This window comes from Silene latifolia, chromosome 9 (assembly GCF_048544455.1).
Source record: "Silene latifolia isolate original U9 population chromosome 9, ASM4854445v1, whole genome shotgun sequence".
NCBI lineage: Eukaryota > Viridiplantae > Streptophyta > Magnoliopsida > Caryophyllales > Caryophyllaceae > Silene > Silene latifolia.
Window position 1 is genome coordinate 126,723,209 of NC_133534.1, and position 72,089 is coordinate 126,795,297.

The following is a 72,089-nucleotide window of genomic DNA, read 5'->3' on the forward strand; positions in this document are numbered from 1 at the left end:
TGCCAACTAAATGTCAAGAATATGCAAGGCTAAGGTAAGGATTCAATGTAGCGTCAAAGTTCAAACGTTCCGACTCAAATTAAACGTGAAATTTTTTGAAATTTATGTGATTTTGGAAATTTTTAACTAAAAACAATGATGCATGCGAAAATAAATAAACGTGGAAACGAAAATGCAAGAAAACATGCAGACACAGATATGGATGCATACCTACCCAAACCAAACCGTACAATACCCTCATTGTACCAAAAATAGGGAAAGAAATGCAAACGAAGGAGAAAAGGATAACTTGAAGCAGAATACTTACAAAACGTCGTGAAGAGGGACCTCCCCAAACCGACCATGAACATGGGAGGTCAAAGGAAGTCAAACAGTAGCTCAACAGACGAAAAGTAGCAGCTGGAAGACGAAATAACTCAATCGAGTGGCTTGGAATAGCTCGATCGAGTGAATTGGTGTCAAAAAGGACTCGATCGAATGAAATAATCACTCGATCGAGTGATCGTGGAATTGCAGCTTGTCGATCGAGCATATAATTTACTCGATCGAGTGAATCTCAACCCAAAAGTGCTCGATCGAGTAGAAAAACTACTCGATCGAGTGAAAACACCTGCAAAGCGTGAGTAAAAAGCAAGGAGAATACAAAGGGTGTATAAAACAGCGTTTAAAGTTTCAACAAAAGCTAAAAGTGAAGGAACAAGTTCGACAAATACAACAAAACAGTCCGGGTTGCCTCCCGGAGAGCGCATGTTTAAGAGGTCCCGCACGACCTTTCTGGCATCAATTAACTGGTGCGGCAAGCTCGTCGAAGTACAGGACTTTAACACGATTGTCTGCTTCATTTGCCTCGTGATAATGCTTCACATATTGCCCATTCACCTTGAACCGATTTGCCTCGGGGCTTTCTAGCTCAACGGATCCAAATTTAGTAACAGCTGTCACCGTATAAGGACCACTCCACCTGGACTTCAGCTTGCCAGGAAATAAACGCAGTCGGGCATTGAACAGCAGCACCTTTTGCCCAATATGAAATTCCCGAGGTAGAATTCTTTTGTCATGCCATCTCTTCGTGTTTTCCTTATAAATGCGTGAGCTATCATAGGCATTAAGCCTAAATTCTTCCAACTCATCTAGCTGCAAAAGACGATTCTGACCACACAGCTTAGGATCAAAGTGAAGCTCACGAATTGCCCACCAAGCCTTACATTCCAACTCAACAGGTAGATGACATGATTTCCCATAGACTAACCTATAAGGTGATGCACCAATTGGTGTCTTAAAGGCAGTTCTGTAGGCCCATAATGTGTCCTCTAATTTAAGACTCCAGTCCGTCCGTGATTTAGAAACTACCTTAGACAAGATCTCTTTCCACTCGCGATTAGAGACCTCAACCTGACCACTAGTTTGGGGGTGATACCCCAAACCACGCCGGTGTTGGACACCAACTTTAGACAGAATGGAAGTTAGTTTCTTTTCTTTAAAGTGCATTCCCCCATCACTAATGACGACCCTAGAGACACCAAATCGGGGAAATATGACCTTTTTGAACATTTTTATCACGGTCTTGGCATCACAATGAGGTGAGACAATTGCCTCGACCCACTTCGACACATAATCTACAGCGACTAAAATGTACCTGTTACCTTTACTGGACGGGAACGGTCCTTGGAAATCAATGCCCCAGACATCGAAAACCTCGACCTCTAAGATACCATTCTATGGCATCTCATGTCTCTTTGAAATGTTCCCTGATCGTTGGCAGGCATCGCAAGCTGAAACAAAAGACTTAGCATCAGCAAACAAAGAAGGCTAGTAAAAACCAGACTGAAGTACCTTAGCCACGGTGCGCGATGGACCGTGGTGACCACCATAGGAAGAGGAGTGACAGCCTTCCAGGACTACTTTGGTCTCCCACTGCGGAATACACCATCTGTAGAGACCGTCTGCACATTCCTTAAACAAATAAGGATCGTCCCAAAAATACTGCTTAGCGTTATACAGAAAACGCTTCATCTGATGATGAGAAAGGTCAGGCGGCAGCTTGCCACTGACAACGTAATTAGCTATATCTGCATACCAAGGCTCTTGGTTAACAATAGACGATAATATAGCAAATAAAGAATCATCAGGGAAAGAGTCATCAATAGGTAAAGAATCCTCCCCTTCTTGCCGCGACAGTCGCGACAGATGATCAGCTACAACGTTCTCAGCTCCTTTCTTATCTTTAATCTTCAAATCAAACTCCTGAAGAAGGAGTATCCATCTCAATAGCCGTGGTTTAGCCTCCTTCTTAGCAAGGAGATGCCTCAAAGCTGCATGGTCGAAAAAAAGAACTTCTCGGCCCAATCAAATAAGAACGAAATTTCTCTAAGGCATAAACTACAGCTAGCAACTCTTTTTCAGTGGTAGTGTACTTCACTTGAGCCTCATCCAGAGTTCGGCTCGCATAGTAGATTGCATTTAAAGCTTTGTCTTTCCTATGACCTAGCACCGCTCCTAGTGCATAGTCACTGGCATCACACATTATCTCAAACGGCAAGTCCCAGTCGGGAGGCTGTATGATCGGCGCAGAGACTAAAGCCTGCTTTAACCTGTTAAAAGCAGAAAGTCACTCGTCAGTAAATACAAAAGGGGCATCCTTAAGTAGCAGCTGTGTAAGTGGTTTAGCAATTTTTGAGAAATCCTTGATAAACCGGCGATAAAAACCGGCGTGACCAAGGAAACTTCTCACTCCTTTGACATTGACAGGAGGAGGTAATTGCTGAATCACTTCCACTTTTGCTATATCCACTTCTATTCCCCTATCAGAAACTCAGTGCCCTAAGACAACTCCCTCGTTGACCATGAAATGGCACTTCTCCCAGTTAAGCACGAGATTTACCTCAATGCAGCGCTGCAACACTTTATCAAGGTTAGACAGACAATTAGAAAATTCACTTTCATAAACACTGAAATCGTCCATGAAAACTTCCATAATAGACTCAATATACTCTGAAAATATTCCCATCATGCACCTTTGGAAGGTGGCAGGGGCATTACATAAACCAAAAGGCATCCTGCGATAAGCAAACACGCCCTGAGGACAAGTAAATGTAGTCTTAGCTTGATCGTCTGGGTGAATAGGGATCTGAAAGAACCCTGAATACCCGTCTAAATAGCAGAAAAACTTATGAGAAGCTAACCTTTCTACCATTTGACCAATAAAAGAAGGGGAAAGTTATCTTTCTTGGTGGCGGCATTCAGCTGTCTGTAATCTATACACATCCGCCAACCAGTCACTACACGAGTGGGTATTAACTCATTTTTGTCATTCCTAACCACGGTAGTCCCTCCTTTCTTCGGGACCACCTGCACTGGACTCGCCCATTTAGAATGACCAACAGAATAGATAATAACTGCGTCGAGCAGCTTCATTACCTCAGCCATCACAACATCCTGCATCTTCTGGTTCAGCCGGCGCTGACCCTGTCTGCAAGGTTTGTGATCTTCCTCCCGCTATATCATGTGCATATAAATAGCGGGACTAATCCCCTTGATATCGTCGAAAGAATAACCCAATGCTTTCCTGTTTTTCTTAAGTACAACTAATAAAGAAGTTAGCTGATTATTATCAAGCTTAGCACTAACAATGACTGGATATCGCTCAGTATCATCTAAGAAAGCATATTTTAGATGAGAGGGAAGAGGCTTACGCTCCAGTACCTTTACCTCAATGCAGAATAGAGTGCTAATCATCTGTTCCACTTGCTCTCCCTCAGCGTCGGTGAGTTCACGCTCATCTTAATCGTCTATAAGCAAATCTAACACAACATCATCGTCATCTGGGTTATCTGCACATTCATCCAAAAGCATAAGAGCTTCTAGTGGGTCCTTCATAAAAGAACCCGACCAGAAGTCATAAATAGACTCGTCAATAATATCAACAGAATAACATGTGTCCTCTATCATTGGCCGAGCCAAAGTGCTAGGCAGGCTAAAAGTGATCGCGTCATCCCCTACTGCAAGAGTCAAACGCCCTTGTTTGACATCAATAATGGCCCCAGCTGTACAAAGGAACGGTCTTCCTAATATAATTGTGGTCCAGGTGTCCTCAGCTATGTCTAAAACAATGAAATCTAATGGTATAAAGAACTTGCCTATTTTCACAGGCACGTCCTCTAAGACATCCAAGGGTCGCCTAACGGATCTATCAGCCATCTGTAGGGTAATATTAGTCAATTTAAGATGACCCATATTCAATTTCTTGCAGATAGATAGGGGCATGAAGCTGACGCTGGCTCCTAGATCACAAAGAGCCTTATCAATAACTACATTGCCTATAACACAGGTAATAGAAAAGCTGCCCGGGTTTTTCATTTTAGGTGGAGCTTTATTTAAAAGTAAATGACTCGACTCTTCCATAAATGAAACGGTCTCAAATTCACTTAGCTCTCTCTTACGCGTCACAATATCTTTCATGAATTTGGCGTAAGTAGGTACCTGGGTAACAAGTTCGGTAAAAAGGACAGTTACCTGGAGGTTCTTCACAACGTCCACGAACTTACCGTACTGTCGCTCGACCTTCGCGTCCTTCAAACGACTTGGAAAGGGTAATCTGGTAGCAATGAGTGGACCCGCGACCTTCTCTTTACCTTTATCAGTGCGTGACGTCTCCACAGCAGGGGAAGATGACACGGTAGCGGAACTAGATATCAAAATAGGGTCTCCGCTGCTTCTGGTACTCGATCGAGTACTTTCCTTACTCGATCGAGTGGTTTCATGTTGGCATTTACTCGATCGACCATTTTCCTCACTCGATCGAGTGATTTCTTTTTCAGGCTTACACGATCGATCACATTGTTCACTCGATCGAGTGATTTCTTCCTCTTTTTCACTCGATCGAGTAAAAATATCACTCGATCGAGCATCTATGATTTGGGCATTACTCGATTGACCATAATTATCACTCGATCGAGTGGTTGGATGGACTATTTTACTCGATCGAGTAAAAATTTCACTCGATCGAGTGCCTGGACAACACGCAGCAAGAATATCTTCCAGAAACTCGTCCAAATCATCATCCGGGGTATTTTCAGCTGTCAAAACCCCGTCTTCCGGTACTTTTGGCCCCTCATGAGCAAGTCCACCTTGGAGATTCGTAGCATTAACTGGGTCGCATGTCGGTGGATGGTTGGCTTGGTCTTTCGCGAGTGTTAATTGCGCGACTTGTTCTTTCAACTCCACTATAACGGTTTCATTCCCATTGCATTTCTCCCCAAACTGTTGTGCTAAGCTCAACATTAGGGACTTCAATTCGGCCATTTCTCCATTCGTAAAAGGAGAGACCGTCTGCGGCGCTGACGTAGAAGGAGTAGAAACACTTTTCATTTCCTCGTATAATTGAGAAAAAGGAACCCCTTGCTTGTATTTCTGATAAGTAAGGACACGCTCTATACTTGCCAGACAATCAATGGGGTCATGCCCCTCCATGCCACATCTACCGCATATCTCCACATGCTTAGTAATTGCACAAACTTGTGCACTCTCACTCATAGCCTTCGTAATCTCCACCTTACGTAGACTTTTGCTAGGACTTTCCACTACAGCTGAAGCCACCTCGTTAACTTTCCTACTCCCTCGGGGATTTCCATATTCTGCAACATGGATAGCCATCTCTTCAATAAGACGCCACCCTTGATCATCTTCCACATTTTTATTGAATCTCCCCTTAGCTACACTATCAAGAATAGCTCTCTGGTTCCGATATAACCCGTTGTAAAATTGGGTGCAAAGGAACCAACGCTTGAACCCGTGATGAGGCACAGAACGGACAAGCTTCTTGAACCTAGTCCAAGCCCCGTCCAAGTCTTCAGTAGGCAATTGCTCAAAAGAAGTAATCTGAGCTCTCAAGGCATTGGTGCGCTGCGGTGGGAAATATCGCCTATAAAAGGCTAAAGCAAGAGAACTCCAGTCGGTTACACCGGCTGCCTCCCTATCTAGATCCCTCAACCATTCCCGGGCATCATCAGCTAAAGAAAAGGGGAAAAGAACTCCCTTCACTTTGTCCTGTGTCACCCAAACAGCAAGAGGAATGGTAGAGCAATACTATGTAAACAGCTCTATATGCCTGCACGGATCTTCTTCAGGTACCCCCTAAAGAGATTTCTCTCGACCAGCTGTATGTAAGATGGGTGGATTCCAAAGGTTCCCGACTCAGTAGTGGGTAATAGGAAACCTTTTGGAAGCGAGTCCACATTAGGCTCCGAATGGCTGGCTATATTAGGCATTTTGGCAGATAGAGTTTACAAAGCAGAGCAGGTGTGACGATGTTCTCTTATAGAACAGAATACCTGCAAAACTAATCAAAACTTTGCAAAAATGACATCAGTCTCAAGGAATAAATTCCTTGAGACGAGAGACAAACTCAAATAAAGCAACACAATTGCGCCACCACCTCGGCAACGGCGCCAAAATTTGGCAGGGCAGTCGTATACCTATAAAAAATAACCAACTGGCTCTAACTAATATAGCTAGGGAAGTCGTGTCGATCTCCACAGGGAGATGGGAAAAATGTCAGCTTTGTCTAAGTTCGTCAAGGTAACCAAATTGGGGGGTTGTGTTTGTTTGTTTTAAACTAAAAAGCCTAAGTAAGAGAGGAAAAGCAAGAGAATAAAGATTAAGCAAAAATAGATAAAGCAGCTAAGACAGACGGTTCACCATGATTATTCAGTTAAGTAATCTAAGTCTGAGGTCAGTGCAAGTATGGTCTGAAGAGCAGTGAATATCTCCTTCCGGTCTCAATTCGCTCTAAGGTACAAATAGCTTAGCTTCTGCCCTCACTACGGTGCCCTAATGTTCACTACGAGTCTCGCCCTTTTCAACCTTCCGGTCTAGGTCAGGGTTTTCTACGATAAAATGACTAATTGCGTCGACTCAATTAGACAGAAACAGTTAATTGCAGCGATTAACAACAGAGACCACACAAGCACAAAACCTAAAATGACAATTACTATCCCTTCCTAATCATGGATCCCCTAGTCTTAGCAAGGGAATTAGCTACACATCACCATCGAATTAACAACAATAACATATAGACAACAAGAATTAAACATGATAATGATAAAATGAAATGAAAACAAATAGTAATAGCAAAATAAAGTAATAGAGGAGATAGAAGCAATGAAAGAAATTAAGAATAAAAACAAGAATTAAAAGGGAGCAATAATACCGAATACAAGTTCCGAATCCGAGTAGAAAAGAGTGGAAGAAAAGTAAAAATGAAGAAGTAGTAGAAGAAAGTAAAAGTTTAAGTGAATGAAAGATAGATCAAGAGTTACGCAGTCTACTCTCTTTAGTAGCATACGAAATTCTTTCCCCTAAACCTAATCCATAGCTTAATTACAAAAGCCCATACGAAATTAGGCGGAAAAACTCTAATACGGGTAAAACCACTCGATCGAGTGGAAATAAACCACTCGATCGAGCAACTAAGCGTCAAACACCTCGATCGAGTAGAAATAAACCACTCGATCGAGTGACTCCTTGTATTGCCTTCTCGATTGGATACTGGGACTGCTCGATCGAGTAACCTTCAGTATATAAAGCATTCGATCGACTATAAAATTAGTCGATCGAGATATTTTGGCACGTTAAACACTATGACACCTTCCGAAACCAGCTCACGCGTCTTCAAAGTGATAGATTCTAAGCTCCGGCTCCTTGCTCTCCATAAATGCACGCAAATGGGACGAGTTTAGGCTCGATTTAGCTCCTCTTTGGTTTATTCCTGCAATTTACATAAAACGAACCAAAGTAGACTATTCGGGGTATTTCAGAGCTCATTCATGTAGTTTATGCTGCATTCCGCCCTATTTCCGTCTACTTCCATATTTTGTACATTATTGCAGAAATGAGAAGAATCCAGCGGAAATCGAGCCAAATCCGCCCCCGAGTATCTCGCATTGCATATGACGTGAAGTATTCACCCGAGGAACGAGCTTGGTGCGCAATTCAAGGCCCGAAAGACAAGTCCACGAGTTCATAGAAGTCAAGTAGCAGCTCAAGCAGTCGATCGACCATCACCTTCGGTCGATCGACCAACCCTCGGGTTACAGAAGCTACTGTTCACTGCCAAGTAGTCGATCGACCCCTCACATCAGTCGATCGACCACGATGCTATTCCAGACGAGAATTAAAAGACTGAGGAAACGCAAGCCCATGATGCTAGGTTTAGGAAATAAGAAGTTACGTTAATTGCTATATAACGTAACCTAGAAACATTCAGTTGGCATGAAGTTTTTAATCAAGTTTTATTAACAGAAATTTACATTGAGTTTTTAGAATATCATAGTTAGGGTTTGGGATTATTGTGGAGCATTGGATTTTTAATTCTTATTCCTAATCTTTCCTCTGCAACTCGGTATTCTTCTGCCCTATTTTTAGTTCATCTTTATTTCATCAATAGTATAGAATTGCTAAGTATATTCCCGCAACCGTTATCATTGTTTATGTTAATTGTTTGTTCTACTGTTTTTAGCATGAATTCCTCTGTTTACTTTATTAGTTTTATTATTGTTTTCACCCTTAGCATGAGTAGCTAAATAGTTTGTGCTAGGATGTAGGCGAATTTTAGCATAGGCGGCAAAGTATTGAACACGGCCTGATTCGCATGTCAGTCGATCGACTGACATTCTCGGTCGATCGACTGACCTCGTGAGGTTACCCTTCGTTTTAATTGAATTTAATGTTGTATTTAACTAATCGAATGCATGCGACCAGTTAGATGCTTATTTTATGACTGACCCATTAGATCGAAAGATAGGGAAAGTTATTTGACCACCAATTAAAATGACTAAACTGTGCTAAGATCGAAAGATAGGTATAGTTTAGACCGTTAGTCACTTTTCAGGACGAGAGTCAGTATTAGTGGTATTAGGGACCTATAGCGAGATCGAAAGATGCTATTTGTTAAGAGTGGACCGAGAGGACCTCTTGTTTCCCGCCTCACTTGTGTTCGATTTAGACCTGTTTAGTATGCTGCCGCCGAAGCTTTAATGAACCGACCATCCTAGTACCCTTCCTTTATCTGTTTAAGCCATCTTTTCAGTTTACTGTTTTTACTCTTAGCTTTAGACCAATTCAAATCAACCCCCACAGTTGTTACCTTAGACTGAATATAAATCAACTAGAATTTACATCTGCCTCCTTGTGGTTCGACCCTGTTACCACTAGCCTAGGTTAGTCTTAATAGAAAATTATAAATCTTATTTTTGGTACTCACAACGACGGGTATCAGCTATCATTCCTTAATTCTCTGTCTTACGTAGAATCAATCCGATAATTATAATTATTGAATAAATCATCCAATACCTTTGAGCGATTTTCTTTGCTAAAGCACATATGTATGAATTGACATTCTCATTGTAGGCTTTAACTACATTATTTTTTAATCGTTATGGTACTTCTGGACCATAAACTAATTTCATATGTTTAGCCAGAAGCTCATTTAAATAATTGTCCTCACATGCTCTGTAGATACCCAGTATTTGTTGAATCCCCAACAAACACTTGATGATTATCGGACTAGAATATGCTTAGGAATCGCTACGTTTAATCGACAGTTTGTATAACTATACGTCGGAAAACTCAAAACGATTTCGAAAATAAAATATTTTCAAAAACTTTTAAAAAGTACCTGGAGTGTTTTATGCACAACGACGGGGTTGCAATGACACTAACTAGGGTCAGAACCGACACCAGACCAAAAATCGACTCAAAATTCAAATCCCGACTATAACAACGAGTCATACTGAGTCAAACGCAAAAAACAAACATCACAAAGCTTCCATGTTAAGTATACCCGGTATACTTGAACAGGCAAGTACAACAATCATGCTATCCAAAACCTAGGATAGAACAAATCATGATTTCAAATGCGTGATAATGACAAGACAGCTCGAAGACCCGCGAAATGGCTCGTGCCTCTTCGAGTAGCCCATGCGGCCATGTCGCTCAAAACGCACACAACCACTCAATCCACTATAAATACCCCTCAAATGCCACAATTTGAAGGTACGCGAGTGTCCGCCCTGTAACACCCCGTGTTATATAATAATATTTTATTTTGAAAGTTCCTTATGAAATTAATTATTTTTCAAGTTTAATGATTTAATTTAAATGTTTATATTTTATAATTATCGCTTCCGTTATCAGTTTTTATTTCCGTTTTGATCTACTTTTGGATGGGTTGAAATGTTCGGCTACGATTTGACTATTTTAATTTAATAGTTACTTTTCTATTATAGCTTGTCCTAGCGTTTTATAAATACCCAATTTGATTTGTAATTGGATAATCCATTGTATGAGCTAATGAACCCAAAGCCCACTTGTTATCCCCCTTATAAGTGTAAAACCCTAAGCTAGTTGGCTGGTTGCTCACTTTGTTTCTTGCGTGAACACCAGCCGCACGCTTCTTCATCCTTTTCTCTCTTTTTGGTCTCTTTTCTCCCTTTGATCCCATTGTTGTACATCTTTCCTTCTTCCCAATTCAAAAGAAAATTATATTTTCATAATCCTTGCTTTTATCTTTACAACATATTAATCTCCAAATATTTTTATGGGAATTATTTGTACGAGCCTTTAGACCTATCTTTAGGGTCTCTTATTTTGTGGGTAAAGAAGAAGATGTCGTCCCTTTGGCGTTTTTGAAAGAGGATTTGCTTAGCACAATTTCTAGCACATGGGTTTGGTTATTCTTTAATGTCGGGTTTGGGGACGTTGATACGGGTTGGAGACAAGTCTTGACGATCGCGTCTTTCATGGAGGTTTTCATTATTGTGCATCATTAATTGCTAATAAGGTAACTAGGTGTTTCTCTTTTAATTGTGTTTATGCCAATTGATGTAATTAATATGATTTAATGATTGCTTTGTATGATTAGTACATGTTTGATTGTTTTTTAACATATTAAATATGTTTTCACATGTTTTTATATGTTTTAATGTTTTAATTATATATCGTATGTTTTTTGTATGTTTATTATGGGTGTCATGAGCGCAATTAGGGTTTACAAATGGAACCCTAGTGGCGGCGTTATAGGCGGCCAAGAGTGCTCTCCAAAGTTATAGCCAAAGCTAGTATAACCTTGATGATGATTCGAGTGTTATAGCTGAAGTTATTACAACTTTGGGTTGTTACTCTAGGTATGGCTGAAACAGGTATAACCTTGGAAATATGAATCAAGGTTATAGCTGAAGCTACTATAACTTTGGAATACGAGTTAAGGTTATAGCTGAGACTAACATAACTCTGGGATTATGGCTCAAGGTTATGGTTGGAACTAGTATAACTTTGAGTTTCGTGTCAAGGTTATGGTTGAGGTTACTATAACTTCAAAGGTATTTATTGAAGTTTTAGTCAAGGCTAGTATAACCTCACGTCCTCACGTTTAGAGTTCATGTTATGGTTAAGGTTACTATAACATTGATCATTAGTATTTGTTTCATATGTAGTGTTACACCCAGTTGAAAGTATAATTAACATTGTGTTTCCTCTTGTCTTTACTTAGTCTATTCATGTGATAAGTAATACAGTCGGTTACACTGTTTTATAAGTTGAGTCGTGATGTTGTTCATGCATTGTTGGTACAGTCGGTTATTATGTGCACTTGTTGTTTGGTTGGTTTTATAGATAATGATAGTATCAGTTATATACTATCAAAATAAACAAACGCTACCCTTCGGGGATTCTTATGGTCTATGGTCGGGGGGTAGCAGAGGCAGTTCGTTATACGCTCTGTTTCCCGAGTGTCATTCGGTGTAGCAGAGGCAGTTCGTTATACGTTCTGTGTTTCACCGAGAGGTCTGGCCAGGTCTTAGGCATGTAGGCAGTGGTTATACGCTACACATAGTGTAGATGCAGTTTGTTATACGGTCCACAGTGGATGCAGTTCGTTATACGGTCCATACCGACTATGGAGGCAGTTCTTTATACGCTCCATTTCTAGAGGCAGTTCGTTATACGCTCTAGTGGATAAGGCAGTTCGTTATACGCTCTAACGACGTTCATTCTATACATTGTGTTTGTAGCTAGGGGCAGTTCGTTATACGCTCTAGTGGTTGGAGGCAGTTTGTTATACACTCTATTAGTCTGAGGGAGTTTGTTATACGCTCTGAGGGTTGTTTAGTTTGGTTGTGGTTATATCGAGTTTGATTGTCCTAAGTTTCTACATGATGTCGTAACATGGGTTGTTGTCATGTGTCGTCTCATGTGGTTTAATTTGGAGTTATTAATTAGGTGGTTGTCCTAATATGTCCTGGTTTGATGGTGAGTTGGTGTTGAGTCTTCATGAGTATAGATGGTCTCACATGTTTACTAGTTTTGCATTTCAATTATTATTGATTGTTGGTTATATTTAATTGCTGTAAACATGACTAGGAGAGGATCTATCTAGTTACTCCCGACTGATTGTCGACCCTCACTCTCAGGTTGAATGCTCGTCGCTGTTTGGATGATGTTGCTTGGGATGCATCGAGGGGCCAGACGAATAATAAATTAGGAGTTTGTTTTTACTTTTGAGAACCCTTTACTAATGTAATAGTTTGGTTTTTGAGTTAGTAGCGAGCCGGATTGGTTAGGTGTTTCCGCCACTTTGACCCTTTTATCATTGTTATACTCTGATAATTCTTTTAATATACGTTTTTCGTTTGTTTTATAATTCGGGTTGTTACAGTTGGTATCAGAGCGAACACGCTCCCAACTCTTGCTTAGTTAATGTCTAAAATAAATTGACTTAGTAAATGAGGGAGAGTAAATGGGGTAGAAAAGATTAAGGACTTGTTTGTTTATACGTTAATGTTTCGTATCGTTAATAATTGTGTTACAGGTGTTGTTTATGAACTTGTTTTTTTATGCCTTAATGTTTCATATATTTATTAATTGTATAAATGTGCTGTTTATATATGACTTTTTCGAGCATGCTTTGTTGATTTTAAAATTTGTCAGTTTTGAAAATGTTCCTTGCATGTTACGTGTCGTGCATTTTGGTTATATGTTGGTCAAAACATTTAACCCTTGATAACCCGAGATTTACTATTATCGTACTTTCATCCTTTGGATTACTTGGTGGTATCGTCCCTGCTGATTGATGTAATTTTGAGGTTGATCCCCTTGTGGTTTCTTGAGGTATCAAGTTAGGATTGTTTGGCAGGTTGGGATGTTCAAGTATGAATGAAAATAGCATTTATTACTGTGAGTTTTTTTTTTGATGACGAGGGGGTTGAATCCCCCCGCGCCCATGCATTCCCGCACCACTACATGGACCATGTAAGCCACCCATTTCGGGGGCTGCAGTGGCCAAGTGATTAAGGTCTTACAAATATCTGAGGAATGTAGTGATGGTTGAGGGGCAACTATTTCGAGACTTGTTGGTCCTGAGGTATTATGGAGATATGATGAAAGGATGTTACGAGACATTGTTACCTTGAGTGATGATTGTACAATATTTATAAGACCTTAGTTATCGTGCTTTATTTATTTTATCTTAATGTATCGTCTTCCGGTAGATAAAACTGTTTTTGAGTCGTCTGCTCTTGTCATCCTTGCACGTGTTACCAATACCTCTTCTATTTGAGTCTCCAGACCAAAAGTTTCTTTTTATCTTTGTCCTCTGTATGTTTTATCTATCGTTATCTCTATTTGTTCTTTATTTCAACTTCAGTTCCTTCTTCTTTGAACTTTCGTAATTACTCTTTTCACATTGATTTCTCATTGAGCTCATACTTCCTAAAGCTATGTGTTCTTTTGTTTTGTGGCATTGCACGAAAATGTTTTGTTTTCGTTTGCAAGTTATTTGTTCTTTCATGGTAACTTGAAAATGTTTGAATTCTTTTTAGAGCTACTTGTGATCATCTCGTAGTAGCAACTTGGATCCTTTGACGAGCGATGATAGATACTCCGAGCTCGATGTTTGGTTATTTGAGGTTGAGAACTTAGTTACATAGTTGTATGGGAGTGTGAATTGGGATAACTTATAGAGTGTAGAGAAGGAGCATTAAAGGCCTTACGCTGAGCTAAGAAGGTTTGAGGGTGTTATTAGAATGATGGTACATAGATGTTTGTTTGTTCTATCTGGGGTTAAAGCGTTTCATTAAGAGTATGAGTGTTTATTGAAGGACATAGATTCATACAGTCTTGTGGTGGATTTGTGATGTTAAGATGATATTCACGGATAGTAAACTGTAACTACAAATTAAGGTTATAAGCTTGGTTATCATATGAGCACAGGTGATAAGATTTACATGATGATATTTTACGTTTTGATGGAAATGCGTTATCGATGGCAGGTGTATTATGGTACAATAGGTACTAGCTTAACTAAAGGTGTATGGTTCCCTAGGGTGCTTAGGAAAGTCATGGGAATAAGTGTTCAAAGGAAATGATTGAGTCTTGCGAGTACGACTGATGATTTTGTTATGAGGTTGAGGTTAGATAAAAGTATGTGTAACACCCCCATTTATTCGGGAGCCTTGAGTTATACATTCCCAAATAAATGAGAGCGTTACCATCTCGGTTTCCCGAGGTAGTTATTAACAAAGTCCAACTCACCAAGTAATTTAAATTAAACTTTAACGATTACATGTTAATTACAAATTTACCAACTAAAAACTAATATAAAATAATTACAACTCGCAGCGGAAATAAATAACGTAATATAATTGTTCTATGTGATCTAGACTTCAATTAGGGTCCAAGTCGAGCTCTCATCCCAATGCTCCCGAGTCAGCTAATCTTTAGTACCTGTCAAATCTGCTCCCCATAAAACGGTTCACCGCAGGTATTCACGAATACACGGTCAACCGCGAGGTTCAGTAAGATTAAATACTTACAACAAAAACATACGATAACAATCCAATTTCCTTTTTACATTGCACAACCCCCTGACAACGTGCTCCTCCCTTTTAGTTAGCACACTTAAGCCAAGTTCTAATCATCCCGCCAATCCCTGGCCGGGGCAGCCTCAACCCGAAGGTGAGTAAACACACCCTACATTACCAAAAGGTAATGTCTGCCTCAACATATAGTTGAGTAATATCCACCATATGGCCTGCAGACCAATCTGGGGCCTGCCTCGAGTAGACACGATAAATATCGTCTGCCAGAATAAATCTGTTCAACCACTCCACATTACTATAAGTAATGTCTGCCAGAATAAATCTGTTAATACTACAATAATACTCCACCACAATATAACCAACATATACCATATAATTCTCCCTTCCAACTATTTCAATGATATCAACCAACACAATTCTCATATGATCAATTCACTTTAATATAAGCCATCCAACAAATATTATCGAGTAAAAGTTGAGTAGGATTTATCCCTACCTCGTCAGCAAGTCCAATTAATGCAAAGCAAATCCAAGTAAATAAAGCGATTTGAACCAGATTATAATTCCTTCACAAATCGTCACCTAACATAAATATTATAAATTTTCCATCAATTATTAATTATTACCTTCCATTATTAATTACTAATTACTAATTTATAAATTATATTAATTAATCAAATTAATTATTATTATTATTATTATTATTATTATTATTATTATTATTATTATTATTATTATTAAAGGGTTACGATATTAAAACGCGATTCAATTACAACCCGAGTCAAACCTAACTTAAAACCCGACTCAAACAACTAACCCAACACCCACTATTCAGTAATCACTTAGAAATTAAGTCATAACCCACTACACGTCTACCCTACACCAACACACACCTACAACACTTCTCGGCAGCCTACTAACCCGACTACCACCGTGAGACACCACCACGGCTGCCCCGTCACTTAACTGGACAGCCACCTGCAAACAACCAGTAGCAACACCCAACCGGCTCCCTTTCACACCTAGCAACCACAACAACAAACGCCACAAACAACAATGTTTAAACAAACAAAAACCAAAACCCGACACCCACAGCTACACCGTGGTCAGCCACCTGCACACCACGGGGGTCCCCTTATGACACCACCACCACGGCCAAACCCCACCACCAGCCAATAAACCTCGTCCCACACTCCCAGATGTACGGTCAGGTTCACCATCACTCCCTCAACCCGTGTTCATAACCAACCCGACACCAACACCCTCCATTACCTCTCCACCTCTGGCCACCACCATTGTTGATACGTTTGTTGTGTACCTATCAAAAATAAACTAACTAAACTAACTATATAGCTAGGGAAGTCAGGTCGATCTCCTCATGGAAGCAAGATATCTGTAGAAGTCCGTCTATTTGGTCACAAATGGGGGGGGGGGGGGGGGTTGTTTGAATTGTTTTCTAAACTAAAAGGTTTAAAGTAAGAGAAGTAGAGAAAAGAGCAATAAAAGCAGGAAATAGAATTAAACTATCAGATAGAGAAAGGTCATGTCAGGATTTCGGTTCACTAAGGTAGTCCAGTGACTCAACTGTAAACAACTTAGACAGATTAATGTGAGACGGATACGGAAAGGTCCTTTCGGTCCACTTTCTATCCTAAAAAACCACTAACTTAACTTTCATTCTCGTCAGGGTAGTCTACTGTTCATAGCAGGCCTATTTAGTCCAATCTTTCGATCCAGGATTAATTTTAGCCAGATTAAAAGGTGATTCAGAAGCGTGCACTCAACTAAGTCGGTAAAATACAATTAAATTGCTATGGTGACAGAATCTCGCGATTAATTCATCTAACCTATTTACTACATCGTCACATTTCTACCGTAGATCCCCTAATCCCAACATGAAAGGGGTTTAGCTACTCATATCGTTATTAATATCAAATCTAATAACAAATGACGAATTAAAAATAAACATGATGAAATAATAAATAAAGTGCATAAGAGTAAATTAGGGCAAAGAGTAAATGAAACTAAACAAGAAATTAAAGCAAGCAAAAGAGAAATTGTTATTAAGAAAAGAAAAAGGGATTACAATCGTGCGAATCCGGCGTAAAGAACACAAAATCCAAGCAAAAAAATCCCGAGAACAAGGTTACAAAGAATAGAGAAAAGCAACGCAGTGAGTTTTTATTGTGAAGAATAGATAAAAGCTAAGTAGTGATTGATAGATCCTAATGACCTAGCTAATGCGTGCTTAAAAAGGAAAATAATTAAGTTTATCGAAATAAAGCAATTCACGGGCTAATTAAAGCCCATGACAGCAGAAACCACTCGATCGAGTTGAATAAAACCACTCGATCGAGCAAAACTCAGAACAATCTACTCGATCGAGTAGAATAGTTACTCGATCGAGTAACCTCTCTTTCAGCACTTCTGGATCGAGTGATAAAGTGCTCGATCGACCAACTAGGGTTATAAAAACCACTCGATCGAGTGGTAAAACTACTCGATCGAGTCTTCTGTCTTCAATTCAACTCAAATCCATGCCCAACTGCCTCGTAATCCGTGCCTTCACACATTTCAATGCAGTATCACACTCTGGAAAATCCCGTCTCCTCTAAATGCATGCAAAAAGGACAAAAAAGGGTACGATTCCACTACTTTCGCGTTCATTTCTACAAAACGGACAAAACGAACCAAAGTAGCCAATTCGGGGCATAATACTATATAAACAGTACAAAAATGCATAGAAATACGTGCTAAAATAGGCTAAAAAGACTATATAAAATGCACGTATCAAAACTCCCCAAACGAAACCTTTACTCGTCCTCGAGTAAACTAAAATGCAACTAATGGAACGGAAATGAAAACTCAGAGCTAGCTTAACTTGTCTACTTGAACCAGTTTAATGCAACAAAAACTAACAGTTATAGCTAAGCAGTCAATACGCAAACGAGTTATAAGCTGTTCAGAAATATAGCCAACCTATCGACCTTGCAAGACCAACAAAATCGGACTCTCTCGTGGTCACTCTTCTCTCATGAAGCAAAGGGTGAATGTTATATGTAAAAGAAAGAAGGAAAGACAGTCACTCTGTTAGAAATCTATATCTCTATACTCAACATATTCATATATGTTTTTGTTAATTTAGTCATAAAATTAAATGGTGATCTTATGCATGCAAACAATAAAAATAATAAGGAAGAAATCTTTATTCTTACATTGGGAATTTCGGTTTATATGGGCACAAGAGAGTTCTCCTACTCTCTTGTTCTTGAGCTCTCCTTGATGGATGAACAAGGATTCAAGAAGAGAATCCCTCCCAAAAATATTATACCCAAGACAACAACTTAATAAAATTAATACTATTATTACTAGAACAATATTAATTTTGTATAAAAATTGACCCAAAAATATTTGATTTTGGTCTCTTAAAACCGGTTAAGAGAGAAGGAAGAGGAAGTTTTTTTTTATCTTTCTAAAAGTTCTTATTTTTAGATGGATGATAGAATGAATTTCCACTAGTTAACATTATAGTGAATATAAGGTAAATAATAGAGCAAAACTCTTGGCTTTGCTCCATTAAAAACCGGGTAAAAGGGGGGAAGAAAAGGGACCAATGCATGCACTAGTTGTTCTTCACAATAATCACTAGGTTGCATGGCTAGAAAATTAGGGAAATCATTATGCTTACCACTCACACAATAAACATAATATTTCCTTAATCCTCCCATTATTTTCGGCCAACATGGATAAAATGGACTCCATTTTATCTTTGTCAATTTGTCAATTTGTCATATGTCACATGTCACATAAAATTGTTATGTATTTTTAACATATTAAAAATCAACGTATTAACAAAAATGCGTCATATACAAAAATCGACTTAGTAATTCATAATTACTTGTACCAAAATATTTTACTAATTTATAAATCACAACATCTTGTATCTATAATAATTAATTCATTCAAAAGCAATTGTTTCCTTAAACAATAATTTCATCTAAGTAATGAAACATTCAATTACTTAGACCGTATCTTATTTAATCAATATCAATGAGACACGTAAATCTAACTTCCAAAATCGTCCGTCAATTTTAAGTAATTTAATTGACCCGCATCGTCATATGATCAATTAAATGATTAATTAAGTGTGTTATCCTTTAGGTATGACCTAAGGGGATCAACTGGTCACCACCGTCTCACGACAGTAATGTCAAACTCTAGTCAGCCAATCATTACCGATATGTGTGGACCAGTTGACAGTAAAATATTACTTCCCAATTGTATTCTTTATAATGAGACTTAAACATGTGATCATCATGATCAATAGTTGTGATCGCATTATTGTCGGAGGACACATATTCCAACAATCTCCCACTTGTCCTCGACAAGTGTGCGTCACCAATTCTCTTGTCCTATTACTATCTCCCACTCAATGCAAGGTGTCTTTCAGGTCGTACTTGCAAGTGATCATATCGAGAGTGGTTTCCTTGATCTAGAGAATAACTGATTGACCGGATTTATCAACCATGGATACATTCCGAGCGTGGCCACGCATTTCCAGTTCATTACTCCTCGAGTGGCCCTGAGATATTGTTATAACCCTGACTAGGGGTGGACAATTCCTATCGCACTCATTCCCTTCGACTAGCCACAACCATCATAACCCAAAATGTGCCCATTTGACCCTGTAATACCCCGTATTTTTTATATAATAAATTAAACGGATATTATTATATATTAATTATTATACATTTTATATTACCAATTAAGTCGGGTAAATTGTCGAGTCGATAATTATGATAAGTTATTTTAATTAACTCGCGTTGTATCGATATAAGTTAATTGTGACGGGTTAATATGGAATTCGAAATGTGAGCTAATCGGTTGAGTGGCCCAATAACGTCCACCCATTTAACCCTAAGCCCAACTAAACACTAACCCTAACCCTAAACCTAATAGTAACCCTAATCCCTCAACAGTCAACCCGCCTCCCTCCTCTCATTCACTCAACCCGCCTCCCTCTTTTCTCAGATCCAATCTCGGTATGCACACAATTCGAGGGAGAGAGAGAGAGCGTGGGTATCGTCAGTGCAGCAAGGAAGGGCTAGGGGTGGTCGTCGACGTTCTTAGGCGGCTATGGTGGCGGTGGTGGTTACGGAAAGGTAAGCATACAACCTCTGTCCTCTGTTTTTCGCTTTTGATGTCGGGTTGTTGGTTATTGTTTCGTGTCTTATAGAGGTGGTTATGGTGGTTGTTGATGGGTAATATGAGTAGGGTGGTATGTGACGAGTGTAGTGGTGGTGGTTAGGGTGGTTTTGAGCGGTGGGAATGGCGGCAGGAGGTGTTGTCGATAGGGGTAGCAAATGGGTCATGAGCGTGTCGGGGCGGGGGTTGTGGGGGCTTCACGAGGAGGCGGGGAGGAGGTCGAGCCGGTGTCGCCGTGCGTGCGGGGGTCTTGGGTTGGCCATGATTCTGGTGGTGGTGGTGGCTTGTGGGTCAGGCGAGTGTGTCGTGGTGGCAGACGAGTTGAAGGTGGGTGGGTGATGGCGTTTTGTGGCGGCCGAGTTGCGGACGGGGGTGTTGGTGGTGGCGGTTCGACCACCGGCGTGGGTCGACCACGTTGGTGGTGGTCGGAGGTGGCCGAGCCAGACACAGTGTCGAGCCGGTGGTCGGTGGGGTGGTGGTTGTTGGAGGGAGTTGTGTCGAGTTGAAGGGGATGCGTGTGTTAGTCGGGTTTGATTCGTTTCTTTATTATTTAAATTATCGTATTCTTAATTAATTAATTCCCGAGTTGATTAAATTAAGTAGAGACGGGTTTTGAGTCGGGATGTTGGAGTTGTTTAAAGTTTGATTCGGGTATTTTCTTAATCGTTTAATTCGTTTAAATCTTTTAATTAACATAGTAGTTATTTACTTCAATTCCCGAGTCACTTAAATAAATTATTTAATTTAAGTTCCGAGTTGTTTAAAATAAAATAATAATTAATCGTAATTAATTATCTTGAGTCGGGTTGTTAAAAGAGAAAAGTTACTATATCGGGAAAGTTTCCATTTTAAGAAATTATACTTTAGTAACGGTCTATTTTGAGAAGTTGGGTCAAATACTAATCGGGTTATTTTAGCTATCAGTTGGGCATAAGTTTGGTGTCGGGATTGTATTTCGGGAAGCTTCTATTTTGGGAGATTGCTATATTTAGTAGTTAGTAATTATAAATATTATAATTGTTTTAGGTGACGGATTCGTGAAGGATCGATAATCAGATTCGTTGCTTTATTTCGGATCGCTTAATCGCTTAATTGGATTTCTTTGGCACTTTGAGGTAGGGAAATACACTTGTCCTATTATCGTCATAGTTGAATTGTGTTGACTTGATTCCTGGTTGTTGATTTACGTTATCATTTATATTCGGAAATGTGATTGACTGATTTGATCGTATTGAGTATGATATCACAACATCGGATAACTGGCATGACTTTATGATTTATCAGTTCAGTGATTTATATACATATTGCATTGCATTAATTACTGTTGAGCATTTCATATGCATTGGAGTTGGAGGATGATGTAGTAGTGATGATGTTGAGATACGATGTGATGTTGTGATAAGGCCCAGGCGGGTTTCGGCAGACTTGCCCTGGTGTCCTCGGTGTTGAGTGGCAGATCGGCTTCGGTCGATATATAGTCTACCGGGGATCGGTATGGCTGGGCGTTCCGGGGAATGAGATGTGTGTGATGAGTTGAGATGGAGATGGAGGTGACGGAGTATCATGCATATCATATTTCATTGTTTTATTGTTTTCCCTACTCAACCTCGTGGTTGACCCTGTGTATTCGTGAACACCTGTGATGAACCGTTTTATGGGGAGCAGATTTGACAGGTTTAAGAGATAGGACGGGAGCTTGATGGGCGTGAGACACTGGATCAGACGACTTAGTAGCTAGATCATCATCTAGAAGACTTTCACTTTTAATTATGTCAGTTCTTGTAATTTGTGTTGAAAAGAGTATTTGTAATAATTAAGTTAAAATATTACATAAATTGCCTTGGAGTTTAATTTGTTATTCACTACCTCGGGAAACCGAGATGGTAACAGTCCGTTTTATTAGGGAATGTCTTGACGAGGACTTCTTTTATAAACCGGGGTGTTACAGACCCCATTTACGAAGGTCGTAGTAACACAAATCAAAGTTAATCTGAAACTGTGCCATCTTAGGCGAATAGTCTTTAGTCAAAAGAATCGACTCATTTGAATACTATAGTAGCTCTCGCCACGACCAGGCTATATAAATTTGCCAGAACTCTATAAGCGGTCATAAGGCCCGACATAATGTTCCTAACAGTCTGCCTATGTGATCGACTAGTCATTCTCATATGACTCTATGGCACTTGAACTTGCCATCAATCGCATCACACTCTAGTCACTTTCACTACAACAAATCATCACTTGCGCCACGAATTATGCCACGGGAACTCATAATTCGTGGCTAAATTTTGCTTAGCCACGGGAAAAACTTATTCATTATTTTGGAAAAAAATTTATGGCACAGGATAACTTTTCCCGTGGCAAAAAGTCACTTCCGCCACGAATTAGGCTACACCCGTGGCAAATAATCATTTTAGCCACGGCCTATGTCACACCCGTGGCGAAATTTTATTTAGTCACGAATTGTTCCGTGGCAAATATTATTTTAGCCACGAACAACAAACACCCGTGGCGAGTATCTTTTCCGACTTAAATCTGAATTAAATTTAATTAAATATAATAATATGAAAATACATTTGAATATAAAAATTTAGAAACACTTTGATTAATTTAATTAATATTTTTTATTGTTTTATTTAATTTAATAAGAAATTTTAAAATTTTATAAACTTATATGCAAGCAAAGAAAAGTTTATCGTCTAATTTTTTGATTTTTTACAGATCACATTTATGTTTTGTAGGTTTTTCAAAATATTGATAATTTAAAAAAAATTGTTTTAATATATACTCTATTTATAAAAGTCGTGAATTTCTTTTACTTTTTTAAATTAAACTTTATAATCTTGAATAACAATCTTAAATGATCGTATCACATTTAAAGATATAGCATATCAAATTGAATAAAAAAGTTATTTACCATCTATCTTTGAAAATCCAAAATTAATATATTGTTAAACTATTTCATTCAAAATTTTATTTCCAACTTTATTTATAGGATATTTATAGAAAAATTTGAATTTGATATAAAATTTACGGAAATTTCCCATGGTACCCTCGAACTTTGCCAGATTACGCATGGTACCCCTTATTTTAAGTTTCTACTTATGTTGCCCTTGTGTTTACCTTTTTCATTCCCATAATACTCTTTGGGGAAATTTCGTCATAACGTCTTTACTCCTATAAGTAATTTGATGAGTAATTGTGCATGTTTTGTTGTTATTGTTATATTATTTAGGTACTAAATGTTAGTTTATTAGACAAAATAAGGATTTAGGTATTATTAGATGATGAATTGATAGTGTATTAGATAACAAAAAAAGGCGTCACAAGGCATATGAGTAGCGGCGTTGTGACGGAAGTTTGTCCAAGGGTATTCTGAGACTGAAAAACGTAAATACAGAGGTAGCATATGTAAAAACTGTAAAAAAAGGGTACCATATGTAATCTGTCAAAAGTCGAGGGTACCGTGAAAAATTTACGTAAAATTTAACTTGCTGAGAAAAAATAATTGAAATTTTTTTTCATTGAAAATGAGCGTATCACACGGAAAAATATATATAAATTATAATAATTTAAAGTCACATGTGCAAATAATGTGAAAATTTTAAGAAAAAAAACGATAAATCATAACAAAGAGAAATCTGTTTAGGAAAATAAGCGATTCTTTTGTACAATAATCTTTTTCGTGGTTTTTGGGTAAAAAAGTGACTATTTTTTGGTTAATAGTGATCACTTTGGGGAAAAAAGACCTTTAATTATAAAAAGCGGTAATTATTTTACCAAAAAATGGTCTCATTTTTCATATCGCAGGTACAACGGTTATACAATAGAATTTGCGAAGAAAAATATACGAAAAAATGAGTACATGAGAAATGAAAATAAGTATGTCGATAAACAAAAGAAATAAAAAAATGTTAGGGAAACACAATTAATTTTACTTTTTGGAGAAAATGGTTTACTGACTTGGGCAAAAAAATGATGTCAAAATCATTAATCAGGAGGTTAATGTCGAAAATTTATTTATTTCGGCCAAAATAATGTTTTTCCCGCAAACATTGTAAAACATTTAACATTTATGTAATTAAATAGTACTAAAGGTAAGATTTGAAAGAAAAAAATAAACTTAAAAGGATTCAAAGTGCTAATTATATCAACAAAGGTAACATTCAATTTCGGTGGCACATCAAAATAACTCTACGGTTAAGCGTGCTCAGGTGAGAGTAGTGTTGGGATGGGTGACCTCCTGGGAAGCCTCTCCGATGCTCACAAATGCATGACTCGTGAAACGAAATAACGTTCAAATGAATCAAGTTAACTAGCGAAACAATTACCTAGATTGTTACGGTTCCGTATATGATAAAATACCCATTGTGAAAAATAAAAAAATTATTTTACGTTTTATTTATTTAATTTTCATATATATTGTTTGCCACGGGAATTATTTTTTCGCCACGGGAAATTTCTTTGGCCACGGGAGTTATTAGCCACGAGAGAATCCGTGGCCAAAAATTCAATAATAGCCACATTCTTGTTTTTCCCGTGGCTATCCCTTTGCCACGGCCACTTGCGCCACGGAAGATATTCCCGTGGCAAAATGATTTAGCCACGGAAATTTAGTACTTGCGCCACGAATTTAGCCGTGGCCCTAGTGCTCATTTGTAGTAGTGCTTCGAGACGTCACCTCATGTAAGTAACTATGGGCAAATACAATGCTAATCCGTGTTCACTTTAACGGGGTTCAATTGTCTCTACAACCCGTTTGGATATAACAAAGTATAAGGTGAGTTAATAACAACTCAAACGACAAATGTCGACATCACATTCGGGTGGTCAATACTATATTACAACCTTGTGATGCATATCGTAAGTGTGTAAACACTTGTTAATTGCAATAGAAGTTTAACATATCAAGTGTCCATGTGTTCAAAACTTCTTTTTATCGCATTTTCCTTTACGTTCATGTTATCTATCATAGCATGAACCTTACCAAGTACAAATCTAGGTTCACAACCTTGGTTTCGGCTCTTTATTGAAAGAACTTCTTTGTCGATTATCACATAACAAACGAATTTGTGGTGAATGATATAACTTGTACTGATCAAGTATTCTACCCACACACAATGCACTTGGTATATGTTTTGTAGAATCTTGCAACAATTGTCAAGATGATTAGCCTAGCACTTCTCACAAGTCCTAACATATTAGGAAAAATAGTTTTGAGTAACTTCTTATTCAACTGAGTATCTTTCCAAACTTCCTATTTCTCCTTTTAGCTTGAAAAGCTCAGGATTTTCATAAATCCTTACATGTGTTCGAACTGCAATATGTGCAACCTCTTGACACACAACAGAGTCTTGTTGTCAAACACTGAAATCGCTTATCAAATTCTGCTCGAGAATTCATGACGTTTCTTGTATGGCTCGCCAACGATTCATCATGCTTTTATGCATATGAATCATAATTGGACATGGGCATGATTATTCTAATGGCGGAAACATTAGTAACTAATCATCATGAGATCAACCATTCTTAGGTTCAAGGAACACCATGACTGCTAATGGCAATTCCATTTTCATTTACATGAATAACCTACGTTTCTCGTTGATTCGATGTGTATGTCTCAATACTAATCCAACATCTCATGATGTGATTAGATTCATCATAGTCCATTTTCATCCAGAATTGAAAACTCAAATACTCCTTTGTGAAGGAAGGTATCAGCTCGTCATTCTTCAATGAGTGATGAGTTATAAACTTTTACAAGATGATTGCTCCCACTAAATCCCATGTCTTCACATGATAATTTCCAACTCCCACTCAATTCCACGTGTTTCAAAATTGACTACTCAATCGAAACATTTCAAGAATTGGAATATATATTGCATTGCCAAGTTATTAAGATAAAACCATATATGTTCCCATCATATCCTTTCAAAATACTTATTTTGAAGTGGTCTCATCTTAACCTTATGGAAAGAGATTTTAATCTCTAACTTCTAACTTATTCATATCATAATGATGTGTAGCAATGTCATTATTCAAATATAAATAATATCTAAACACGTCCTTCGAAATACCCCTTTGGAAGGAGGTTTAACCATTTCATTTTCACAATGAGGTTAAGTAATGACATTAGCGTAGTTAAAACTTAGCTATTGAAGATATCGGTATATCAATCCTTGCAACCTCTAGTCATAAATCTTGTTTATTTTCTAGGATGTTACTTTGATTCATTTAGGCTCTTAAGTAAATATCAAGGTTGAAACTATTGGTCAAAATTTATCATAAACTAGTCAAAACTCTTGTTAAGACTTTACATTAGTCATTTTTCTTCCAAAACTTTCTTTTGGTCTCCTCGTGTAGTTATCTTGAGAAAATATTCCTTTGATTACTTCACTGGGTCTCTTTTGTCATGTAGCTTTATTTGAGACCATAGATCTCATCTATTGGGTATACTATATAAATAGATATACCTTTATTCAAATCATTCTTCCTTTCGTAGATCTCGTATACACAAGTACACAAATTTATCTTGGTGTTGTGTCCTCATTTTCTCCCACTCTATCTTTAGAATAAATACACTAGAGATTCAAAGATAGCTTATGGGACACAAATAATGATTTGAAGTATAAGGAGGACTATCTCATAGGTTTGACTAATAGTTTTAGATTTTGTAAGTGTACTTGGTTGATTGACATTCCTTTAAGAGAGTTCATAAACTCAATGACACTTTGTAAATGATCATACACAAGCCTTAAACATGTGGACATATAATGAATCCCATCATTATAATTGTCTATTAGATCACTTTAAGTGAATAATCATATGTTTCTAAGAGCAAGCATGCAAATACGAGTTTTAGAACAAGGATAAAATGATAAAACGGGTGACTTGGGTTGCAAACCAAGCCACCATTATCCAAAATACAACCAATTATCCAAAATACATTTCCATGTCGAACACGGAAATTAAAAGGTTCTAAAATCCGAAACATAATTAAAATAAGACAATAAAAAGCGAAGCTCCATGAAAGCTATTCCTAGCTTCTTAATGGTTTCTCAAGCTTGCTTTTCTTTTCCCTTGTCTTTGCTTGGTGGAGGCCCTATTTACAATAAAAAGAGAGATACATTATCACAACTTTGTATCACAATACCATAGTTGAAATAGAAACATAAAAGAAAGGATAGTCATTTACCTATTGGAGTAATCTTTCCAGCCTTAATATCACCAAGGTATTTGGAACAATTTCTTTTCCAATGTCCAACACCATTACAATAATGGCATTTATCAAGAGGACCCTTCTTGATTTTTGAAGTGCTAGCTTCATAAGTCTTAGCTTTGGTGAAAGTGGGAGCTTGTTTCTTACCCTTCCTCCCATTCTTCTTGAACTTCCCCTTGCTTTTGGTGCTAATGTTAAGCACATCCTCGGGTGGGTTCACATTTAACCCCTTGTCCCTTTCGGCTTGCACAAATAACTTGTGCAATTCTTCAAGAGACACATCCTTGTCTTGCATGTTAAAATTCACCCGGAATTGAACATATGCCTTGACTTTGGATAAGGAGTGTAGAATCCTATCTACAATGAGTTCTTTGGGGATTTCAACCTTTTGAATTTTCAAGGTCTCGACTAGCTCCATTAATTTGAGCACATGAGGGCTAACCTTTTGGCCCTCTTTGAAGTCGAGATCAAAGAATGCCGCGGCCGCCTCATATTGGACGATCCGCGGAGTTTGTGAAAACATTGTCACAAGCTTGGAGCAACTCTCATTAGCGGTGCCCATCTTAAAGGCTCTCCTTTGGAGATCCGCCTCCATCGCAAAGATCAACACGTTTTTCATTGCGGCGGACTCCTTATGGTAAGCCTCATATGCTTCCCTTGTGGCGGCGGTCGACCTAGTATTAGGTTCGGGTGGAGAGGCCTCGGTAAGGTAACGAAGCTTGTCGTCACCTTGGGCGGCTAGTTTGAGTTGGGCATCCCAATCAGAGAAATTTGACCCATTCTTTTCAAGTTTACATCGATCCATGAAGGATCGGAGCCATGACGAATTAGCGAGAGGCGTGGCGTTTGGGTTTGGTGTAGCCATTTGTTATGAGAAAAAGAAGTGGTCTACAAAACAAAATAGAAGGAGTAAAACAAATGTCGTTTTAATAATAATAATAATACTCGTAAAAATTAATTTAAACAAGTTTTATTGCATTTATCTAGTGACCTCTACCCAACTTAGATAAATGATTCCAAAACCCAAATTCATATCGATTTAGGCACGGTAGGGCCGATTAAACCCTTATCAATATAACTCAGTGGATTAACGTTTTAATCGATTCTACTTCTAGAACTCTTGGTCGATAAATTACATTAACATTTATCTTTAGCCCGGAACACATGCGACTACGGTCACGAATACTTCCGTTGAGCTCAATCCAAATGTCGAATAAATGTGTCCATGATCCAAATCCACATCAACTTGGGCACGGTATGGCCGATGAAACCCTCATCAATATGAACTCGGTGGATAGACATTTATCACCCACTTCCCCTACGTAACAAGGTTTGTACCCCGGTAGGGCCGAGTGCACTCCCTCGCGAAATAGGTTTTCATGGTTTCTACTACTTGGTAAGGCTATGTCTCAATTTATTGCTTTAGCGAGAGGTCATGTCAATTTATAATCTATCACGTTTTAAGTGAACTAAAGCGGTGAACTACGATAATTTTAATTGACACGGTCGATAAACTTGATTAAAAGATGATGCATGTTTTAGTTTTGGCGATTTAGCGATGCATGCGACATATAAATAAAATGCAAAGCATAAAAAAAATAAATCCTAGTATGGCCTTCCTAAAATAGAAAATCTAATTAACTATTACATATTCGGAAACCAACTCCATTGGTCCCTTGAACTTCGGTTGTGGCACGCATCTCGAGGTAACACCGTCTTTATGTATCGCCATCTTTTGTGACACCGTCTTCAAGAAACTCAGGAATAAATAAATAAATTACATAACAAATTACATAATTTCCTATTATACATTTGTAATTAAAATAAAATAAATATATTAAATTACAAAACGGTGATACAAGATCACAATAAATTACAACCGAATCGATATTCCCATACATTTCCTGTAATATCAATTAAAAACTAAGGCCATACTAAGTAAAATTACATAATTCAAAAATTACATAAAATAAAATTATGACAATCATAAATAAAATGCAGCATTATAATATGTATGAACATGCCCAATTTTGTGCTAAATCGCCTTTAAGGAGCCAATATCGTATATTATACGGTTTTTACGGATTTGCGTGATTCAACGTTTTTATAATCACAAAAATTACATAAATTCATATTTATGCACAAGTTAATTACCCTAACCTCTTAGGACTCAAAATTAGTCTTCACTAATTACTTGACTATAATTAACTCATATTTCTTAAAATTGTTGATTAATGGACTTAAAATTATAATAAAATGCTATAAACTTCAAATAAATCACAAAAATTCCAAATAAATTCAAAATTCAAAATTTAAACTTATGAACATTCTGGAAACAATACCATGACACTCATAATGTTAAAAAAACTTAGGTTAAAATTTCGTAAAATAATCGAAAAAACTATGTTGCGGTTTATCGGATTTATCAATAAAAATCATAAAAACATGAGAAAAATTATATTCATCAACTTTTCAATTTTAGATCTGAAAAATATAATAAAATGCAACATGTGACGTTTTTCCTTAGTCATGGAGTATGTTTTAGCAATTATTTACTAATTAAGTCACTATTTATGCTATTTTTCATCAAAAATCCATAAATCATGCATAAAGACTTCAATAGCCCATTATTTTACACACATATTGTAAAATTGCATATGATAACATACTAAATTTCTATGACCATATTCGAAATTTATCTTATATTAACCTATTTTTCATCTAAATCCGATTTTAAACATGAAAAATCCATTTTTCGAGCATAAGAACTCCAAAAATTATGAAAATTTACAGGTCATCTAAAAATAATACATGTGATAACATATCCAAAAATCACCAGAAAATTCGAAGTTTAGCTAATTTTAGTCCGAAAATGACATTTTAATCATAAAATCACATTTTTAATGCCATTATATTATAAGATGAACAATAAAAAACCATAAAATAACCAAAATATACTAAAAACATTTTAGGACCAGAAAATTAACATGCATAAATTTATTTCGTGATATTTCATAATAACACAAATTTACAAGTTTTATATGTTAATCGTATAACTCGGAAAAACTATAACCGATTTGCATGCAAACAACCAAGGCTCTTGATACCGCTTATTAGAAATCTATATCTCTATACTCAACATATTCATATATGTTCTGCTACAGCTTCCAAGGCGGGCTAGTTTATTTTTTTATTTTGTTATTTTGTGGAATTTTGTGTAGTTTTGGCCTATCCAGGGGGGGATGTTCCCTGGACAAACAGTTTGGAATTTGTTATTGTTGGTTTTGGGTATTTCCTGGGTAAACAGTTGCTCTTCCTGCCTGGGAAGGGTATATTCCTGGGTAGGTATTAATATATCTTTACTTCTCTTGATTTTCTTGCTGTGCTTGACTGGATTTGTACCTGTACATTCATGTGGCGTTTTTCTGTTAGAGTAATGCCTGTCAGGAGGGCTTATGGCCCTCATTCCTGTGTTTTTGGGAAATGGTGGCTCTGTTTGCCTGTCAGGAGGGCTTTTTAAAATGAGGGTGGTTGCCGGTCAGGAGGGCTTATGGCCCTCAGCCTGTCAGGAGGGCTTATTTTGACAAGTACTCTGGTCTATTCCACCATTGTACTTACCTTTTTATGTACTAAGCTCAGTTTAGTTTTTAGGTTAGGCAGGCACGTGCCAAATTGTAGAGCATTTTAGAAATGCTATTCAGGTTGGGTGGAGTGGCCCTCAATCCTGAACATTTGATTAAGCCTAAAATGTAGCATATAACGAGTGAAAAGAAGGTGTAAAACAAGTTTTCAGGATTGGAATAAAGTTTTAGATAAAGCTAAGAATAACAGGCAGGCAGTTTAGCACATAGCAGGAAGTTCTATTGACACGTATATAGAGTAGGTAGTTTTACCTACTTCTCAAATATGAAATAGTTTTAAGTGGGAAATGTTCCAGGATCTGGGGATCATTTATCCTTCCAAAGTTTGTTGCCTGTAAGCTCCTTGTCCTACTATTGAATCAATTAGGTACAGTCCTTCCCATGTAGGGCCTAGTTTGCCTGCGTTTTTTCTCTGGTGTTGGGGAAGACTTTTCTTAGGACCAGGTCTCCTTCTTTGAATACTCTGATATTGACATTTTTGTTGTAACTTCTGGCTACTGCCTGTTGGTAGGAGGCTATCCTGACTTTGGCTGCATCCCTTAGTTCTTCTGTTAGGAGCAGGTTATCCTGCAATAGGGGCATGTTCTCTTCTATGGTGTTCAAGCTGCTTCTGGTGGTTGCCACATGAATCTCTGCTGGTATTACTGCTTCACAGCCATAGACCAAGGACTATGGTGTCTGGTCTGTGGCAGTTTTGGGTGTAGTCCTGTCAGCCTACAGTACTAGGGGTAGTTCTTCTGCCCATCTTCCTTTTCTTCTTTTTAGCTTTTTCTTCAGGCAGCTAATTACTACTTTGTTGCTTGACTCTGCCTGTCCGTTGGCTTTTGGATAGCTTAGTGTGGATGTGACTAGGTTGATATTCCATTGTGCACAGAAGTTTGCTGTTCTCTTTCCCGCAAATTGTGTACCATTGTCACAAACTATTTCTGAAGGTATTCCATATCTGCATATGATATTCCTCTTGATGAATGATATGACATCCTTCTCTTTGACTTGCCTGTAAGAGTCTGCCTCTACTATGTCCATGCCCCATTTCATGAATGGCCATGGTGCTGAGATGGAATGTAGTAGCTCTGATGGTTGATGGATATAAGGGGAGTGGATTTGGCAGGCTTCACATTTGGAGCTATATGCTATGCAGTCAGCTCTCAGGGTTGGCCAAAAATAGCATGTCCTGAGGATTTTGCTTGCCAGGCTTCTGCCACCTTTATGATTTCCACATTATCCATCATGTATATCTTATATGACCTGTCTGGCTTTATTTGGTTCCAGGTAACGTAGGTAAGGTCCAGCCTGAGACTTTTTAAACAACGTGTTATTTATAATGGTATAAGTGGAGGCTTTGATTTTCAGGGCCCTTGCTTCGTTTTTATCTTTAGGGAGTATCTCTTGTAAGAACCAATCATAGTAGGGTTTAGCCTAGGAGGTTGTGTCTTCCTGGATGGGACAAATTTGATCAGGCCTTTCTATGGTTGGTTCCAACAGGTGGATGATGGGTATTTTATCAAACACAGCAGGGCTGAAGTTTGATCCCAGTCAGCTAGGCGTCCACTGGTATTTAAGTCCCTTGGTATTTGGTCAATGTCAAAGGTTTGAATTTTTTGCAAAGGTTTTTGACATATTCTAAATAGAGCATCATTTTTGAATCCTTTGCTGCATATATTCCTTTGACTTGGTTGGAAATTAAGAGAGACTCAGTTTTTACCTTGAGGTTTGCTACACCGAGTTCTGTACATAACTTTAGTCCAGCAATCAGGGCTTCATATTTAGCTTCATTATTTGTGTCTTTGAATTCACAACTAATAGCCTGTGCAATTAGGTCTCCATGTGGTGATTTCAGGACTAGTCCTAGGCCAGTGTCTTTCATATTTGTTGCTCCATCCACGTGTAGAGTCCATTCTTGGTCTGTCTTATGGGTGTCAAGGTGATTGACCTCTTTTATGAGGTCTGGTTCTAGGGTAGGACTGAATTCAGCCACGAAGTCTGCTAATGCCTGAGATTTAATTGCCGTCCTGGGTTCAAAGATTATATCATAGGTGCTAATTTGTACTGACCATTTTCCCATTCTGCCTGACAACTCAGGCTTTCTCAGGACAGATTTGATAGGCAGGTTGGTTCTTACAATAATTGGGTGACTCTCAAAATAAGGTCGAAGTTTAGTACAGGACATTACTAAAGCAAGTACGTATTTTTCAAGTAAGCCATACCTGGTTTCTGCGTCTAGGAGACTCTTACTTACATAGTAGACTGGATGCTGTTGGCCGTCAATTTCTTTGGTCAGGACTCCACTTATCGCGTCTCCGTGATGATAGGTAGACCGTCGGGGTTCTCCTTTGTCGGGTTTGGCAAGTAGTGGAGGTGTAGTTAGGTATGTTTTGAGCTCTTGGAAGGTCAGTTTGTCTCATGTTCGTGCAACCATTTGAATGCCTTGTTTTTCCCGAGTAGGTCATAGAATGCCTTGCACCTTATCGATGATCTGGAAATGAATCTATTCAGGGCTGCAACTCGTCCTGTCAGTTTTTGAATGTCTTTGACTGACTTGGGAGATTCCAGTTCTAGTATGGCTTTTATTTGTTCTGGGATGGCTTCTATTCCTCTTTTGGTCACCATGTAACCTATGAATTTGCCTGAAGAGACTCCAAAATGGCATTTGGATGGATTAAGCTTCATGTTGAATTCTTCCAGGATCTTGAAAGCTGTTTCCAAGTCCCTAACGTGATCTTCAGCTTTCTTTGATTTGACCACCATGTCATCAATATAGACTTCCATTGTGTCTCCTATTTGGTCTTTGAACATTGTATTGACCAGGCGTTGGTATGTTGCCCCTACATTTTTCAGGCCAAAAAGCATTGCTGTGTAGCAGTATATGCCTCTTTCTGTGATGAATGCAGTATGTTCCTGATCAGATGGGTGCATCTTGATTTGGTTGAATCCACTTGAGGGATCCATGAATGTCAGGAGTTCATGCCCTGCTGTAGCATCCACCATTGCGTCTATGTGTGGGAGTGGAAATGGGTCTTTTGGGCAGGCTTTATTGAGGTCTGTGTAATCTACACAAACTCTCCACTTGCCATTCTTCTTTTGTACCACCACTACGTTGGCTAGCCAGTCAGGGTACATGACTTCTCTTATCATCCCCACGTCCAATAGTTTGTCCACTTCTTCATTAATGATAGCATTTCTTTCAGCGGCAAACTTTCTTTTTTTCTGCTGGACAGGCTTATAAGACTTATCTATATTTAGTTTATGTGTAATAATATTGGCATCTATACCGGTCATATCAAAATGTGACCAGGCAAAACATGAAGATTTACTTTTGAGAAAACTTACTAATTCTGGCCTGATGTTATCAGGGACATCAGATCCTACGAGTACATGCCTGTCAAGATACTCAGGGTCTAAGAGTACTTGATCTGTTTACATTTTGGTTTCTGCCACATGAGTTGTCCTAACAGGGTACTGTAATTGCTAGGCGAGAGACTTACCTGCCTTGGAAGGTTTTAGTGACTCAGTATAGCATTCCTGGGTAGATTTTTGTTCACCTTTTATGGTTGCTACTCCCCATTCTGTTGGTATCTTGATGCACTGGTGGTAAGTGGAGGGTATGGCCTTTACATTGTGGATCCATGGTCTTCCTAGTATGGCGTTGTAGGATGACAAGAAGTCCAGGACTCCAAATCTTTCGTATGAGGATACTCCTTCCACGTATGTGGGCAGGTGTATCTCCCTCAACGTGTTCCTTGTTTCTCCACTGAATCCTACCAGGACATTAGATTTCTTTATGATCTGGCTTTCATCAATCTTCACTGCGTTAAGGACATCAAGCATGATCAAGTTCACTGAACTGCCTCCATCTACCAGGATTCTCATGACAGGTGCAGTTCCTATTTGCATGGTGATAACCAGACTGTCATGGTGGATGTCTGGAATGCCCTGCATATCAGTGTCGTCAAAAGTAATTTGAGGTAAATTGCTAGGTTTAAAAGGAGATTTCATTTTTGACTCCCTGGCAATTTTCTTTGCAGCTGAACTGGTCAGGCCACAAATCTCTGATCCTCCATTGATGAACTTGACTTCATAGATGGGTGGTGCAAGGGGTAAGTCACGTTGTTGCCTTTCTGTGTTCCTTCTTGTTCCATCATCTTCCCTGTTCTTTGTTGGCATCAAGTCTTTCAGATATCCTTTCTTTAGCAGGTAAGCCACTTGTTTGCGCAATCGCAGGCATTCTTCTGTTTTGTGCCCTATGTCCATATGAAATTCGCACCACCTGGTGGTGTCCTTCCTTGGGTTGGGGTTGTCTGACTTCTTTGGCCACTTGACAATGTCTCCCATATGGTCAAGTCTCTTGATCAATCCTGCAATGTCAACAGAGAAGTTATATTCTTGGATAGGAGGATAAGTATAGGAGTTACCTCATTGCTCATGTGTATAGTTGACTTCTGATCTGTCAGGTCTTGTGTTGGGAGATGGCCTGGAACTGCTTGCTCTGTGGTTAGAACTTTTCCTGTTGACTTTGTCATATCCTGAATTCTTTGTCGATTATCGCCTTGTAGCCTTTGTCCTCCTCCAGCCTGATATAGCCTATGGCTAATGCTTGGACATCTTCAAAGGTATGACAGGGCTTCATGGTCATTGCATCATAGAAGTCACTGTCCAGGGGTAGCCCTTGCCTGAAAGCTTCAACGGCTGTTCCAACATCACATCTGGGGATTGAAACCTTTTCTTTGTTGAATCTTGTCATGTAAGATCTGATTGTTTCTCCAGGCTTTTGTTTGATCCTATATAGGTCACTGGATTTCTTTTCTAGCTCTCTGCTGCTGGCAAACTGATGGTTGAAAGAGTTGACCAAGTCAGCAAAGGACTTGATGCTTCCATTTGGCAGGTTTATGTACCATTGTAGGGCAGGTCTGTTCAGAGTTGTTCCAAATCCCTTACACATGAAGACTTGATGTAGTTCACTGGGAAATGATGCTGCCAGCATCCTTTGCTTGTAGTAGGCAACATGGTTTTGTGGATCTATGGTCCCATCATAGATTCTAATTGAGGGAACCACAAATTTCTTTGGCAGGTCTATTTTTGCTATTTCATCCACAAAGGGTGAATAAACATAGCTCTCTAGATTTGCTTCTTCAATTGGGGTAGGAACTCCTGGGATCTTCTCAAATCTGTCATGGAGTTTTTGGATTTCCTGGAGCATAGCTATCATAATGGCTATATTGGTTTGATCTGTTGATGTTTCTTCATTTTGGAGTTCTTCTGAGTCTGTTTCTTCTCCTGCCTTGGACTTTGGTGGAGTAGGAGTGCCAATATTGGAGAAATCAATATTTCTGATGATTGAGGAGAATGGTGTGCCAGGCTGAATTTTCAAATTTGATCCTGAAGCTTTCTCTCCCATCTTTAGTTTTAGGCTGGATTCTAACTCTTTCAATTTTGCAACTTCTGCTTCAACCTGGGCCATTTTTTGTTTCAACTGTTCCATTTCCAACAATTTCTGTTGGGCGGCAGGCAGTTGTTGCTCAATGCTATCTCCTGCCATCTCTTAAGTTTTTATGGTATTAGGTTATGGATTTTGATTGTTTTTGAGCTAGATGCCCCACGGTGGGCGCCAATTGTTTTGACAGGGATTTCACTGAACAGGAATACCCTGCCAGAGGTTTATATGTAGGGTAATCTAACTCAAACAATTCGCCTGACTAGTATTATTAAGTAAAATAACAGGTAACAAATAATAACACAGAGATTTTATACGTGGAAAAACCCTGGGAATAAGGGAAAAACCACGGGCACCAAGCCAGGAGTGATTGTTACTATGATTTTAGATAGCCTGACAGAGTATTGGTATATCAGGCCTGACAGGCGAAATTATAATGCTTAAGAATACACAAATGTAAGTGAGGATGAGAGAGTGTGTAATGTCCTTTATGATTTTGTCTTCTCTTGTATTTATACTTGTTTTCACCGTTTCCTCTCTGCCGTTTAGGGTATCCTGGTAAATAGGGCATGTGCCCTATTTACCCGGAGGTAGTTGCCATCTTATTTAGCCGTTGCTTTTGACTGTTCCCTATATCTTTTCCTTCTTGAATTGGTCTTCCTTTTTCGTAGGGAGTATATATAAACTGCCTGTTTGTCGCCTGCAATGCTTATTCGACGTTAGCCTGGCGTTTTTCCCTTTCAAGCTACTGGTTATCTTTCGCCTGTCTTTCATCAACTCCTGTTTGGTGCCTCTCCATACTTGATCAATGTCTGGTTTCAGATGTCTTTTGCTTGGAACTCGGCTTTGGCTGTTGCCTGACCTATGTCAGGTCAGGCAGGATAATTTTGGGCCCAACAGCTTCCTACCAGAAAACAGTGGCCAGAAGTTACAATAAAAAAGTAAACATTAGGTTATTCAAGGAAGGAGACCTAGTCCTACGAAAAGTATTCCCAAATACAAAAGACAAGAATGCTGGCAAACTAGCTCCTATATGGGAAGGACCTTACCTGATTGATTAAATAGTGGGACAGGGAACCTTACAGGCTATAGTGTAGGAAATATCGGTATACTTCCTCTATAAATTTTAGGATTATAACGAAATTTTAATAATGAGATTGCTAGTCATAAATGAAATTGCATAAACAAAATAGTATAGATTAAGAATCAACCTTTGGTCCTAGCAATATGGCCTAAGAACAATATCGAAATCGATATTCTCCTAATCGTTGCACCCAAAATGCTATAAGAAATGCCCTTGTTCTTGCTAGAATAGATCCCCAAAATTGATGATTAATTTTTAGGGTTTTGTGTTTTTTTGATGAGAGAAAATTAGGTCAGAAAAGAGTTAAAAAAATGATCTCCCTTTAACCCTAATATAACCGAAATAGGAGAAGAAAAAGGGGAGATATTTTTCTTCCTTTTTTTCTTGTTTTTGACCGAGTGAAACACCAACCAAATAAGGATATAATCTTCTTATTTTTGGTTGTTGTCTAAAATGTATATAATATGTATAATTTATCAATTGTCATATATATCGACATATATTAATAAGTCCACTTATAACAGTTTGCAGTCTATTTTTCAATACCAGTCTGTCAACCTTTATTATGACAATATTGTATAATATATACATTAACTATAAATATCGCATATTTATAATTTGCTTATTAAATATAACCGTTTATGTTTAATTACAAATTAACATCTTAATTCGTTTAAGCTAACATTATATACAATAATTAAATATAACAGTTTATATTCAATTTACTAATTAACAGTTAATTCGTCTCAGCTAATATTATTTAATTGAATTAAATAATCGTCTCATCATCACATTGACTAACTGTTTAGTCAAATACATGGACTAACCTTTTAGTCACATAAGGCATCAATGTGATTATATCTTCATACAATCACATCTCTCATACACATCCTTTAGGTGTGACTTTTAGGGACCAGTTGATCACCGCCATCTGTATGATAATAACGTCAAACTTCTAGCAAGCCAACCGTTATTAAGTAAACGTTAATCAACTGATAAAATACAAAGTATACCCTTGTGAACCTATAGGAGATTTATATACGTTATCACACTAACTATGGAGAACACAAGCTCCAACAATCTCCCACTTGTCCTCACAAGTGTATGTGCAATAACCGATTCTCATATCCTAAAATTTCTCCCACTCAATGTAAAACAATTTGCAAAACCCGTATTCACAAAGGTCGTATTTTACAAGTGATCAATATCAAGAGTGGTTTTCCCGACTAGAGAGTAACTTAACTGATAAACGAATCATTATTCGAGCATGGCCATGCATTTCAGTTACAACTCCTCGAGTGGCCCTGAGAAATAACTAAACCTGATAAAGGTTGGATACTTTCTTCAACTCGAATCCTGCAGATATAAGCACAGTATGAAATGACCCAGTGAAAATATGCTTAGCCTCCTGTTACGACAGACCATGAGAAAGAAACCAAAGTCACCCAAAAACTGCCTTAATCTCAAGAGACAGTCGATGGTCAAAAGAATCGACTCTAGGAACACAATGGACGTCCAATCCACGACCTGGCACTGAATGGTTTTAAACATTTAGGACTCCATCACGTTGTCACAATTTTTGTCCTACGAGGTATCGTTATCACTCGCATCTGTGATTGATCAGCCAACTGTTTGACTTATGGCTCGTTGAACCCACCATCAATCAACTTCACAAAAAAATAGCCAGAGTTATCAGCTCATGTAGGCGATTACGGACCAAAACAAATATAATGTAATTCAGTTCACTTTGTGGCGTTCAATGTTGTCGTGCAATCCACATGAAAAACAAAATATGAAATAAAACGATGAAGTTATAAATAGCATATGAAAAAGATAATGTATCGAATTCATAATCAACTACTACAACTCAGGAACACGTTTAATTCCCATGGAAATAACGTGCCCTTCATGCTTATCATATGACAAAGGTTTAGTGAGAAGATCCGCGATATTGTCATGCGAAGCTATCTTGTCAATCACTATCTCCTCTTGCTCCACGTAATCACGGATCAGGTGAGCCTTCCGATGTACATGTCTAGACTTGTTGCTAGACTTAGGCTTCTTAGCCTGGAAGATGGCACCTCTATTGTCACAATAGATGGTGATCGGGTCATTCGAACTAGGAATTATCGTAAGTCCTTGTAAGAATTGACGCATCCATATAGCTTCCTTTGCTGCTTCTGAAGCGGCATAGTACTCGGATTCAGTAGTAGAATCTGATACAACATCCTGTTTGGAACTCTTCCAGCTGACCGCAACACCATTAAGAGTAAAGACGAACCCGGACTGAGATTTCGAATCATCTCGATCCGTTTGGAAGCTAGCATCTGCGTAACCGATTGCGCATAGCTTAGTATCTCCTCCATAAGTCAATGCCCAATCCTTAGTCCTTCGTAGGTACTTAAGGATGTTTTTAACAGCTATCCAGTGTGTTTCACCTGGATTCTTTTGGTACCGACTCGTCATACTCAATGCATATGCCACGTCTGGACATGTGCATATCATGGCATACATGATTGATCCTATGGCTGATGCATAAGGAACACGACTCATGCGCTCAATCCCTTCAGGTGTCGTGGGTGACTGAGACTTGCTCAAATGAATCCCAGACGTCATTGTAAGGTTCCCCTTCTTGGAGTTGGTCATGCTGAACCTTTCAAGAATCTTATCTAAATAAGACTCCTGTCTCAGTGATAACATCCGTTGTGATCTATCTCGATAGATACGGATTCCCAAAATGCGTTGTGCCTCACCCAGATCTTTCATCTGGAAATGGTTCTTCAACCATCCTTTAACCGAAGATAAGAAAGGAATGTCATTCCCAATCAAGAGTATGTCATCGACATACAATATCAAGAAAACAATCTTGCTCCCACTCGACTTGATATATAAGCATGGTTCCTCGACTGATCGAGTGAAACCATACTCTTTTATCACCTGGTAAAAACGATGATTCCAACTACGAGAAGCTTGCTTAAGTCCATAAATGGAACGCTTAAGCTTGCACACTTTCTTAGGATTTTCAGGATCTATGAAACCTTCGGGTTGCACCATGTATAACTCCTCCTCCTAATAACCGTTTAAGAAGGCGGTTTTCACATCCATTTGCCAAATTACATAGTCATGAAAAGCGGCAATCGCTAAGATTATCCGAATGGAACGTAGCATAACTACGGGTGCAAAAATTTCATCATAATGCAATCCGTGCACTTGAGTAAAACCTTTTGCCACTAGTCGTGCCTTATAGGTGTCTGGTTGCCCGTCTACAGAATGCTTTATTTTGTAAAGCCATTTGCACTGTAGAGGTTTTACCTTATTAGGTAAATCAACAAGATCCCATACGTCATTCTCATACATGGAGTCCATCTCGGATTGCATGGCTTCAAGCCATAGCTTTGAGTCGGAACAGGTCATGGCACCTTTATAGGTAGCGGGTTCATTACTCTCTAGGAGCAAAACCTCATTCTCCTCGACCATACCAATGTATCTGTCTGGAGGATTAGAGACTATACCCGACCTCCTAAGTTCCTGAGAAATGTTAACCGTATCATCAGTTGAAGGAACAACTTCCTCCATCTGTTCCTCGGTTGTTGGTTCTTGAATCTCCGACAGCTCGAAGGTTCTATTACTTGTCTTGTTCTCGAGAAATTCTTTCTCTAAGAACTTTACACTAGCCGCAACAAAAACTCGATGTTCGGTAGGCGAATAGAAGTAATGACCAAACATTCCTTTTGGATAACCAATAAAGTATGTCTTGATCGATCGTGGGCCGAGCTTATCCTCGTGTCTCCACTTGACATAAGCCTCGCAGCCCCAAACCCGAATAAAGGACAAGTTAGGGACCGTTCCCTTCCACATTTCATATGGAGTCTTGTCAAATGCTTTAGACGGACTTCGGTTAAGTATAAGAGCAGCTGACAAAAGAGCAAAACCCCATAATGAATCAGGTACTACCGTGTGACTCATCATGGATCGAACCATATCAAGTAATGTTCGATTTCTCCGTTCGGACACACCATTTAATTGAGGTATTCCAGGTGGAGTTAACTGTAGGACTATTCCACAGTCTTTAAGGTGTTGATCAAAACTCATTTGAAAGATATTCGCCACCCCGATCTGAACGGTGTGCTTTGACCTTTCTTCCCAGTTGGTTCTCAACCATATTCTGGCATTCCATGAAATTTTCAAAGGACTCACTTTTATGTTTCACTAAGTAGACACATCCGTATCTACTCAAATCGTCCGTGAAAGTGATAAAATATCTATAGCCATCTCTAGCGGTAATTGACATAGGTCCACATACATCAGTATGTATGAGTCCTAATAGGTCACTAGTGCGCATTCCAACACCTTTGAAGGAAATTCGAGTCATTTTTCCGATGAGACATGATTCACACGTGCCAAATGTAGAAAAATCGAATGCGGGAATAGTCCCATTCTCGACGAGTTTCGTTACACGTTTTTCATTTATGTGTCCCATTCGACAATGCCATAGATAAGTTTGATCTTTGTCACCAACCTTTAATTTCTTATTATTCACGTGTAATATATCCGTGGTTTGATCTAAGATGTAAATTCCATTCATGGAAACTGCTTTGCCATTAACCATTTCATTAAAAGAGAAAATAAAGCTATTATCCTTTATTGAAAATGAAAAACCGTCTTTATCAAGTACGGAAACAGAAATAATGTTCTTAGATAAACTGGGTACATAGTAACAGTTATATAAATATAACTCAAAACCACTTGGGAGTTGGATTACGTATGTTCCCTTTGAGACTGCAGCAACTCTAGCTCCATTCCCGACTCGCAAGTCCACATCACCCTTTCCGAGAGGTATGATGTTTTTTAGGCCAAGCAAATGATTACACAGATGAGAACCACAACCAGTATCAAGTACCCAAGTTCCGAAACTTGCATGGTTAATCTCAATCATATGAATATAAGATGACATACCAACAAGAGTGACGCGGCCTGCTTTTATGTCCTCACGGTACACGGGACAATTCCTCCTCCAATGTCCAGTCTTGTGACAATGGTGGCAATCAATGTCACCGCCCTTGCTCTTTGTCTTGCCTTGTGAGCCACTAGTCTCACCAGGCCCACTCTTACCGTTTCCTGGCTTCTTAAACTTTGGCTTTCCTACAGTTAGGTCGCCGGGAGCTTTGCCCTTACCCTTATTCTTGTTGGAAATCATGAGAACATCTTGTTTCATGCTCCCACTCAATTTCATATCCTTCTCGGTCTGTACGAGAAGTGAGTATAGCTCATGAGGACTTTTCTTCATGTCATTCATATAGTAATTTGCCCTGAAGAGGGCAAAACCATCATGAAGTGAATGAAGCATACGGTCAATGACTATGCTCTCACTGATTTTGCAATCAAGTGCCTCCAATTTCTCGACATTCTCAATCATGTTAAGAATGTGTGGGCTAACCGGATGGCCCTTCTGGAGTTTCGCATCAAAGAAGCGACAGGTATGCTCATAAGTAACGATTCTCGGTGCTTTTGAGAACTCATTAGTGAGCGTGGTGAAAATCTTGTTTGCACCTTGGGCAATGAAGCGTCTTTGCAAATTGGTTTCCATTGCAAAAATGAGTACGTTCTTTATCGCACCCGCTTCCATGACGAAGTCACTATAAGCAAGTGACTCGTTAACTCCTGCATTGGGGCCTGGGTTTATCGGTATTGGCTCAGTTAAGTACTTGAGCTTACCGTCAGCAAGCAATGGCGCATTCCGTAATGATGCCTCCCAGTCCGCAAAGTTGGACCCATCATTCTTCAGTCGTGTGAACTGATTCATGTGGTCCATGAAAGCTTTTAGCCAGGACTCGCGTCCAAGTATGGCACTTGGCATAGGGATTTCGTTATTTCCAGCCATTTTTTGTAACAGTATTATCAATATAAACGAATTCTACACTGCGAAAAGAAGAAAAATATAATAAGCATTCTCATCGTTATGATTTAAGTATAATGCAATACTGTTATAACGCGAAGACTCAAGAATTTATACAATTGACTCAATTATCTGTAAATTGATAAGCCAACCTTTTGGCTAATTCTACTTTTAGAATTCTTGGTCGATAAATTTCTGTAAATTCTATCTTTAGTCCATCATAATCACGAGAAACTCTTCGGATTATAATGTTGAGGTAAACTAAGTCAACACAAACTACTTACCCAACGCAGAAGGGGTCATATGGAGAGTAAGGTCCTATATGCCTACCGACGAAGAAGGGATTCATAGATGTTTGGCCTATAAAGACTAGTCTCAATTTCAGTTTTAGAGGAAGATCCCATCAACATTATTTTAATTCATTTTAAGTGAACTAATATCTAGCATGCGAGAATGAATAAACTAAGATGATGGCTTATAATTGTGTGACATCTATATGTCTATGAAAACTATCATCCAAACTATATGAGTCAATTTTCATGCATTTTAGTAGGTAGTTTGGTTTAGGCGGAAAATGATGCACTAACTATCATGTGAAGGAAAAGCAACTAGAATGAAAAACGTAAAACAAAATAAAGTCCTAGTGTGGCCTATCTACCAAAATGAACATAAATACAACTTTGGAATCCATCCTTGGACCCGAGAAGCTTGTCTTGATGTTCCATCTTGGTCCATGTAGCGGGAGTGAGCAATCCAATCTCCATCTTTAGTCTTCTCAAAATTACAATTTAAAAATTTACATAATAAACCTATTTACATTCTAATTTCAAAACCATAAGACTTAAAGAAAACCAAAAGGAGATTCGAGATCTCAAAATTACATTAAAATTATGTTTCCATCATTACGAAAACATAATTAACTAAGGCCACACTAGGTATTACAAATTACAACCGATTGCAAAAATACGTAAATTAAACCATTCAACAAAACATTCAACTAAATAAAAATGCATCAACTATAAATTAATCTTTCAAGACATAATTCCTTAATTATGTAGAGTAATATATCCTAACCACCTATTTAAATGATCAAATTATGTGACAATTCCTCAATTACTCACAATAATTTTAATCTTAATTCACATTAACCTATAATATGAATTAATCTAATATTATTTTAAACCTCTTTAAAATAATTTGGTATCTAAAAATTGTGTACTGTTTCACAATAAACAATCATACATTATTGAAATAATGTATAATTATTATTGGCCAAAATAAAACAATTTTTTTTTATACTTGGCTGCTCTCGGCATTTTGAAAAAAAAAACCAAAAAACAGTTTTTTTTTTCTTTTATCTCGGCATTTACATTTTAATTCAATTCTCATTAAATCAAAACATCTACAAATTTATCATATTATCATCTTAACTAATTAAAACAACAATATGAATAAATCAAATGGAAACAAAAAACATAAAAACCGAAAAATTATCTCGGCATAAAAAAAACTTTCGGCAAAAAAAAAAAAATTTCCTCTCGGCCGATTTTTTTTTTCTCAAAATTTTGTTTAAATTCAATTTATGAAAATCATATAAAATAATTTCGTAGCCTATGCTCTGATACCACTTGTAGGAAATATCGGTATACTTCCTCTATAAATTTTAGGATTATAACGAAATTATAATAATGAAATTGCTAGTCATAAATGAAATTGCATAAACAAAATAGTATAGATTAAGAATCAACCTTTGGTCCTAGCAATATGGCCTTAGAACAATAACGAAATCGATATTCTCCTAATCGTTGCACCCAAAATGCTATAAGAAATGCCATTGTTCTTGCTAGAATAGATCCCCAAAATTGATGATTAATTTTTAGGGTTTTGTGTTTTTTTGATGAGAAAAAATTAGGACAAAAAAGAGTTATAAAAATGATCTCCCTTTAACCCTAATATAACCGAAATAGGAGAAGAAAAAGGGGAGATATTTTTCTTCCTTTTTTTCTTGTTTTTGACCGAGTGAAACACCAACCAAATAAGGATATAATCTTCTTATTTTTGGTTGTTGTCTAAAATGTATATAATATGTATAATTTATCAATTGTCATATATATCGACATATATTAATAAGTCCACTTATAACAGTTTGCAGTCTATTTTTCAATACCAGTCTGTCAACCTTTATTATGACAATATTGTATAATATATACATTAACTATAAATATCGCATATTTATAATTTGCTTATTAAATATAACCGTTTATGTTTAATTACGAATTAACATCTTAATTCGTGTAAGCTAACATTATATACAATAATTAAATATAACTGTTTATATTCAATTTACGAATTAACAGTTAATTCGTCTCAGCTAATATTATTTAATTGAATTAAATAATCGTCTCATCATCACATTGACTAACTGTTTAGTCAAATACATGGACTAACCTTTTAGTCACGTAAGGCATCAATGTGATTATATCTTCATACAATCACATCTCTCATACACATCCTTTAGGTGTGACTTTTAGGGACCAGTTGATCACCGCCATCTGTATGATAATAACGTCAAACTTCTAGCAAGCCAACCGTTATTAAGTAAACGTTAATCAACTGATAAAATACAAAGTATACCCTTGTGAACCTATAGGAGATTTATATACGTTATCACACTAACTGTGGAGGACACAAGCTCCAACATATAGACCCTGGACGGAGAAATGATCCCTAGATCCTGGAACAACTCCCACCTAAAAATATTTCATGTATAAACTTATTATCTTTTGCTTCAAACCAGGTAAGGCCATTAACTTTATCTCTTACCTGGCAAAGTTTTATATAAAAACCCCTAAATGAAATCATATGACCTTTCTGTGACTCAATACATGCTTTCCTGCTAATTGTCATTTTGCCTGAATACTTGCTTGCTATATTCTTAGTTATTTACTCCTTATTTAATATAAGTAGAATTTTACCTTATTATCTTGTTAAATCCTGAAAACTTGTTTTACGCCTTTTTTATAAATTATCCAGCTAACAAAGATTCAGGATTGAGTGCCACTCCACCCAACCTGAACAACATCTCGGAAATGCTTCACAAACCTCGGCATTTTTGCCATATCCAAAAATACACATAAAAACTGAGCTCAGTATGAAAAGACAAGTATGATGATGGAAAAAGACCAGACTACTTGTCTTTAAGCCCGCCTGACAGGATAAGGGCCATAAGCCCCCCTGACTGGCAACCACCCCTCTTAACCAAAAAAGCTCTCCAGACAGGCAAAAAGCCATGATTTCCTAAAAAAGGATTGAGGGCCATAAGCCCTCCTTACAGGCATTATCTTAAAAAAATGGCTCAAATTGCACCATTGCAGGTACCATCTAATTACACCAAGGCACACATAGATGCAGGAAAACATCTTCAGATAATATCAAAAGGAAAAACAGAAGTTTGCCCAGGGAACATCCCCCCTGGGTAGGACAAAATACCAGCTTGCAAAGAAAATTAAAAGATAGTTTTGTCCAGGGAACATCCCCCCTGGATGGGCCAAAATGTTCTCTAAAAACTAAGTTATCAACTTGCTTTGGAAGCAGTAGCAGAACTTACGCCCTCACCAGCTGCCTCCTCCTCCTCTTCATCCTCATCTACTTCAGCCTCACCGCTTTGTTCTTTGGAAGAGGGAGAGTCAACTTCATTATCAGCATGTAGCTTGCAAAGTTCGGGGTAGGCGGCATTAAGGTCAGCCATTTCTTGTTCAGGATTCCAGAACGGCCTGACTTCTATAGGCTCCTTTATGGCGTCCACACGACCCCTACCAAAGAAGTACGTAGCAGCATCTTTATACCTACCCTGCACTACATCCCTTTCAGCAGCCAGCTCCTCATTCACCTTCAAGTGATCCTGCATAGCCTGCTTCTCGGCCTTCAACTCCTCCTAGACTGTAGCAAATTTAGCTTGGACAGACTTCAATTGATTTTGAGCAGACCCCAGCTTTGACGTTTCAACAACCAGCCTTGCTTTGCCTGCCTCATTCTCCTTCTTCAAAGTCTCATTCTCCTTATTCAACACTTCTAAGTCCGTCTTCGAAGACTCAGCATCCTTCTTCAGGCACTGCACCTCCTAGTCCAAAGTATCTTTGATAGCATTTGAAGACTCCAGCTGACAAGCGCCCCTCAGCATATCATTCACATTCTGCAAGTAGATTACAAATCAGGCAAGATAAAATAAGAGACATACAACCAAAGTAAAACTAAGGAGGAAAGAATCATACCTCCCGCAGCATAGTAACCAGGTTAGCAGCACAGTCTCTGGAATGGTACATAGCAGCCAATGCCCGAGAAGACTTTTCCTCAGCCTAATATTTGTAGTAGGGGCCATCAACTAAGAAAGAGTGAGCCTGGATCTATTCCTTAGCGAATTGGACTTCATCAAGCCTAGCCTTAACGTCCCTAACCTCAACAACTCCCTCAGAAGCCTCATCCGGCCTTTTTCTCTTATCAGCCCGACTAGGCTCATCAACCACAACCTTCAGAGGAGACACTAATTGAGCTTGATCAGCAGGCACCTGGACTTGAAGCGTGCTATCACTCCCTATAGCTTCACTGCTCCGGTATTTTTCCCCTGTGATCTGGGAAACGCCTGCCTTTACTAAAGACAAGCCAAAACTGGCAATCCTTGCAGAAGCCTTGGTAGCTACACGACGAAACCCTATATCAGCAATACTAACATACGTTCAAGTATCAAAATCTACAACCAGAACAACAAGAGCTTACTGCCTGATTAAGAGGCCCCTGAAGCCTTGGCACCCCTAGCAGCCTTGAAAGTGCTCAACTTAGCCTTCTTAAAGCAGGGCATATGCTCCTGACTAAGACAAGCAGGCCACGTCCTCTCCTCCTCCGGCAAGGCCATAAAAGCTGCAATCCGGTCAGCCGATCCCTCAGCCTCAGGATTACAAGCCCAGTCAGACACTGTGGCACAATACAGGTAAGTCAATCTTAAAAATTTAATCTACATACTGTTATAACCTGAATTGAATGCAGGGAAAAGAACTTACCTCCTTCAACAACCGCATAATTAAGGTAATCCAAGTCAGGGTCAATAGAATTGGCCCTGATGAACATATAGGTTGTAGCCCAACCCTTGTCGTCGCCTGAATCAAAATTTGTAATCAGATGAGTCATCTTTGCCATGACTCGAAGATTGAAGGGTCCAGTGGTATTACTTTTCAAATGATAAACAATCTTGAAATCATTAAGAGTAATCATCAAGTGATGCTTGGCACATAGGTGTTCAGCAGAATGAACAATCTTCCAAACCATTGGCATAAGTTGGAAAGGGGCAACTTTGATGGCCCTGATAACTTTAACCATGAATGGAGAGAATGGAAGCTTGCAACCTCCTTTAAACGCCCATTCAAAGATACAAAACCAGCCAGGACTACACCAATTAGCCCTGACTGGACCATTCTCAGGGACCCAGACTTCAACATCAGAAGGAGGAAGACCCTTACCTTTCAAGTAGTGCTCAAAAGAAGGCTTCAATTGATTGGCCTCAGGAAAAGAAGCAGACAAAGATTTTACAGGGGCAAAAGTGACACCCTTGTACGTCATAGATAGAATTTCTGGAGGGGCAGAAATCTCTATAACTTCATCTTCAGGAATAATTTCTGGAACATCAACCACTACTGGAGCCTGTTTAGCCCCAGCAGCAGGCTTTGACGCAGCAACCTTTCTCCTTCCTCCGACCATTTTTTATGATTGAAATATGAAGTTGATTTTTCAAAGAAGGGTTTATTTCACAAAGGAATTAGAGAAGAGAAAGAAATTCTAGAGAATTGAAGAGTGGGAATGTGAAAGCAAAGCAAACAGATCAAGCATTTTATAGCCGCAAAAATCTAACGGGTAACACAAGTGGACAAGTCCAATCATGACTCTCCTAGGGTTTGATGAACCTACCTCATTTATGAGTAATAGCCGTTATAGAAGTTAAAAGGAACTCAAACTCTTTTCCGGTAAAATATTCCTATACACTTTGCTTGGTCCGAATTTTTATCTCCTTATCCCTGGCCAGAAGCACCGAGGATCGACAAGTTTCTTTACGCGTTTCTCATTTATGCGTCCCATTCGACAATGCCATAGATAGGTTTGATCTTTGTCACCAACCTTTAATTTCTTATTATTCACATGTAATACTTCCGTGGTTTGATCTAAGATGTAATTTCCATTCATGGAAACCGCTTTGCCATAAATCATTTCATTGAAAGAGAAAATACAGCTACTATACTTTATTAAAAATGAAAATTCGTCTTTATCAAGTACGGAAACTGAAATTATGTTCTTAGACAAACTGGGTACATAGTAACAGTTATTTAAAGATAACTCAAAACCACTAGGGAGTTGGATTACATATGTTCCCTTCGAGACAACAGCAACTCTGGCTCCATTCCCGACTTGCAGGTCCACATCACCCTTTCCGAGAGGTGTGATGTTTCTTAGGCCGTGCAAATGATTACACAGATGAGAACCACAACCAATATCTAGTACCCAAGTTCCGAAACTTGCATGGTTAATCTCAATCATATGAATATAAGATGACATAACAACAGGAACGACGCGGTCTGCTTTGATGTCCTCACGGTAGACGGGACAGTTCCTCTTCCAATGTCCAGTCTTGTGACAATGATGGCACTCAATGTCACCACCCTTGCTCTTTGCCTTTCCCTGTGAGCCACTAGTCTCACTGGGCCCACTCTTACCGTTTCCTGGCTTCTTGAATTTTGGCTTACCTACAATTAGGTCGCCTCGAGCTTTGCCCTTACCTTTACCCTTGTTGGAAATCGTGAGAACATCCTGCTTCATGCTCCCACTCAATTTCATATCCTTCTCGGTCTGTACGAGAAGGGAGTGTAGCTCATGAGGACTCTTTTTCAAGTCATTCATGTAGTAGTTCTCCCTAAAAGGGCAAAACCATCGTGAAGAGAATGAAGCATTCGGTCAATGACAATGCTCTCACTTATTTTGCAATCAAGTGCCTCTAACTTCTCGACATTCTCAATCATGTTAAGAATGTTTTGGCTAACCGGTTGGCCCTTTTGGAGTTTCGCATCAAAGAAGCGACATGTATGCTCATAAGTAACGATCCTCGGTGCTTCTGAGAACTCGTTAGTGAGCATGGTGAAAATCTTGTTCGCACCTTGGGCAATGAAGCGTCTCTGCAAATTGGTTTCCATTGCAAAGATGAGTACGTTATTTATCGCACCCGCTTCCATAACGAAATCACTATAAGCAAGTGACTCGTTAATCCCGCCTTTGGGCATGGGTTTATCGGTATTATCTCAGTTAAGTACTTGAGCTTACCGTCAGCAATGGCAGCATTCCGTAGTGCTGCCTCCCAGTCCGCAAAGTTGGACCCATCATTCTTCAGTTGCGTGTACTGATTCATGTTGTCCATAAAAACTTTCAGCCAGGACTCGCGTCCGAGTGTGGCACTAGGCATTGGGATTTCGTTATTTCCAGCCATTTGTTGTAACAGTAATATAAACGTGTTCTACACTGCGAAAAGAAGAATAAATAATAAGCATGTGCATCGATTTTAATTTAAGTCTAATGAACTAGTGTCATAACGCGAAGACTCAAAACATTTATACAATTGACCTTCCTCAAGAATTATATAAATGATCCCAAGACTCAATTATCTGTAAATTGATAAGCCAACCTTTTGGCTAATTCTACTGTTAGAATTCTTGGTAGATAAATTTCTATAAATTCTATCTTTGGTCCATCATAATCACGAGAAACTCTTCGGACTATAATGTTGAGATAAACTCAGTCAACACAAACTACTTACCCAACGTAGAAGGGGTCATATTATGCCTACCGACGAAGAAGGGATTCATAGTTGTTTGCCCTTATAAAGACTAATCTCAATTTCCGTTTTAGAGGAAGATCCCATCAACTTCGTTTTAATTCATTTTAAGTGAAATAATTTCTAGCATGCGAGAATGAATAAACTAAGGTGATGGCTTAATAAACATGTGACATCTGTATGTCTATGAAAACTAAAATACAACCTATGTGTCAATTTTCATGCATTTTGGTAGTAGGTGGTTTGGTTTTAGGCGGAAAATGATGCATAAACAATCATGTGAATGAAAAGCAATAGGAATGAAAAACGTAAAAGCAATAATAAAGTCCTAGTGTGGCCTATCCTATCAAAATGAACATTAAATACAAGTTTGGAATCCATCCTTGGACCCGTGAAGCTTGTCTCGATGTTCCATCTTGATCCATGTAGCGGGAGTGAGCTCCAATCTCCATCTTTAGTCTTCTTCGAAAATTACAATAAATAAATTTACATAATAAACCTATTTATTACATTCTAATTTCAAAACCCAAAAACTAATGGAAAATAAAGGAGATTCGAGATCTCAAATTACATTAAAATTATGTTTCCTTCATTACGAAAACATAATTTGACTAAGGCCACACTAAGTATTACAAATTACAACCGATTGCAAAAAAACGTAAATAAATTCATTCAACGATTCATTCAACAAAAATAAAATGCATCAACTAAAATTAAATTAAACATACAAGACATAATTCTTTAATTATGTAGATTAATTTTATCCAAACCACCTATTTAAATTATCAAATTAAGTGACAATTTCTCAATTAATCACATTAATTTAAATCTTAATTCATATTAAACTTGTAATATGAATTTAATCCATCAATATTTTAAACTGCTTTAAAATAGTTAGGTATCTTTTAATTATGAACCGCTTCACAATAATTAATTGGCCAAAATCAAACAAAAAAAATCTTTAAAAAACATATCTCGGTAAAAACCGAAACAACCCAATAAAAGGCCTTTTCTCGGTTTTACAGCTAAAACCAAAAAAAAAAAACAAAACAATTTTTTTTTATCTGTCCAGACGTGAACAGTAACCGAGACGTAAACAGTAATTTTTTTTTTTTTTTTTTAAAAAATTTTGGCTGAAAAAAACGAAACAACAAAATAACAGAAACCTTATTTTCCCTTTTGTGTCTCGGCTGAAAAATTAAAACAGCCCCAAGTTTTTTTAATTCAGCATTATGCCCTAAACAAAAACATTAAGATGAACAAAAATCGTTTATAGATGCTATTAGAACGAGATTAGCATATGAATTAATGAAACATGATTAACTGTATATGCAAAAACTATATAGCAAAAACAAATATTTATATCATCAACATGACGATTCCATTTACAGTTTAATTTAATCCGAATTAAATCAAAGCATCTACCATTTCTTCATATAATCATTCTAACTGATTAAAACAACAATATGAAAAATCAAAATGTAAATATTGCATCTAAAACAAGAACAAAAACACGGCGCAAAAAAAATTTTTATTCGGCAAAAAAAATTCAGCCGTGTAAATTTTTTTTTTTTTGTTTTTCGAAACCCTAATATGTGTTTACATCCAATTTTATGAAAATCATCAAAATAAAATTCGTGGCTTTGGCTCTGATACCACTTGTGGGATTTATCTGTATGCATCCCTTTAATTTTTAAGGATTATAACGAATTATATTGATGAAACTAGTCATAAAATTAAATTGCATAAACAAAATCGTAAAGGATTAAGAAATAACCTTCGGTCCTAGCAAAAACGGCCTAAGAACAATATCAAAGTTGATATTCGCCTATTAGTTGCACCCAAGACGATATGAGAAATGCCCTTAACTTGTTGCTAGAATCGATCCCCAAATTTCAGCAAATTTGATTAGGGTTTGTCGTTTTTGTGTTTTCTTGATGAGAGGCAAGAATGGGAAAATGAATTAGGTTAGAAAAATTCCCCTTCCTTCACCCTTTAACCGTGTAAAAATTAGTGAATAGGGTAGATTTTTCTACTTAATTCTCGGCCCATAATACCGAAATGATAAGGAGTATAATTTCCTTATTTTCGGTTATTCCAAAAACGTATAAAATGTGTTTCTAGTGAGGATCGAACCCATAACCTCTTGGTTTGAGTACCCTTACTATTACCACTATGACACATTCATCTTGTTGATTAAATATAACCGATTACATTTAATTACGAATTAACATATTAATTCGTCCAAACTTACATCATATACATTAATTAAATATAACTTATTATATTCAATTTACAAATTGACAGTTAATTCGTCTCAACTAATATTATTTAATCGACATTAAATAATCGTCTCATCAACACATTGACTAACTGTTTAGTCATATAAGGCATCAATGTGATTATATTTTCATACAATCACATTTCTCAAACACATCCTTTAGGTGTGACTTTTAGGGACCAGTTGATCACCGCCATCTGTATGATAATAACGTCAAACTTTCTATCAAGCCAACCGTTATTAGGTAATCGTTAATCAACTGATTAAATACGAAGTATACCCTTGTGAACCTTTAAGAGATTTACAAATGTTATGACACTAATTTGTGGAGGACACAAGCTCCAACAGCAGGTTGATCACTTTGTTTCTTGCGTGAACAATAGCCGCATGCTTCCTCCTCCTTTTCTCTCTTTTTGTTCGCTTTTCTCCCTTTGACTCCATTGTTGTACATCTTTCCTTCTACCCAATTGAAAAGAAAATTATATTTTCATAATCCTTGCTTTTATCCTAACAACATATTAATCTTCAAATATTTTTATGGGGATTATTTGTATGAGCCTTTAGACCTATCTTTAGGGTAAAGAAGAAGATGTCGTCCCTTTGGCGTTTTTGAAAGAGGATTTGCTTAGCATAATTTCTAGCACATGGGTTTGGTTATTCTGGGACGTTGACACGTGTTGGAGACAAGTATTGACGATCGCGTCTTTCATGGAGGTTTTCATTATTGTGCATCATTAATTGCTAATAAGGTAACTATGTGTTTCTCTTTTAATTGTGTTTATGCCAATTGATGTAATTAATATGATTTAATGATTGTTTTGTATGATTGGTACATGTTTGATTGTTTATTATCATATTAAATATGTTTTCGCATGTTTGTATATGTTTTAATGTTTTAATTATATATCGTATGTTGTTTGTATGTTTATTATATTTGTCATGAGCGCAATTAGGGTTTACAAATGTTACTCCTAGGGGCGGCGTGATAGGCGGCCAAGAGTGCTCTCCAAAGTTATAGCCAAAGCTTGTATAACCTTGATGATGATTCGAGTGTTATAGCGGAAGTTAGTACAACTTTGGGTTGTTACTCTAGTTATGGCTGTAATACCCGCCCTTTTTAGAGACCCTTTGACCAGCGTTGACTGACCTTGGGAGCGGGATTAGTCTTAGGATTGCGTGCCAAAACCATCTTGGGTTGCGTGTCATGAGTGGTACTCGATATAGTAGAGGCTACTCGATCGAGTAGCTAGGTTACTCGATCGAGTAGGGGGCCACTCGATCGAGTATGTTGGGTACTCGATCGAGTACCGAGTTTTCAGCGAGGGTTTTATATCGCGTTTTTTTAAATCCGCATATCACTTCCGCCACTTTCCTCCTATCCTTCAGTCGCCTCTTTCCCTCCCCTTCACCTCAAAACCTCCATGGAAGCCTTTTGAAGATCCTTGTGCCTTAGGAGAGCGTCACTTGTATCGGGTAGCGGTCTTTTGCTGAGTTTTCTCCCTATAGGTATGTCATAATCATCATCCGTGTCCTTGTTCTTTGCAATTAGGGTTTGCTTGGTAGTAATAGATGATTGTGTTGTGCTTATAGGCTTTGCTTGATTGCTAGATATGTCATATGTTGGCATGGATTGGTTGCAGTTGCTGAAAGGTAGGTTCGCCTACACAGTTTCTGTAGATGGTCTAGTATGTCGGTCGTTGTGGTTATATTGTGATTGTTTGATATAGTAATCGTATTGTGACGATTGTGATTGTGATTGTGATTGTGATTGTTGTCTATGGTTCTCGAGGCGTGTCCTCGGCTGAGTAGGGTCACTTGCGGGAGTGGCTTCACGCCCTAGTTTTGCCTTCTGTGGAACCCGCCACAGAGGGGATGTGCACATTAATGGACAGGGTTATCGCTCATTATGAGGAGCGGGGATTTGGTGGGAACGGCTGCGGTCCCCCACTGGCAGGACTGGTCCAGTGGACAGTCAGTGACAGAGTTGGTTGGGTTATCGTGATTGTGTTTGGGACTGATAGCATTGTGTGTATTGATAATTGTAGTTGTCGTTGTCGTATCTTATCTCAGTACTGACCTTGTGTGGTTGTTTGTTTGTTATGTGTCTGCCGTGATCCCTTATGGTGAGCAATCGGTCTTAGCAGGTGTGGATGTTGTTGATAGCTGGAGTCCGGGCATGGATGAGTCTTCACAAGATTCGATAGTCGTAGCGAGTAGTCTTAAAGTTGTATCTTTCATATCGTTTGTTGGTTTAAACCGCTTGTAATACAATATAATAGTTCATTTATCGACGTTTGATTATTACTATCCTCGGGCAACCGAGATGGTAACGCCCTTATATGCTAAGGAAGGTATGGGGAGGGGGGATTGTATTTCCAAGGAGTAATGGTTTGAGCGGGAAGATTGGTGAGGTCGTGTTATTTCCGAGCCTTGAGCGGGAGATAGGTGAGTTGAACTTCGGGGACGAAGTTCTTTTTAAGGGGGGAAGACTGTAATACCCGCCCTTTTTAGAGACCCTTTGACCAGCGTTGACTGACCTTGGGAGCGGGATTAGTCTTAGGATTGCGTGCCAAAACCATATTGGGTTGCGTGTCATGAGTGGTACTCGATAGAGTAGAGGCTACTCGATCGAGTAGCTAGGTTACTCGATCGAGTATGTTGGGTACTCGATCGAGTACCGAGTTTTCAGCGAGAGTTTTATATCGCGTTTTGTTAAATCCACATATCACTTCCGCCACTTTCCTCCTATCCTTCAGTCGCCTCTTTCCCTCCCCTTCACCTCAAAACCTCCATGGAAGCCTTTTGAAGATCTTTGTGCCTTAGGAGAGCGTCACTTGTGTCGGGTAGCGGTCTTTTGCTGAGTTTTCTCCCTATAGGTATGTCATAATCATCATACGTGTCCTTGTTCTTTGCAATTAGGGTTTGCTTGGTAGTAATAGATGATTTTGTTGTGCTTATAGGCTTTGCTTGATTGCTAGATATGTCATATGTTGGCATGGATTGGTTGGAGTTGCTGAAAGGTAGGTTCGCCTACTCAGTTTCTGTAGATGGTCTAGTATGTCGGTCGTTGTGGTTATATTGTGATTGTTTGATATAGTAATCGTATTGTGACGATTGTGATTGTGATTGTGATTGTTGTCTATGGTTCTTGAGGCGTGTCCTCGGCTGAGTGGGGTCACTTGCGGGAGTGGCTTCACGCCCTAGTTTTGCCTTCTGTGGAACCCGCCACAGAGGGGATGTGCACATTAATGGACAGGGTTATCGCTCATTATGAGGAGCGGGGATTTGGTGGGAACGGCTGCGGTCCCCCATCGCGTAGCCGGGGTCCAGGTGGACGATCGGATGTGAGTTGGTTGGGTTATCGTGATTGTGTTTGGGACTGATAGCATTGTGTGTATTGATAATTGTAGTTGTCGTTGTCGTATCTTATCTTAGTACTGACCTTGTGTGGTTGTTTGTTTGTTATGTGTCTGCCGTGATCCCTTATGGTGAGCAGTCGGTCTTAGCAGGTGTTGATGTTGTTGATAGCTGGAGTCCGGGCATGGATGAGTCTTCACGAGATTCGATAGTCATAGCGAGTAGTCTTAGAGTTGTATCTTTCATATCGTTTGTTGGTTTAAACCGCTTGTAATACAATATAATAGTTCATTTATCGACGTTTGATTATTACTATCCTCGGGCAACCGAGATGGTAACGCCCTTATATGCTAAGGAAGGCCTAGTTAAGGCTCCTCTTAATATGGGGGTGTTACAATGGCTGAAGCAGGTATAACCTTGGAAATATGAATCAAGGTTATAGTTGAAGCTACTATAACTTTGGAATACGAGTTAAGGTTATAGCTGAGACTAACGTAACTCTGGGATGATGACTCAAGGTTATGGTTGGAACTAGTATAACTTTGAGTTTCATGTCAAGGATATGGTTGAGGTTACTATAACTTCAAAGGTATTTATTGAAGTTATAGTCGAGGCTAGTATAACCTCACATCCTCACGTTTAGAGTTCATGTTATGGTTAAGGTTACTGTAACATTGGTCATTAGTATTTGTTTCATATGTATACTTACACCCAGTTGAAAGTATAATTAACATTGTGTTCGCTCATATCTTTTGTTACTCTATTCATGTGATAAGTAGTACAGTCGGTTTCACTGTTCTATAAGTTGAGTTGTGATGTTTTTCATGCATTGTTGGTACAGTCGGTTATTGTGTGCACTTGTTGTTTGGTTGGTTTTATAGATGACGATAGTATCAGTTATATACTATCGGAATAAACAAACGCTACCCTTTGGGGATTCTTATGGTCTATGGTCAGGGGGGGTAGCAGAGGCAGTTCGTTACACGCTCTGTTCTCCGAGTGTCGTTTGGTGTAGCAGAGGCAGTTCGTTACATGCTTTGTGTTTCACCGAGAGGTCTAGCCAGGTCTTAGGCATGTAGGCAGTGGTTATACACTACACATAGTGTGGATGCAGTTCGTTAGACGGTCCACAATGGATGCAGTTCGTTATACGGTCCATACCGACTATGGAGGCAGTTTGTTATACGCTCCATTTCTAGAGGCAGTTCGTAATATGCTCTCACGACGTTCATTATATACACTGTGTTTGTAGCTAAGGTCAGTTCATTATACGCTCTAGTGGTTGGAGGTAGTTCGTTATACACTTCATTAGTCAGAGGGAGTTCGGTATACGCTCTGAGGGTTGTTTGGTTTGGTTGTGGTTACATCGAGTTTGATTCTCCTAAGTTTCTACATGATGTCGTAACATGGGTTGTTGTCATGTGTCATCTCACGTGGTTTAATTTGGAGTTATTAATTAGGTGGTTGTCCTAATATGTCCTGGTTTGATGATTAGTTGGTGTTGAGTCTTCATGAGTAAAGATGGTATCACATGTTTACTAGTTTTGCATTTCAATTGTTATTAATTAGTGGTTATATTCAATTGTTGTAAACATGTCTAGGAGAGCATCTATCTAGTTACTCCCGACTGATTGTCGGCCCTCACTCTCTGGTTGAATGCTCGTCGCTGTTTGGATGATGTTGCTTGGGATGCATCGAGGGGCGAGACGAATAATAAATTAGGAGTTTGTTTTTACTTTTGAGAACCCTTTAATAATGTAATAGTTTGGTTTTTGAGTTAATAGCAAGCCGGATTGGTCCGGTGTTTCCGCCACCTTGACCCTTTTATCATTGTTATACTCTGATAATTCTTTTAATATACGTTTTTCCTTTGTTTTATAATCCGGGTTGTTACAGTTGGTATCAAAGCGAATACGCTCCCAACTCTTGCTTAGTTAATGTCTAAAATAAATTGACTTAGTAAATAAGGGAGAGTTAATGGGGTAGAAATAATTAAGGACTTGTTTGTTTATACGTTAATGTTTTGTATAGTTAATAATTGTGTTACAGGTGTTTTTTATGCACTTGTTTATTTATCCCCTAATGTTTCATATCTTTATTAATTGTATAAATGTGCTGTTCATATATGACTTTTTCGAGCATACTTTGTTGATTTTCAAATTTGTCAGTTTTGGAAATGTTCCTTGCATGTTAAGTGTTGTGCATTTTGGTTATATGTTGGTCAAAACTTTTAACCCTTGATAACCCGAGATTTACTATTATCGTACTTTCATCCGTTTGGATTACTTGGTGGTATCGTCCCTGCTGATTGAGGTAATTTTAAGGTTGATCCCCTTGTGGTTTCTTGAGGTATCATGTTAGGATTTTTTGGCAGGTTGGGATGTTCAAGTATGAATGAAAAGATCATTTATTACTTTGAGTTTGGTAACGAGGAAGTTTACATTGGGATTAGAGGTTGTTATAATAAAGACTACTTTAGGAATAAGGTTTGTTATAACAATGTTTACATTGCGATTATAGGTGTTATGTTCTTTTATGTGCTTGAGAAAATCATTTTTGATGATAAAGGGTGATGATATGTGGCATAAGATGTATGATTGTGGTTTTATAGTTCCACGAGAAGTGAGAGACATAATGAGTGGATTTATCTTATTGTATTATTTGGGAATACCGTGACTTATGCTCTAACCGTTATAATTATTGAATTTTATCTTGTGTAAAGGAAAAATTATGTGAGTTATTTATGGATCGAAGATAAATTAAGGGGAATTAATTGAATGTTATTTTGGGAGTCTAGATTGAGCACGTTTGGATTTTTGGGGATTATATATATGCTCGCCTTTAGTTTGAATACCATATTTGAGGAGTAAGAATCGTTAATGTCCATTAGTGAGATATGAAAGATTTTATGACTTATCCGTTGAGGAGTTATTTTCTGATCGTACCTTTTAAAGGATTGTTTGAAAGAGACTAACTGTAATTTATGGACTTGTGAGATGTTAATGTTAAAGTGTTCTAGCGTTAACTTAGTGAACGGACATGTTGACGATGATTATAATGAATCGTGGTTTTCGTCTTTTGAGGGTATAGAGATTACTTTGTATTGATTCATTAAGTATGATTAGATGAAGGTCTTGAGAGTTGATGATCTTGAGAGTTGATGATCTGAGGAATGTAGTGATTGTTGAGGGGCAACTATTTATAGACTTGTTGGTCCTAAGGTATTATGGAGATATGATGAAAGGATGTTACGAGACGTTGTTACCTTGAGTGATGATTGTACGATATTTGTAAGACCTTGGTTATCGTGCTTTATTTATTTTATCTTACTGTATCGTCTTCGGGTAGATAAAACTATTTTTGAGTCGTCTGCTCTTGTCATCCTTGCACGTGTTACCAATACCTCTTCTATTTGAGTCTCCAGACCAAAAGTTTCTTTTTATCTTTGTCCTCTATCTGTTTTATCTATCGTTATCTCTATTTGTTCTTTATTTCAACTTCAGATCCTTCTTCTTTGAACTTTCGTAATTACTCTTTTCACATTGAATTCTCATTGAGCTCATACTTCCTAAAGCTATGTGTTCTTTTGCTTTGTGGCATTGGACGAAAATATTTTGTTTTCGTTTGCAAGTTATTTGTTCTTTCATGGTAACTTGAAAATGTTTGAAATCTCTTTAGAGTTACTTGTGATCATCTTGGATCCTTTGATGAATGATGTTAGATACTCCGAGCTCGATGTTTGGTTATTTGAGGTTGAGAACTTAGTTACATAGTTGTATGCGAGTGTGAATTGGGATCAGATATAGAGTGTGGAGAAGGAGCATTAAAGGCCTTATACTGAGCTAAGAAGGTTTGAGGGTGTTATTACAATAATGGTACATAGATGTTTGTTTGTTCTATCTGGGGTTAAAGCGTATCATTAAGAGTATGAGTGTTTATTGAAGGACATAGATTCATATAGTCTTGTGGTAGATTTGTGATGTTGAGATGATATTCACGGATAGTAAACTGTAACTACAAATTGAGGTTATAAGCTTGGTTATTATATGAGCACAGGTGATAAGATTTACATGATGATATTTAACGCTTTGATGGAAATGCGTTATCGATGACAGGTGTATTGCGGTAGAAAAGGTACTAGCTTAACTAAAGGTGTATGGTTCCCTAGGGTTCTTAGAAAAGTCATGGGAATAAGTGTTCAAAGGAAAAGATTGAGTCTTGCGAGTCGACTGATGATTTTGTTATGAGGTTGAGGTTGGATAGTAGTATGACAGTTTGGTCAGAGTTTGAGGTTTGAGATTGATGACTTTGGAAACTAGACATAAATCGAGAATCATCGAGATTTATTAAAGCCTATTAAGTTTAAGGGTTGTGAGTGGTAGTAAGCACCACTGGCTTTGAGGATTTATAGTAGTAATGTTTTTAATAGCACTCGTGAATGGAAGATTTTTCTCATTCGAAAGATAGTCTTTGTTTATAGATTATCTCTTTGGGGATTTGCTCAATATTAGATCTTGTGGTGAGTGGTAAGCTTGATTGGAGTATTTTTTAAAAATTATTTGAACTTGGAGTAAATAGTAATAAGTTCTCACGAGGTATGAGAGAGCATATATGTTTTTAAATAATGGTTAATGGTAGTTGATGAGTGTTTAAAGTATGGGGATTAGAAATTGGCTTAATGATCACTATGGACTACGATGGTATGAGTTTGATGTGGCTTTTGAGATTGTAGAGTGTGTGACGATGATGATAACATTGAGGAGTTTGGATATTTTCTTTTGTTTAAGCGTTGATAAGTATCAGAGTGCGCAACGGTTAGGATTCCGAGATGACTATTATTGATGATCACTTGTAATTCTTACCTTCTTTAGATCTTATCTTTAAATTTTAAATTTTGAGGACGAAACTTCTTTTTAGGGGGTTGGATTGTAACACCCCGTGTTATATAATAATATTTTATTTGGAAAGTTCCTTATTAAATTATTTATTTTCCGAGTTTAATGATTTAATTTAAATATTTATATTTTATAATTATCGCTTCCGTTATCCGTTTTTATTTTCCGTTTTGATCTACTTTTGGATGGGTTGAAATGTTCGGGTACGATTTGACTATTTTAATTTAATAGTTACTTTTCTATTATAGGTTCTCCTAGCGTTTTATAAATACCCAATTTGTTTTGTAATTGGATAATCCATTGTATGAGCTAATGAACCCAAAACCCACTTGTTATCCCCTTATAAATATAAAACCTTAAGCTAGTTGGCAGGTTGCTCACTTTGTTTCTTGTATGAACACCAACCGCACGCTTCCTTCTCCTTTTCTCTCTTTTTGTTCTCTTTTCTCCCTTTGACTCCATTATTGTACATCTTTACTTCATCCCAATTCAAAAGAAAATTATATTTTCATAATCCTTGCTTTTAGCTTTACAACATATTAATCTCAAAATATTTTTATGGGGATTATTTGTATGAGCCTTTAGACCTATCTTTAGCGTCTCTTATTTTGTGGGAAAAGAAGATGTCATCCCTTTGGCGTTTTTGAAAGAGGATTTGCTTAGCACAATTTCTAGCACATGGGTTTGGTTATTCTTTAATGTCGGGTTTGGGGACGTTGACACGTGTTGGAGACAGGTCTTGACGATCGCGTTTTTCATGGAGGTTTTCATTATTGTGCATCATTAATTGCTAATAAGGTAACTAGGTGTTTCTCTTTTAATTGTGTTTATGCCAATTGATGTAATTAATATGATTTAATGATTGTTTTGTAGGATTGGTACATGTTTGATTGTTTATTATCATATTAAATATGTTTTCGCATGTTTTTATATGTTTTAATGTTTTAATTATATATCTTATGTTGTTTGTATGTTTATTATGGGTGTCATGAGCGCAATTAGGGTTTACGAATGGCACTTCGTTATACGCTCTATGTTTCACCGAGAGGTCTGGACAGGTCTTAGGCATGTATGCGGTGGTTATACGCTACACATAGTGTGGATGCAGTTCGTTATACGGTCCATACCGACTATGGAGGCAGTTCGTTGTACGCTCCTATTCTAGAGGCAGTTCGTTATACGCTCTAGTGGTTAGAGGTAGTTTGTTATACGCTCTAACATCGTTCATTCTATACACTGTGTTTGTAGCTAGGGGCAGTTCATTATACGCTCTAGTGGTTAGAGGCAGTTCCTTATACGCTCCATTAATCAGAGGCAGTTCGTTATACGCTCTGAGGGTTTTTTGGTTTGATTGTGGTTACATCGAGTTTAATTGTCCTAAGTTTCTACATGATGTCGTAACATGGGTTGTTGTCATGTGTCGTCTCATGTGGTTTAATATGGAGTTATTAATTAGGTGGCTGTCCTAATATGTCATGGTTTGATGGTGCGTTGGTGTTGAGTCTTCATGAGTATAGATAGTCTCACATGTTTACTAGTTTTGTATTTCAATTGTTATTGTTTGTTGGTTATATTCAATTGTTGTAAACATGACTGGGAGAGCATCTAGTTACTCCCGACTGATTGTCGACCCTCACTCTCAGGTTCAATGCTCGTCGTTGTTTGGATGATGTTGCTTGGGATGCATCGAGGGGCGAGACGAATAATAAATTAGGAGTTTGCTTTTACTTTTGAGAACCCTTTAATAATGTAATAGTTTTGTTTTTGAGTTAGTAGCGAGCCAGATTGGTCAGGTGTTTCCGCCACCTTGACCCTTTTATCATTGTTATACTCTGATAATTATTTTAATATAAATTTTTCCTTTGTTTTATAATCCAGTGTGTTGCACGCCCTCTCTTTTCTCCCTTAAAATTATAGACTCGACTTCTTAAGTCACAAACCGACACATATTTTCGACCTACCGATCGAAAATACAAGCCATACACATTGTTTGGTACCGTCTTCGTGCATTAAAACACTTGACCGACCATTTCGACCAACTACACAATCACTAAACAAAACAACACTCTTTACATTGCTAAAACGGTTTTCAACCGAGTTTTCCGACCAAACAAGTTTTTACACTTCCGTCGATTTATCGCCTACGACCTAGCATGTAAGTATGAGGGTATAATTAATCCTCTTCTTTCATGTCTCTTTATCTGTTTTTATGACCTTAACATGCTAAAACATGCATAACATGGTCCAAAATACGGATCGAATAAGCCAAAACCGAGTTTTGACCAGAAACAGAAACCCCTAGTCACAACTAGGTGGCTCGCGCCTAAACGGGCTGTCCAGGTCAAAACTCAAACGTGTTTGAGGTCATTCTTTCCATTTTCATTTCATTTTACAACGGGTTTTTACCATTTCAAATCATTTTTATGATGAATCTTTTTAACCCTTGGTTCCCTATACCATGACAGTTTAATCCGTGTTTCGGTGATAATATTTGGTTAATTACATTTTAAAAGGTATTCATGCATTTACCCGTTTTATCTACTTTTACATTCAACCAACCAAGATCGATCAGTAGAGGCCGCTATCGCGGGAGGGATTGGGTGTCCGATTAAAGGGCTTCCCAATATGTACCTTCACCTATTACTCAGAAACTTTGGATAGTGGAGGACCTTATCCAGGGCGAACAATAGTCATTCTAGAGATAGGACGTTAAAGAGGGAAGACTCCTTATCTTTAGTACCTATGTCAAACACAGTTTTTTGCCTTGCTTGACCCAAGTATAAAGTGGATTCGAACTGTTTCCAAGTATCCACAATTGCTTGGTGGCGACTCTGAATATCTCTAACATCGTTTCGAGACCCTTGCCGAGACGAAACCGACCAATCTAAAACGATCCAATCGAAAGAATTTTTACGCCGCCGAGCGTGGCTTTTGGACCGCCATATGTCCACAGGCCGGATTGGCGTCCCGGGTAGGCCCATGTCCACAGATTGGTGACTCCGCTGGGAAGAACTAGGACACTTGTGACTTTGTGATCCCTAGATGGTGAGACTCGAACGAGGTCTTGGTTGAAATGCATTAATTGATATTACGGTCATAAGTCGGGTTCCTTGTCCGGGCCCACAACCTAACCTTTATCGACCAATTGGCTCGTCCCGTCAGCGTGAGTTTTCTCATCCCCGCGTTTCGAATCCCGATTGCGTCAAGCATACCATTGACATTACACATTTCTGTTTCGTCAAAGAGCTTTCATTTCCTTCGTGCACGAGGCTAGGGCACCCTCTTTACACATTTTTATTTGGATTGGTATACCTCTCGAAAATCGGGGTTTGATCGCTTGGTGTATAACCCACCATGTTAAGCCAAAACCCGTGTCAGCATTATGCATAATATAATGAACTGCGAGTGCTTATGTGCTATGTGATCATAAGTCCTTTCGTGTCATTTCAAACCTTTCAAAACACATTTTTGCGCCGTTATAATGGCCATTTCAAACCTCGGTCTTTTGCCGACCGTTGCGCGCCTTTTTAGGCCGTCGTAATGACGATTTTCAAACACGGTTTTCCACAACCGTTTCAAAAAGCGTCTTCTTAGGCCATCGTAATGACGATTTTTTAAAACCCGGTTTTTTACAACCGTTTCAAAAAGCGCCTTTTAGGCCGTCGTAGTGACGATTTTTTCAAACCCGATTTTCTACAACCGTTTCAAAAGCACCTTTTTAGGCCGTCGTAATGACGATTTTCAAACCTGATTTTTCACAACCGTTTCAAAAACACCTTTTTACGCCGTTATAATGGCCGCGTCAAGACACGTATTTTAAACCGTATCGCGCTGACACAATCGCTCTTTCAAAACCCGAAAATGATACACACCCTTTTTCGAGGATTTTCAAATCTCGGGGACCACACACCGTCCTCGAGACCGCAACAATTTCAATCCTTTGAAAACTCGATTTTCAAAACACACGATTTTGAATTTCAAAGGCCGTCTTCGGAAACAACACATTGTTTTCAGAGCCGTCGCAACTCGAACTCAAACCGTCTTTTGAAAAAAACCTAAGATAACTTTTCAACTGGCCGACTTTTTGAAGATCCCTACTCTTCAGAAGCAGTCCATAAAACAACAAATGAATCTTTTTGAAAATTTCTATTTTCGAAAATTTCTGTCCACCATTCCAATTCCACCTCTTGTCTATCGAGTCAAAACAAACGCACTTATGGGTCTTTACTTATGAGTCGTCTCACCCCGAGACTCATTCAACGGCATCACGCCCTTACGTTGAACGCGAGTCAAAGTCCGGTCAACACCGTCACACCATAAATCGAGGTAGCACCGAGGCACCATACACGGTTGCCCTCGTTTCGCTGGGTCTAAAATGTCTTTCCGTCTTTTGTGTTGTCTGCGTTTAGTCGTTAAACCGTGTCGGATTAGGATGTAACGTAAGCCATTTTCTGCCTCAGAGCCATAGCCTCGTCTTCAGCTTCGTCCAACAACAACGATGACAACAGAGATGTCACGACTGCTCAGCTAGCCAGCCTGCTCACAGCTCTTAAGGTCACTATGGACCGTGTCGAGACCCGTATCGACACCCTGGAAAACAAGGAAACCGGAGAACACGACACTCCGCCTTTAATTGAAACTGAGAAAAGGCTCAAGCTCTTGGAAGAACAACTCATAGCTCGTGGTAGCAACATCCACCTTGAGAACAATCGAAGATTCGAACCCGCCGGGGATCATTTGCCTGACAAATTTACCCTAACTGATGTGCCTAAGTTCAATGGAGTGGAGGACCTGCTCAATCACATTCGGGCCTTCAAGGATTACATGTCCATCAAAGGAGTCAAACAGGAACTCTTCACCCGGATCTTTCCATCATCCCAGGAACCAATTCCCCGCTAATGGTACTATTCCCTCGACACAAAGATCATTACCACTTGGGACGAGTTTGCCGTCAAATTTGCTAAACAATACGCCGACAACGTTGAGATCCAAGCCAACACCCGCACTGTTGAGGTCCTGACTCAGAATGACAAGGAAGGGTACACAGAATTCTTAACCCGTTGGAGGAGGGTAAGCACCCAATTAGTCAGTAAGCCGAGTGAATCAACCCTGGTGGAGAAGTTTGTCAACAACCTCCGTCTAGTTTATGCCAATATGCTGAGGTATCAAAACATCAAAACCTTCCAGGATTTTCAAATCCTCGGAACCCGCATTGAAGATGACCTACGCATGGGCGTTCTAGCTTAAACCACAGGTAGAGGCTACCATGGATCTACATCAACCGGATCTCGTCCCTACGGTCAGACTTACAAAATTGACGAGGTCAATCTCCTCGAACCAACCACGAAGAAAAGTGAACATCCTCAAAGGGTATTCACAAACTTGGGAACAACCTATGCCAGCGCCCTGAAAAGACTCATGGACCAAGGGAAACTACAGCCGATTGGGCCCACTCGGAACCCGTCCGAGGCCAAGAAAACCCGCTTCTGGAACACCAACGCCTACTGCCAATACCACCGGGGCAAAGGTCATGACACAGAAGCTTGCTTCAAGCTGAAGCACGCCATTCAAGATATGATTGAGAAAGGGGAATTACCTTTACCTTCACCAACATAACCAAATAACAAGACAAACCCCTTAGGAATCCATGCCATCTCCCATGACGAGTCAACCCTGAATTGCTCGCACCTCATCCTACCTATTAAAGACGAGGTGAACGCCTTAGAAAAGGACACCCCGGACAGGATGTTCGTATTCAGCGCTGCAACCATGCTCACCATGTTCCAGCAGGTTGAAGAAGCCATATCCAGTCTCTCAGAAAGGATCACCCGACTTGAGGATGCCTACCACGGGCTGGTAATCAACCCACCAACACCAGCATCGCGCCCAATGAAGGGTCCTCCAAACACCCAAAACTCCCAGTTCCAGAAAGGATTGCTCCCGCGACCATTCTGGCATGCACCCTACAATAATTAAACCCACAATAATCAACCCTACAAAAACTACCCCCATAAGAACTTCCCCTATAAAAAATATCCGCCAAGGAATACCCCTCCAAGGTACCCTCGCAATCCCAAAATCAACGGTATCTGGAGAGACGACGCAGAGGATGTCTACATTATTTCGGGAAAAGGCAAACGGGCAAAAGAGATCGGTCACCTTACCTGATCTGGACGCCCCTACCAGAATCCGAACAATTCAACAACTAGTCCAACAACAAATGACCAAGTCGTCCCAGACGTGGACGTTCAACCCAGAGTTCCTAAGAACTCGATCCCTAAGCAGCTAGAAAAGGCCAAGGCTTAAATATCGATTTGGCAACTAATTGCCACATCCTTCGAACATCGGCAGGCTTTGCTACAAGCCTTGGGAAATTTGACAGTTCCCTCTACCTCCTGTCCTGAGGAAGTGGTAGCACACATGACTAGAGATGTCCCTGACCTGAACAACCCGGTCATCTTCTCTAATGAATATATCCCTCGATTCGGAGCCAACCATAACTTGGCCCTGTATATCACTGTGCAGTGCTTAAAGAAGAACGTACCTATTGTTCTAGTGGATGACGGATCTGCGGTCAACGTTATTCCCCTCAAGATGGCCCATAAACTGGGTATCAAGGAAACTGACTTGGTCCCGACTAATCAAGGAGTACGTGCCTATGATGGCAGTCGTCGTAAGGTCGCAAGGCTCATCACCATGACCATTACAACGGGGCCCCTGGAAAGACAAGCCAGTTTTCAGGTGGTCGATATCGACGTCTCTTTCAACATGCTTCTAGGACGCCCCTGGATTCATGCGGCCAAGGCCGTCACTTCAACCCTTCATCAGAAAATCAGGGTCCCTTTCAACGGGAAAACAATCAATATCCATGCATCCCCGATCAAGGCTATCATGAAGAAGGGAATAGCCTCTCAAGTCCTTGAGGAGGACGATAACGAAATGTGGGGATTCCAAGCTGTGAATCCCCTAACCGATGAATCAGCACCTTTTGATTGTGATCCGTTCTCGAACCTCACAGTCAACCGCATCTTGATGCGCCAGGGTTACTTCCCGGGCCTACCTCTCAACCCATTGAAGAGCACCTTGCCTCCCAGAAAATGGGCCAAGGTCCCAAACATCCCCTTCGGGCTAGGCTATGAGCCGACCGATGAAGACATTCAGGAAATCGGTTTCCTAGTACGGAAGCGCAAAAAGCAAGGAGTCATCCTCCGCCCCTAAGACTTAACTCTCAATGGCTACTTCGTCCCCGAGGGAGAGTCCGAGCTCTACAACGGCTTTCCTGAGCCAATCTTCAACCCGTACCAAAGGTCAAGCACCCGGGCGTAGAGGTCTTTCAAGACTGCTACTTCATCCCTGACAACACCAAAGCTGTGTCAACCAAATCTGAATCAACCCCTTGCCTAGACGGGCAAGCTGTGAGTCTCCTCTTCGGAGAAGACAATATCAAGCACCTTGAGTATGAGGACATCATCAACATTGCTCTCAAAGATAACCAGTTCAATCCTAATGCCTTAATCTCTGATGCTGACCCAGAGAAAGCTGTCCAAGGCTGAAGGAAGACTGTCAAGTGGACCGGTCTCCAAGGCCGCATTCTCAAGATCACAACTGGAGAAGGCCCCATGTTCAAAGAGGGAAGTGAAGACGGGACTGAGTCTGAGTCCGAGTCTGATAACAAACCCGAGTCAGAGTCTGTCTTAGCTCCTAGCGCTCCTGATGTCCCGGTCAAGGTCCTTTTTCCACTATTTTATCACAAACTTATGTCTGCTTCAGAGGTCGAGATAACTAGGGTCACCCCCACTCCCGCAGAAGGTAGCAACCTGGAGCTGCCACCTCCTCTACTTTGTCGCCTCTAACTGCCTATGAGATGTTTGTCCTATCCGAGCTTTCCGCTCAAGTCGACTTAATGAACCGTAAGTTTGCTTACGACTCGTCTCAATTTAACTGCAACGCAATTCTGAACGAATATAAGGAATTTGACTTGAGTGACTACCCACCTCACCTAGCCAAAGAACTTGACAAGCGAGAGGATAGGACACCCATCATTGAGGAGACCGAACCCATCAATGTAGGGACCGACAAAACACCGCAGAAACTTAGGATAGGGACCACCCTTGACCCCTCGGAAAGACAGCAGTTCATCGACCTCTTGCACGAATACAAGGACGTATTCGCATGGTCCTACAAAGACATGCCTGGGATCGACAAAGAGATTGTGGAGCATAGGATACCTATTAAACCCGGAGCTAAACCCGTGAAACAAAAGTTGCGCCGTATGCGCCCTGAATGGGCCCTGAAAATCAAGGAAGAGGTAGACAAACAATTCAAAGCCGGGATCATCAAATGTCCAAATACTCTGACTAGGTAGCCATCATAGTCCCCGTATCCAAGAAAGACGAGAGAATCCGGGTTTGCGTCGACTTCAGAGACCTGAACAAAGCAAGTCCAAAAGGCGACTTCCCTCTGCCACATGTTGACATCGTGGTGGACAACACCGCCAAGCATGCCCTATTATCATTCATGGACGGGTATGTTGGGTACAACCAGATCCAAATGGCTGAGGAAGACATGCACAAGACTGCATTCACTACACATTGGGGTACATATTGCTACACTGCAATGCCCTTCGGTCTAATCAACGCCGGAGTAACCTACCAAAGAACCGCCACAACTTTCCTGCACAACATGATGCCCAAGGAAGTGGAAGTATATGTCGATGACATGATCGTCAAATCAAAAGAGCGGGACGTCCACATCAACGCCCTTCAAAAATTTTTCGCTCACCTTCGAAAATACAACATGAGACTGAATCATCAGAAGTGTGCATTCGGGGTCACCTCCGGAAAACTCTTGGGACACGTCGTCAGCAAAAGGGGCATCGAAATTGATCCTACCAAAATCAAAGCTCTTCACAAATGCCTCGGCCTAAGAACGAGAAGGAGATTCGGAGATTTCTCGGTCAAGTACTATACATTAGCCGCTTCATAGCCAAGCTCACTATGATTTGTGAACCAATCTTCAAAAAACTCCGTGCCTCCGCTCACACCGATTGGGACCACAATTGTCAAAAGGCCTTCGACAGGATAAAGGAAATCCTATCCAAACCTTCTGTCCTCATGCCACCTCAGCATGGAATTCCGTTATCCTTATACCTGACTATCACCGACATAGCCATGGGAGCAATGCTTGCACAAACAGTCGACGGCGAAGAACGAGCCATCTACTACATCAGCAAAATGTTCATCGAATACGAAATGAGATACACCCAACTGGAAAAGACATGCCTTGCCCTAGTTTGGGCAACAAAGAAGCTGCGGCATTACATGCTCCGCTACACGGTTCACATCTAGTCCAAGATGGACCCGGTCAAATACATCTTCGAAAATCCCGTTATAAACGAAAGGCTATCTAGGTGGACACTCATGCTATCCGAATTTGACATCAAATTCGTACCCCTCAAAGTTATTAAGGGAAGGGCAGTCGCCGATTTCCTGGCAGAAAATCCAGCCAAGGAGGATCCAATGTCCGACACATGGTCACTCCTTGACGAAGACATCCTTTGTGCCGACACTGACGCATGGGACCTATACTTCGATGGTGCATCAAACCTGAGAGGCTTCGAGGTAGGAATCCTTCGAATATCACCAGAAAGATAACACGTTCCAATCTCAGTCAAGCTAGACTTCGCCGTCACCAACAATGCCGCCGAGTATGAAGCATGCCTCATCGGCCTACAAGCAACCATAACACTTGGCATCAAAAGATTGAGGGTCCACAGTGATTCATCACTCATCATCAATCAGGTGTCCGGATCATGGAAAATCTGAAGCGACAGCTTAGCACCCTACCAAGCAAAAATCAATCAAGAGGCCGAATTCTTCGATCAAATCGACTACTTCCAATTGCCATAGGAGGAAAACCAATTTGCCGATGGCCTAGCAAAACTTGCCGCGCTCGTCAATATACCCGACGACGTGACATCGATGCCCTTATGTGTCGAGAGAAGGAGCGAGCCAGCTCACATCTGCGCCATCAACAACGACGAGGAAAACCATGTTGAACCTTGGTACCAGGCCATCCTCAAATACAAAACCAAAAACGAATTCCCTCCCAACTCTGATACAAGAGGACAAAGAGCCATCCGTTTACTTGCATCACAATTCGTGATAAACCAAGAACAACTATACAAAACAACACCCTAGGGGATTCTTCTCCTTTGCATTGATCACCACAAAGCCAAAAACAGTCATTGGAGAGGTCCACGATGGAGAATGCGGCCCTCACGTGAGCGCAATGATGTTAACATAAAAAATCATGTGGTTGAGCTACTAATCGACCACCATGGAAGC